The 70,482-nt window shown below is 35.6% G+C and overlaps 9 protein-coding genes and 2 pseudogenes across 9 annotated transcripts in view; 8 read left to right on the top strand and 3 right to left on the bottom strand.

Annotated features, from left to right (window-relative positions):
* LOC132170137 (glycosyltransferase BC10-like) overlaps positions 1-1,230 on the top strand; it is a 1,252-nt pseudogene extending 22 nt beyond the window's left edge.
* A 4,454-nt stretch (positions 1,231-5,684) lies between these two features.
* On the top strand, positions 5,685-6,998 carry LOC132170136 (uncharacterized). The gene is made up of 2 exons (XM_059581037.1): positions 5,685-6,221; positions 6,339-6,998. Exons 1-2 carry the CDS (start codon positions 5,685-5,687, stop codon positions 6,996-6,998), a joined length of 1,197 nt encoding a protein of 398 aa, XP_059437020.1.
* Positions 6,999-10,406: 3,408 nt separating this feature from the next.
* LOC132170135 (uncharacterized) lies at positions 10,407-14,321 on the top strand. The gene is made up of 6 exons (XM_059581036.1): positions 10,407-10,938; positions 11,041-11,190; positions 11,363-11,503; positions 11,743-11,793; positions 12,688-13,220; positions 13,480-14,321. Exons 1-6 carry the CDS (start codon positions 10,407-10,409, stop codon positions 14,116-14,118), a joined length of 2,046 nt encoding a protein of 681 aa, XP_059437019.1. The 3' UTR covers positions 14,119-14,321.
* LOC132170134 (probable transcription repressor OFP9) lies at positions 14,169-15,684 on the bottom strand. The gene is made up of 2 exons (XM_059581034.1): positions 15,235-15,684; positions 14,169-14,180 (listed from the first exon to the last, which is right to left on the bottom strand). Exons 1-2 carry the CDS (start codon positions 15,682-15,684, stop codon positions 14,169-14,171), a joined length of 462 nt encoding a protein of 153 aa, XP_059437017.1.
* Positions 15,685-21,703: 6,019 nt separating this feature from the next.
* LOC132170516 (pyrophosphate--fructose 6-phosphate 1-phosphotransferase subunit beta) lies at positions 21,704-28,660 on the top strand. Its single transcript, XM_059581520.1, has 16 exons — positions 21,704-21,972; positions 22,251-22,409; positions 22,503-22,624; positions 22,995-23,048; positions 23,138-23,244; positions 23,876-23,981; positions 24,212-24,275; positions 24,465-24,553; positions 25,555-25,686; positions 25,842-26,012; positions 26,115-26,230; positions 26,519-26,630; positions 26,819-26,903; positions 27,170-27,214; positions 27,822-27,890; positions 28,434-28,660. The coding sequence occupies exons 1-16, from the start codon at positions 21,789-21,791 to the stop codon at positions 28,508-28,510; spliced, it is 1,692 nt and encodes a 563-aa protein (XP_059437503.1). The 5' UTR covers positions 21,704-21,788; the 3' UTR covers positions 28,511-28,660.
* Positions 28,661-39,262: 10,602 nt separating this feature from the next.
* Positions 39,263-40,513, top strand: LOC132171594 (uncharacterized). Its single transcript, XM_059582959.1, has one exon. The coding sequence runs from the start codon at positions 39,381-39,383 to the stop codon at positions 40,407-40,409; it is 1,029 nt and encodes a 342-aa protein (XP_059438942.1). The 5' UTR covers positions 39,263-39,380; the 3' UTR covers positions 40,410-40,513.
* A 1,159-nt stretch (positions 40,514-41,672) lies between these two features.
* LOC132170133 (arginine--tRNA ligase, cytoplasmic-like) lies at positions 41,673-50,794 on the bottom strand (annotated as a pseudogene).
* Positions 50,692-56,784, top strand: LOC132170618 (peroxisomal ATPase PEX6). The gene is made up of 14 exons (XM_059581656.1): positions 50,692-50,916; positions 51,094-51,239; positions 51,413-51,574; positions 52,014-52,144; positions 52,397-52,541; positions 52,679-52,950; positions 53,518-53,642; positions 54,275-54,318; positions 54,786-54,917; positions 55,097-55,174; positions 55,415-55,497; positions 55,591-55,713; positions 55,997-56,057; positions 56,337-56,784. The coding sequence occupies exons 1-14, from the start codon at positions 50,793-50,795 to the stop codon at positions 56,505-56,507; spliced, it is 1,797 nt and encodes a 598-aa protein (XP_059437639.1). The 5' UTR covers positions 50,692-50,792; the 3' UTR covers positions 56,508-56,784.
* Positions 56,785-57,249: 465 nt separating this feature from the next.
* LOC132170833 (uncharacterized protein At4g22160) lies at positions 57,250-59,367 on the bottom strand. The gene is made up of 3 exons (XM_059581954.1): positions 59,247-59,367; positions 57,472-57,975; positions 57,250-57,393 (listed from the first exon to the last, which is right to left on the bottom strand). Exons 2-3 carry the CDS (start codon positions 57,924-57,926, stop codon positions 57,345-57,347), a joined length of 504 nt encoding a protein of 167 aa, XP_059437937.1. The 5' UTR covers positions 57,927-57,975; positions 59,247-59,367; the 3' UTR covers positions 57,250-57,344.
* Positions 59,368-59,807: 440 nt separating this feature from the next.
* On the top strand, positions 59,808-62,624 carry LOC132170527 (plant UBX domain-containing protein 4-like). Its single transcript, XM_059581535.1, has 4 exons — positions 59,808-60,013; positions 60,863-61,148; positions 61,530-61,625; positions 62,069-62,624. The coding sequence occupies exons 1-4, from the start codon at positions 59,868-59,870 to the stop codon at positions 62,447-62,449; spliced, it is 909 nt and encodes a 302-aa protein (XP_059437518.1). The 5' UTR covers positions 59,808-59,867; the 3' UTR covers positions 62,450-62,624.
* Positions 62,625-70,079: 7,455 nt separating this feature from the next.
* The window catches only part of LOC132170244 (homeobox protein SBH1), a 6,735-nt gene continuing 6,332 nt past the window's right edge, over positions 70,080-70,482 (top strand). The window contains exon 1 of the mRNA XM_059581143.1: positions 70,080-70,482. This exon is cut by the window's right edge and continues 628 nt beyond it. The gene's annotated coding sequence lies outside the window, so the exon portion shown is untranslated.

Here is a 70,482-nt window from a genome sequence, read left to right as displayed (position 1 = left end):
GAACAAGTGCAAGTGGACCTCAACTTTCTAGTACCAAGTCTCGTATGCTCCTGCATATTTCAAAGCCCAATCATTCTCAACCACTTCTCCAAGATTTCACCTTCAAGGTACCGAATCAGACCGTCAGGTGATAAATTGGCAAATTAAGAATGAGTAATGCTTTTTACTAAATTGTTATATAATTTAATTATGTAGCGGTGAAAATCAAGGCTTAAAAAAAATTAACAATCGATTTTTATTGTTATGTCATCTTAATTATATATCAATCGTATAACAATCTAATAAATAGTATTACATATAAAGAGTTAACTACTTTATTAGTACCTCGGTTTACATTTTTTTATTTTTTTCTCCCTATATATGTAAAACAGTAAAATTTGATACCTGGCCTATGAGAAATAGCAAAATTGTTACCACCGTTTTTTCCGTCAGTCTCATATCCAATAATATCGCGACACATGTCGACTATGAAAAATAAAAAAATAAAATAAAAATTCTGTTGTTGGCTTCTACGGAGCGGGCGTCGCCTCCTCTCATCTCCGCCGTGCGTAGACTACTTGCCACGATGCTTCTCGACGACCCATTGAATTTGTACTTCGCTCTCTTATCCCAGCATTGCGTCCCTCTGCATTCCTTCCACTTCGTCTAAAAATTCCTTTTCCGCAACACTTTTAAGGTTAACAATCTTGAAAGAAACACTCTCGTCGAAACCTGTCCCAACGTATCAGAGCTTCATCGAAATACTCTCCGACAAGCCCACCTTGGTCGACCCCTAGCTACAACGCTCGCGGCGAGGACGTCGCGCTTCCCGAAGTCTCGTTCGAGCGATTCCGGGTTGGATCTCAGTTTTTCACGCTGACCCGCAAACACGCGCTACTGGTATTAAGAGACAGCAAGCTATGGAGGAAATTCCGGCTGCCGTGCTTGAACGTCGACACGTGTTATACCCAGAGGAGCACTAATTTCCTACGCTTTTGTCCATGGAAGACCCCAGTGGGTGTACCCATTACACGCTCACGAGGATGAACTGGACAGCCAGTTTTAATTCTGTTGATTTACAGCCATATCTTTTGACAAGTTCACGCCTGATGAGTAAAATCCCAAGGGAATAAAACAATCGACCAGTTTCCGCAACACTTCGCTCTCTTATCTTGGGAAAGTGCCATGTTCACGCCCGATTGCTTGTAGCCGTTGATGGAGATCGCCGATGATGTCGTTTTCCGGGATTGAAAGGAACTGGAATGGAATTCCGTAGAAGCCAACAACAGAATTTTTTTTTTTTTTTTTTAGTTTTTTTATTATTATTATTTTATTATTTTTAATTTTTTTAAGACACGTGACATATTTTGAGAGTGACACGTGTCGATGAGGTGAAATTCCATCAATTTAGACTGACGAAAAAAACAGAAATATCAATTTTGCTATTTCTCATAATAAGGCAGGTATCAAATTTTGCTAATTTGCGAACATAAAGAAAAAAAATAAAAAAGTATAAATGGAAATATTAATAAAGTAATTAACCTTATAATAAAATACAACCTTAAATTCCCTATGATTGTTGGAAAAGCCCACTCGATCTCCTGACAAGTAAAAAAGAACACAAATTCAACCACAATGAATGTTCTAAGGACTAAAGTGACGTGAAATACAATCTATGCGTAACTGTTGGCCCATCAAAGAGTAACTACTCCCTTCGTTCCTTTGATTTCCGAAACTAGAAATGGATGATGTTTCTTGTAAGATGAGCCCAAGTTGATAGACCCACGTTCACCAATCACCTTGCCTTTATGGCTTTATACTTCTCGCTTCTAGAATGGTTGTTGAACACTTCAATCCACGCTTTGTTTCTATATTTTCCTCGAATATTTGCTTATATATTCAATGCTCCCAATTTGAAGGATTCGGCTTTCCAAACACGCGAGGCTTCAAGCCTCGCAATTCTTCAAACACTCCTCTTTCAACTCTTCGTCTCAATACGTCTAAAATTTCTCAAAACCTAAAGTCCCATTCATTTTGTTTTATTTGTCAAGTCATTTCATTCTCAATATTTTACTTTTGTCTCGTCTAACGAGTATATTCACTGTTTAGCATTATGTATATGGTTAGATTTGTGAAATAAAATCTTAAAGATAATTAAAATGAATCCTTCCTGATATCTTACTTGAAGTAGAGAAAATCCTATTGCAGGGCATAATCCAAACATTCGGCAATCTGTAACCTCTATTCAAGCTCTTCATATATGTAAAGAGTAATGCTATATATTATATATAGTATCTCATTATACTGACATGATCACAGTGTTAATTTACTCTTAAATCAGTCATTGTTAAAAAAAAAAAAAATTAAGGACAAGTTGCATATACTATCATCAGCATTGTAAGATACTTATAAGTTATTGGTATGATATAATATTATTTCTACGTAAATGTACTATGAAATAATGTTATATATCATATTTTTATTTGATTTTATTGATATAGTATTACTAATTAGTTCTAGAATTTTTTTTTTAATAAAAATATTACTTCCGTAAAATAAAATAAAAGTAGGTGTGTAAATGGCATTACTCATGTACTATTTGATCGATCATGCTCTCCTACCACGATATTTTAAATGTTCAGATGATATGAGATCTGACTAGGTTCAAATTAACTTTTCTTGTGGACCCCAATATATTTCATTTTTTAGAGGTAACCATTATCTTTCACTTATTATGCGGTTGTTGAGCAATTGTTGGATAGTAAACGAACTCCCAAAAGGTAATCTTAATGTGAATAGCAAGGAATTAGTCCAAAAGACTAGCAACACAAAGTCCCACAAGATCTTTATGAGAAATTGAGGCGTACGTATAGATCTAGTCGTTGCACAAAAAAGCAAACACGGAAGAAATGGTTGTTTGTGTGAAAGAAAGAAATTAAGTCGGTCCATTCACATCAACATCATTTTACACGTACGCGAAGACCCAAAAATAAGATTCCAAAAAGTCTGGCTTCATGTTTTAAGGTTTAAATCATACATTTTCCGAGCAAAATATAGCATCTAATTTAGTCTTAAAAAATGCATGGGGTGCAGCTTATATGTATTGTGTTTTCTTGTAACCCTTTTTTATTATTTAATAGTAATTTTTAAAATAAAAAATAAAAATAAAAATAAAATAAAATTTTTTTACAGTTTTTATTATAAATTTACGTTATAATTTATAATTGAATTTGACCGATTATCAATTTAATTCCACACCAATTTATAAGGAAACTTGTAATAAGGGTTGCAGTGTCTCTACTCGTTAATATTGTGCGTGTAATAGCGTGTAATAGCTGAGTTTATTAATTAAAGAAAAGGATAACTTTCCACCATCTTGACCGATAGGCGACAACACTCCCAGAGAGAGAGAAAGAGGGAGAGGGAGAGAAAACTTTTCACCCTTTTGACCGATAACACATCTTGAGAGTGAGAAAGAGAGAGAGAGAATTTTCCATCCTCTTGACCGATAACAGTCCATAAAACACGGTATTGTCAAAGAGAAAGAGAGAGATGGCCAGTGATTTGAGTCCCTTTTCAGGTTTGAAGAAGCCTTATCACGCAGCTCTGAATGGAGACTGGGAGGCCATGAAGAGCTTCTACGACAAACACCCTGAGCATGTCGTTCGGCCTCTGACGATTGACGGGCTCACTGCGTTTCATATTGCAGGATATAATAGTGAAGGAACGGAACTGCTTGAGCATTTGCTTGGTCTCCTACCACCCTTCGAGATATCTCTTGCCATATCTAAGAAGAGCGATCACCATAACAATGTTTTTCACGAGGTCGCCTCCACCAACAATGTTGCCTCAGCGAAACTCTTGATCACCGAACTCTCTCAAAACAATCTGCCCGAGCTGAAAATGATACTCGAGGATCGTAATCAACTTGGTGAAACCCCGCTGTTTAGGGCAGCAGCCCTTGGTCAGACAAAAATGGTCAAATATTTGGATAAAATAATAGTTGGGGATATAGGTCCCCACTTCCATAGACATGACAGCATGTCCATTCTCCATGCTGCTGTGTTAGGCCAACACTTTGGTCTCTCTCTTTTGCTCTCTCTCATGCAAACATATAACTTCAAAATTAATTGCATGTTTTAATTATGGTCTTTATGATTTTTTGCAGAAACCGCCATTTGGTTACTAGGAAAGGACAAGACACTTGGAACAAGAAAGGAAATCAATGGCATGACATGTCTTCACCTGCTAGCGAAAATGCCTTCTGCTTTCAGGAGTTCATGCAACATGGGAAAAGTAAAGAGACTCCTCTATCATTGTATGTCTCTAACACTCTTATCTTATCTTATGTGCAAGCCTTTCACAACAGCATTAATTACATGCATTTGTCTTTGGCTTCATTTACTTTAAACAAAGCGTTATTGCTGTTATGCTTTAAACTGTTAAGGATATAAACACCCTATAAAAATATAATTAGTAATTTAAACACATTCTTGGTGCAGGCCTTCCTGCCCATCTGGATGATGACGATGATGATGCTGAAGATAGTAATGAAGTTCAAAAAACATCAAGTCAACTGGAAGATTTGGAGAGAGGCAGCCAGGATACCAGTAGCCTCCGCCAATCAAACAAACATCCACCAGGTAGTGTTATAAATATACGTACACAATAACACAAACATCTCACAAAGTTAAAAGAACAGTATCTTTAATTTTACTTTAAGATGCATGGTTGATTTAAGAGTAATTAAATTTATCACGTAAATTATAACATATTTGTAAAATATTTGTATCATATTACTCTTCCGGCAGAAATATTTTTGTAATCATGTAAGTTTACATAATCTTTGCAGCGATTTCAAGAATATACTATGCTATATGGAAGGGCCTGGCAAAAGGTACGACCTCATTTTCTTATATGTATATATATTTAGTAAATGGGGCGCATGTGTCTTCCACACACTGTTCATCTATTTTTTAACTTTTCTAGCTAGCTAGCTCCACTACAACACCAATAACTTGTAGGTAATACTATCTGAGGGTGACAAATAAGAAAACTCAAATTCGTTTCAAAGTCAAGTGAGTCGGTGGACTCCCTGGGGGGGCGATTATACCCCCACTCCTAGGTTAACATGCACTTTTTTTTCATACAAAAGTGGATCTCAAAATTATAGTTTATAGGTGACCCATGATACTTTTCTTTCTCGTATAAGAGAGGCCTTGGATTTAACCTATGAAAGGGAATGATTTGGTTGATCATATATATCTAAGTCAATATTAATGTTCACTCTACTATTACAATTTAATTTTTAAGAAAAAAAAAAAAAAAAAAAGTACCTACGATACGAATTAAAAAAATATAGAACAAGTGATCAGCTAATATCTTTACAAATTAAAAAAATGTTGCCATTATCTAGCATATCTCTTGTTCATCTCCATGTAAAACATGCACAAATTTAATGGTAAATTTGCCAAAGAAATTGATTTTTTTAAAAAAAAAATGTACAAGATAAAGACACCAAACACATTTCTGCATACAAATATATATAAATGTTTGTGAGAGTGTTTAGATTCATTGATTTGATCATAACTCTATATGTAGAAGAAAATACAAATCATTGTGGCTGAAGTAGCCGTTTTGGTTGAGAAATTAACTACCATTTCTCTCACAAACATATATATATATTGATGAATGATGTATCATATATGACATTGACAGAATGGCCGGCAATCGATGAAATATGGAAGGCGAAGAGAAAGCATGAATCAGCTCTTGAACTCACCAAGTTGCTAGCGAAGATGGATACTACATGGGCAAACAGTTTAAAAGTAGAAGACAGACCCATTTCCTTGAGGAAAGGATCAAACTCTTTGGACGACGATGACAAAGGAGGCGCCGGTAAAGGAGAAGGAGGAGATCAAACACCTGACACCCCATTGCTTATTGCAGCAAGTGAAGGAATAGTTGAAATATTTGACGAGATACACGATGTGCATCCTCAGGCAATTGAGCACATTAGCAAGGATGAGGTAACTATAGTGGTTGTGGCAATTTGCCACCGTCAAAGAGAAATCTTTCGGTGTCTAAAGATGATGAAAGGGGTAATGGAACATCGGTTGTTTTCACTGATTGATAAGCAAGGCTACACCATATTGCATCACGCTGCAGACATGAAGAACTATAATGGAGGGACTCGCGCTGGTCCTGCACTCCAATTGCAGGAGGAGTTGCAATGGTTCGAGGTAATTAAGCCCCCTCATGTCTACTTTCTCTTAATCATTCTTTAAACACTACAATATTATCTTTCTTGAGAAAACTAAGGAAACTCATAATTAATCTTATACAATGTCCCCATGCAGCGTGTGCGAAAGATAGTTCCCTCTCATTATGTCATGCACCGCAACAATGCCGGTAAGACTGCAGAAGAGCTTTTCAAAGAGCAACATGCCGGGCTTCTCGAGAAGGCGGAAAGGTGGATAAAGGAGACCTCTCATTCGTGCTCTGCGATCGCAATCCTTGTTGCCACTGTTGTTTTCACAGCTGCTTTGACCGTCCCAGGAGGTAACGATCAGCAGGGTCATCCAGTTTTCCTTAATTCTCCCTTCTTCTTGTTCTTCACCATCATGGACGTTGTCTCCCTTGCGAGCTCCTTGACTTACGTCGTCATGTTCCTCTCCATCCTCACGTCTCCATTTAAGCAAGAAAATTTCCTCAAATCTCTCCCTCGGAAGCTCATGATTGGTTTCACCTTACTCTTCCTCTCCATGACAACCACCATGCTCTCTTTCACGGCCACCATTTTTCTCATCAATCATTTCGAAAAGAAAGCTTTGACTGTCACTCTCATTAATATTGCTGTATTGCTTCCCGTCTCCATCTTTGTGCTTATGCAGTTCCCCTTGTATGTTGCACTCTCCAGTAATATGCATTCCCTTTTCAAGAAAATTATGAAGAAGGCTCTTCGCAAGACTTCCATTCCTCTTTTTTCAAGGCTGGTAACCGCAAGACATGTACGTTAAGATACGATTAGTGAGAGAGTTTTGTGTTACCCACAGGTCAGCCTGCAAGCAATAACTTTTTCGTGATATTGGAAATTTGGACATGGGTTTAACATTTTTTTTTTTTTCTATTTTGGATTAAATAATTGTGTACTTTTAGTTCCCATTATGAACTACTTCACATCAACGTATTTACTCTTAGTAAAACTATTGGGGAATCCATTATATTTATAATATTGGTTGCATCTCTGGCTTTCATGCTTACCTTCAACCAATTAAGACTAAATATTCACAAGTCTCCTAGAGATTAAATTTTACTTAGGTAGAGCTGTGGGGTTTCAACGCATGTGCACGCATTAAACTGTTTTTTTTTTTTTTTTTTTTGACATGTCCACACAAGAAAAGAGGGATGAGAGATTCGAACTAGTGACATCCGCTTTATAAGATATAATCTACAGCCAATTGAGCTACCCAATGGGCAAGACAACTTGCAAAGGTGAGCATATAAAAATAGACACTCTAATTAAGTGCTTCACAGCTCTCCCGTGTTCCCTGGCAAACTAAGTAGATTGTGCTTGTTGGGCTGGCATTATTACGTTTGGCAGGCCTAGGCATTCAGTCCTGCACAGTCCCTCGGGCCAAGCCCAACTTAGCATATAACATATATATATATATATATATATATATATATATATATATATATATGAAAAAATGGGTCCCATCCCACGCATGATCAAATAATTAGTGCAAATAGGAGTGTTCAAATACCGGTCAATCTGAAAATTTGAATCGCTGCCGATCAAATAGAAATCTTCCTTTCCCTTACTCACACTTCTATCACCATTCACAAAATTAATTGAATCATAGTTTGACCCAATTTTATTAGGATATCAATGATTTTTAAGGTGGTTAATATTAATCTAATTTGTGTGAGCGATTCTCAATTGTAAAGAGTGGAACCCATGCCCTAATATATGTCCAACCTCATTATTAAATATTTTCTTAAAACTACTTAACCATGGTGCCGATTAGTAACATAATTCATATCTAGACAAGTGCACGTGTGGACCTCAGCTCTCTAGTACCAAAGTCTCAAACGCTCCTGCATATTTCAAAGCCCAATCATTCTCAACCACTTCCAAGACTTCACCTTCAAGGTACCAAATAAGTCAGTCAAGTGATAAATTGACAAATTAAAAATGAGTAATGCTTTTTACTAAATTGTTATATAATTTAATTATGTAGTAGTGAAAATCAAGCTTAAAAAAATTAAAAAATAATTTTATTATCACGTTATCTTAATTATATAACAACCGTATAGCAATCTAATAAATAATATTACACATAATAAAATACAACCTTAAATTTGGAAAAGCCCAAGAAGTAAAAAAGAACACAATTCAACCACAATCTTCCAAGGACCAAAGTGACGTGAAATACAATCTATGCGAAACTGTTGGCCCATCAAAGATTAACTACTCGGGTCCTTTGATTCCCGAAACTACGAATGGATGACGTTTCTTGTACAACGTCAAGATGAGCCCACGTACGCTGATAGACCCACGTTCACCAATCATCATGCCTTTATCATTGACGCTTCTAGTCTTCTAGAGGGATTTGGATCCAGTAAAATTCTTAGAAGAATTTTAGTTTTTAAAATTTCATATATAAATTATATATTTTTTATTCAATGATTATTGTTCTGTCACGTGTTTCACTACTAATAAAATAATAAATATTTATTATTTTATTAGTAGTGGAACACGTGGCAGAATAATGACTCTTGGATAAAAAATAAATGATCTGAATTTAAAATTCTAAAAACTAAAATTCCTTAAGAATTTCAGTAGAACTTGATCCTTTTTAGAGTGGTTGTTGATTAATACTTTTTTTTCTTTTATATGTTCTCGTCAGATAAATAAGAAAATTCAAATTAATAACCTCTGTTCCATGAAACATAATTATAGCGAATTAAACTAGTTATCGGGAGTTGGGATGCAACATGCCTTATTGCCTTTATCGCTTCTAGAATGGCTGTTGAACACTTCAATCCACACGCGCTGTGTTTCTATATATTCCTAGAATATTTGCTGATATATTCAATGCTCCCTTTTGAAGATTCAGCTTTCCAAACGCGCGAGGCTTCAAGCCTTGCAATTGTTGGATATTAAACGAACTCCCAAAAAGTAATCTTCATGTGAACAGAAAGGAATTAGTCCAAAAGACTAGCAACACAAAGTCCTAAAGATCTTTATGAGAAATTGAGGCGTTCGTACAGATCCAGTCGTTGCACAAAAAAAGCAAACGGAAGAAATGGTTGTGTGTGTGAAAGAAATAAATTAAGCTGGGCCATGCACATCAACATCATTTTAGACGTACACGGCACATGCGAAGACCCAAAAATAAGATTCCAAAAAGTCTCTCTTCATACAATTTCCGAGCAAAATAGCATCTAATTTAGTCTTGAAAAATGCTTGGGGTGCAGCTTATATTGTGTTACAAGAATTCCTGACTGAACGAGTAATTCCCTTGTCAACCGGAAATGAAATAGGATCCAATTTTGCTAATCAAAATAATGAGTGGTAGGAAATATGAGGTTCCTAGGCCTCCAAAAACTCTGCCTGCAATATTGCACCCCAAACGTAGGTTTAAATAGGATTACAATTTAGGTCAAATCTCCCTAGGATTTGTAAAAGTAATACAACCTAGACTATGAGAATAAAAGAGAACCTCCTTACTTGATTTACACGGCTAGGCAGAAAATCTCCTTATTAGAATAGGACTAAAATACTACTATTAACCTATAGTGGAGTAAATCTCCTTATTGAAATAGGACTAAAATACTAATATGCTCGTAACATATTGTGTTTTCTTGTAACCCTTTTGTATTCTTTAATAATAATTTTAAAAGAAAAATACAAAAGTATTAGCGTTTTTATTACAAATTGACATGATAATTTATAATTAGATTTGACCGATTATCAACTTAACCCCACGCCAATTTATCAGGAAACTTGTAATAAGGGTTGCAGTTTCTCTACCCGTTAGTCTTTGTATTATGCGTGTAATAGCCTGAGGAGATATGCTTTTTTTCGTTCTACCCACCATCTCTTCTCTCTTTGCATTTTTTTTTTTTTTTTTCTAAAAATTCAAGATGACAAGGTGAAGAGATGGTGGGTAGAATGCATTGTAGCATTCATCATAGCTGAGTCTATTAATTAAAGAAAAGGATAGCTTTCTACCATCTTGAACGATAGGCGACAACACTCCCACAGAGAGAGAGAGAGAGAGAGAGGGAGAGAAAACTTTCCACCCTTTTGACCGATAACACATCTTGAGAGTGAGAGAGTGAGAGAGAGAGAATTTTCCATCCTCTTGACCGATAACAGTCTATAATAAAATACGGTATTGTCAGAGAGAAAGAGAGAGATGGCCAGTGAATATTTGAGTCCCTTTTCAGGTCTGAAGAAGCCTTATCAGGCAGCTTTGAATGGAGACTGGGAGGCCATGAAGAGCTTCTACGACAAACACCCAAAGCATGTCGTTCGGCCTCTGACGATCGACGGGCTCACTGCGCTTCATATTGCAGGATATACTAGTGAAGGAACGGAACTGCTTCAGCATTTGCTTGGTCTCCTACCACCCTCCGAGATACCTCTTGCCATATCTAAGAAGAGCGATCACCATAACAATGTTTTTCACGAGGTCGCCTCCACCAACAATGTTGCCTCAGCGAAACTCTTGATCACCGAACTCTCTCAAAACAATCTGCCCGAGCTGAAAATGATACTCGAGGATCGTAATCAACTTGGTGAAACCCCGCTGTTCAGGGCAGCTGCCCTTGGTCAGACAAAAATGGCCAAATTTTTGGCTAAATTAGTTGGGGATCATATAAGTCCCCACTTCCATAGACATGACAGCATGTCCATTCTCCATGCTGCTGTGTTAGGCCAACACTTTGGTCTCTCCCTCTCTCTTGCTCTCTCTCATGCAAACATATAACTTCAAAATGAATGGAATGTTTTAATTATGATCTTTTATGATTTTTTTTTTTTTTTGGCAGAAACCGCCATTTGGTTACTAGGGAAGGACAAGACACTTGGAACAAAAAAGGAAATCAATGGCATGACATGTCTTCACCTGCTAGCGAAAATGCCTTCTGCTTTCAGGAGTTCATGCAACATGGGAAAAGTGAAGAGACTCCTCTATCATTGTATGTCTCTACAACCCTTATCATGTTATGTTATGTGCGCGCGCGCGCGCCTTTCACAACAGCATTACATCCATTTGTGTTTGGCTTCATTTACTTTAAACAAAGCGTTCTTGTTATGCTTTAAACACCCTATAAAAATATAATTAGTAATTTAAAAACATTCTTAGTGCAGGCCTTCCTGCCCATCTGGATGATGACGATGATGATGTTGAAAATAGTAATGAAGTTCAAAAAACATCAAGTCAAATGGAATATTTGGAGAGAGGCAGCCAGGATACCAGTAACCTCCGCCAATCAAACAAACATCCACCAGGTAATGTTATAAATACATACAAACATCTTACAAAAGCTAAAAGAACATTAATATCTTTAATTTTACTTTAATATGATTAATTTAAGGATAATTAGATCTTAATTTAACAATAATTAGATCTTATCACATCCATTTTATAAGATATTTATGAAATATTTGTATGGTATATATTACTCTTCCTCATTTGTATACTGGCAGAAATATTTTTGTAATCATGTAATTTTACATAATTTTTGCAGCAATTTCAAGAAAATACTATGCTATGCATGTGTGGAGGGGCCTAGCTAAAGGTACGACATCATTTTCATATGTGTGTATAATATTGTGAATGGGGCGCACGTATCTTTCACGCACTGTTCATCTATTTTTTAAGCTTTTCTAGCTCCACTACAACACCAATAACTTGTAGATATTAATGCTATCTGAGGGTGACAAATAGGAGAACTGGATCAAATTCGTTCCAAAGTCAAGTGAGTCGGTGGACTCGATCCCTGTGGGGCGATTACCCTCACTCTAAGGTTAACATGCACTTTTTTATTTCATACAAAAGTGGATCTCAAAATTATAGTTTAGTGTAGACTTACAAAAAAAAATATTATAGTTTAGATCTGGTGACCCATGATACTTTTCTTTCTCGTATAAGAGAGGCCTTGGATTTAACCTATGAAAGGGATGATTTGGTTGATCATATATAACTAAGTCAATATTGTTGACTCTACTATTAAAATTTAATTTTTAGGAAGAAAAAAAGGCACGTACGGTACAAATTAAATTAAAAATATATATATAGGACAGTAATCAACTAATCCTTATAAATTTGATTGATAACTAGCCATTCTGTCATTCATATTAAAGAAATGTTTACTTTCATTATTATCTAGCATATATCTTGTTCATCTTCATGTAAGATTAAACTTAATTTAATGATAGATTTGCCAAAGAAATTGATTAAAAAAAAATGTACAAAAGAATAACACCAAACACATTTCTGCATATAAGTATATATAAATGTTTGTGAAAGTGTTTAGATTCATTGATTTTCATAACTCTAAATGTAAAAGAAAATACAAATCATTGTGGCTGAAGTAGCCATTGTGGTTGAGAAATTAACTACTATACCTTATCTCTCATAAACATGTGTATATATATATATATACATTGATGAATGGTATATCATAAGACAGAATGGCCGGCTATCGATGAAATATGGAAGGTGAAGAGTAAGCATAATTCAGCTATTGAACTTACCAAGTTGCTAGCGAAGATGGATACCACATGGACAAGCAGTTTAAAACTAGAAGACAGGCCCATTTCCTTGGGAAAAGGATCAGACTCTTTGGACGACAAATCCAACTCCATAGAAGGAGGCGCCGATGAAGGAGGAGGAGGAGATCAAACACCGGACACCCCATTGCTTATTGCGGCGAGCGAAGGAATAGTAGAAATATTTGACGAGATACTTGATGCGCATCCTCAGGCAATTGAGCACATTAGTAAGGACGAGGTAACTATAGTGGTTGCGGCCATTCGCCACCGTCAAAGAGAAATATTTCGGCGTCTAAAGATGACGAAAGGGGTAATGGAACATCGGTTGTTTTCACTGATTGATAAGCGAGGCTACACCATATTGCATCACGCTGCAGACATGAAGAACTATAATGGAGGGACTCGCGCTGGTCCTGCACTCCAATTGCAGGAGGAGTTGCAATGGTTCGAGGTAATTAAGCTCCCTCTTACATTTTTACTTTCTCTTAATTAATCGGTCTTTAAACACCACAATATTATCTTTCTTGTAAGAGAAATGCTATATGCTATGCCCTCAATCCATTTGTAGCCTAACTACAAATGTGATGGGATGTAGTATGCAGCATTACTTTGTTCTTAAACAAAGATTCTTCTAACCATATAACATTTCCAATTGGTTTGCACAATGTTGAGAAAACTCATAATTAATCTTATACAATGTCCCCACGCAGCGTGTGCGAAAGATAGTTCCCTCTCATTATGTCATGCACCGCAACAATGCCGGTAAGACTGCAGACGAGCTCTTCAAAGAGCAACATGCCGGCCTTCTCGAGAAGGCGGAAAGGTGGATAAAGGAGACCTCTCAATCGTGCTCTGCAATCGCAATCCTTGTCTCCACGGTTGTTTTCACGGCTGCTTTGACCGTCCCAGGAGGTAACGATCAGACGGGTCATCCAATATTCCTTAATTCTCCCTTCTTCTTATTCTTCATCATCATGGACGTAGTCTCCCTTGCTAGCTCCTTGACTTACGTCGTCATGTTCCTCTCCATCCTCACATCTCCATTTAAGCAAGAAAATTTCCTCCAATCTCTCCCTCGAAAGCTCATGATTGGCTTCACCTTACTCTTCCTCTCCATCACAACCACTATGCTTTCTTTCACGGCCACCATTTTTCTCATTAGTCATTTTGAGAAGAAAGCTTTGACTGTCACTCTCATTAACATTGCTGTGTTGCTTCCCGTCTCCATCTTTGCGCTTATGCAGTTCCCCTTGTATGTTGCACTCTCCAATAATATGCATTCCCTTTTCAAGAAAATTATGAAGAGGTCTCTTCGCCAGACTTCCATTCCTCGTTTTTCCAACCGGTAACCGCAAGACATGTACGTTAAGATACGATCAATGAGAGAGTTTTGTGTTTCTCACAGGTTAGCCTGCAAGCAGCAATAACTCTTTTCGGGATATTGGAAATTTGGACATGGTTGTGTACTTTTAGTTCCCATTATGAACTATATGTCATTTGTGATTATACTTGATTTATATAGTCTTATACCTATGCAACGGCACAACCTAAATCTGACATGCAATCTTGAATTGTCACCCCTAATTTTATTAGAAATGCTCTATATATATATACTCCTACTCTTATGCTCTCTTAGGTGACACTAAATGTTACCATTAAATTTAAAATTTAATAGTAATTAATCTAAAATTAAATAATTATTTTTAGTGTTAGTCGAGAATTGCATTTAAGAGTGAAAAAATGTGAGTATGTATAATATTTATCCAGTTATGATCCCGGTGCAAGCATTGTACTCGCTACGGTCACGGTGGGGAAAAAGGAAACTACTGAAAGAGGCCCAGTTGCCCCCAAGCCAGCCGATGTGGGGGGGCACATATATAGTAGCTAATTGGAAATTGTCTGGGCAGATTTCGCCACCTATGTGGTTGGGCCATTTCTACTCCTTCAGCACGCGAAGCCCACAAAAGATTAATACTTCATTTCGCCTCGATGATGGGTTTCCCCAACTTAAAAAACGAAAGAACAAAAAAAAAAAAAAAAAAGGCTTTCGTATTTAATTGAAGTTATTATTTGAATTGCCATGTCCATCACTATTAATTAGTGCAAATTAAGAAATTAATGTGGGCTCTTTTGTACGTGGAACTAGTATTCCCGATTGTATCAGGCATATTGTAAGTTCTGAACAAGTTTTATTTGAATAATAAAATCAGAAAATTCTACCTCAAAAAAAAAAAAAATTTGTGGGCTCTTTTAGTGAGATTTATTGAATCACAGATTGATTGCGATTTATCATAATCAGTAATTCTCTAAAATATGGGTGTTTCCCATAAATTAGGGAACAAGTATCCAAAAACCATGGTACAATAATTGTCGCATGCATGATCACAGATTCAAATTTGACACTAAAAATTTCATGATATTAGTGTTCAATGGCATTTACAAAATAAAAATAAATTGGAGCAAACCTCATGGAAAACCTCAAGTATAATCCCATGATATTCCTCGGAATTCATTGAAATATAATAATTCAAGAGGCTACGAAGATCTTTCGGCTCTTGAATCCGGTTTGCCATAATCATCTCAATCATGGACTCTCTAAAATCTTCTCTTGGATCATAAGAGCACTTTTCCATGGCCACCATTACAACGAACTTAGTCCCTTCACCACCTTTTTGCCTTCTTCTCTCTACAACTTGTCTTGCCTCCTGCCTTTCTCTAATCATTTGGTCGAGCCTCTCTTGCACCATGGCGTGCGCCAGGCTTGAGATTGACGCAAACCTGTCGGAGTTTGAGCTCTCTGCTTCCTCTGAAGAAGACACACTAAGCCTGCAGCTGCAGCACAAGGCCCTGCATCCTCTCTGCTGAAGCTGCTGCTGCTGCTTCTTGTTGTGTTGCCTGGAGGTGGAGGCTCTCATTCTTTGACATGAACAGGGAAGCTTTGAAGGAAAAAACATGCTCAGGAATAATCATTTATGCTCAATTGGCAAGTAGGTCACGATAATCATGATTGTGTCTTGTGTTTAGAACATTTTGAAAGATAAGGTTGGAAGACATATGGGAAACATTTGTGTTGTTAATTGAGCCAAGTGATTATGGTGTTCTTGTAGACCCTTAATCATTTCCTCTAGAGGGTAGTATTAGGTGGAAAGCATTTGAAAGTCTGCTTAATATGGAAAGTGAGAAGTTCATCGAGCCTTTTGATCAATACATAAGACTTAGAATAATACTTTGGTTGCCTGCACATGCCTTGTGGGTATCGATCGGCTCCATTGTTGTAACACTCGGAAAATTAAAAAAGTGCAAATAATTAATAAAATACTTGTCCCAACCATAATAAAGCTACTAAGCAAGTGCTTATAAGTGTACTTGCCTAACTTAAAAAGGACGGACCATTATGTGATGCATGGCCTTGGAAGAGGAGAGAAGCCCTAGATCTTAATTAGAGGCCGGAGCTAATGCTCAAGTAAGCACTTGATCATCTACTTACTGCACAAGCAAGACAAGTATCAAGGAGGTGGTCGAAGTATTGTGTTATAATATAAATTAAATAATCAAATTTATTTATTTTTTTATCAATTTAAATTTTTACAATAAATGGTAATTTAAGATGATATTAGATAATGGATACGGTCTTGAGTTCGAACCTTATTTTTATCATTCAACCCCTATTTAAAGAGAATTTGAGCTCACACGTGAGAAAAAATATTAAAGTATTTCCACCAATACAATTTTTTTTTTTTAACAGAAATCTAAGGATTTCATTAATTAAAAATCACTAGCATAAAACTCTTATAAAGTAGAGTAAAAAGCTTTTATAGCACAAAGCATAAAGCTCTGCAAAAGTATAGCCACATGCTATGAGATAGTCATGAATACAAACAAAAATTATTACAATCAAATGCTATCTATGATTTCAATCTTCCGTTAACCTATATACAAATACAGTTAAAGAGCATATTTGCTCCAAGCAGACTAGATCTAAGACATAGGTAGCCAAATTTCATAACAAAATTTATTTAAACTGGCCGTGAGAGATAACCCCTTCACACCGAATTATCCAGATCATAAGAAATAATAACTACTCACACATAATTATTCATTGTAAAAAAAATTTAAAAAAAAAAAAAAAAAGGGAGGGGGAGGGTAGGAGCGGGGAGTAGAAGAGGAACGAGAGAGGAGGAGGGAGCACATCTGCTCCCTTCTCCTCTCAAAATTGCTTTATGAGGAGAAGGGCCGAGAGACGGCTTCTTGTGCTAGTATTATTTAATGGTTAATGACTACCGCTACAATTGCATTACATGGTAAGTGGGGAAAGTTAGAAAATGTAATCAAATCATTACAGACAAATTAACAACCATGATAAATATATATATAATATTCTAAATATTCCAACACATATTATAGCAAGCAATCTCTACCTTAGTAGTAAACTATATATGATGATAATATGGTTGAATGATGTTATAGAGTGTCTACAGCTGACCTAATGTATGCTTACAAGGAAAAATAATAAGAATTGGTGGGTCCAAATATGATTTTGTTATTAATATTTAAAAGTGTTGTGTGTGGTTTAAGGACAAACGCATGTCCATGGCCATGTCTGATGCTTAATTTATTGCTTGTGTTACATTAATTTCTTTATAATTAAGGAGTCTGTTTAGAAGTTGTGGTTGATTAGATGAAATGAATGGGGGAGATTCTTGCAACTGGTGGGTTTTATGCATTCTGTTAGGCTCATCTAATTATGGAGAAATTCCTGTAAAGATGTACACAGCTGGTGAGAATCTCTTTTAGGGATTCTTCATCCCGTTATCATAATTGGCAATATCCCACAAACATGAGTCTCATTCTCTTAATCCATTAATGTATTGCTAATCTGTACCCATTTCTATAAGCAAACACGAAGCCACATGTTGCTGCAGTGAGCACTTCTAAAGGTAAAAAAAAGCCACTGTCTTTGGTGATAAAAGTGATCATACATAGGCTGCTCACGGGACACAGACTTTTCATAAAACTATTCCCTTTTTTGGGAGAACATTGACATTCACTGTGGGGAGGCTGATAGCTTTTCCAGATGAAGGAAGGTGATGTCACATATGTGATTCATTGGGACCAGGATTGGGGCCTGCATTTTTGAGAAATTCAAATCCTTCATTTGGGTTGAGCCACATTAATAATAAAATAATTTAAAATTCAAAAAACTCGATGGGTAACGGGACCGGCCATTATGGGTCGGTCCGCCATTACTCCAAAGATGTGGTGCGAGCTACCAATCCTAAATCATTTGGGGGCTAGGGGTCTAACCACCCCCACAAAAAGAAAACGGTCATGGTAGTTAGCTACACTTTTACTTTTATTTTATTTTATTTTATTATTTTTTTGTTATTTTGAATGAACCACCTAAATTTTTTAATTGCAGGCCCTACAATTTAGAAAAATTGTAAGAAACTTTGGTTGGCTTGGTTAGAGAGGGAACTTGTGGCAGCACCTTTTGATTATGATTGATTGTACATTCTCTTATGGAGCTTACAATATTTCAAGATGTAAGTTAGGTTCATTTCATTTGCTTGATGAACCACAGGTCCACAAAATTAATGATCTAAATAAATGTGAAAATTCAGGGGCCAGCCAAGAAAAGAAAAGTTTGGAATTGGGCATTTGTTATCTTTTTAATTAAGAAAGATGTCCTATGGTACTCATTTGTTATCTTTTTAGTTGAGAAAGATACCTAGCTATTTTATGAATGCAATATCTAAAGGGCAAACTAATTACGAGGAATTTTTTTAATCCAATATATTAATTAAAGTGATATGTGTCTAAAATTTGAGAATCATATGCTTTATTAAAATAGAAATGTTATTCTTCACACTACAATCACACTTACCGATGTGGCATGGACTAATAGTCCTTTGATCAAAGTTAGTTGATCCAAGGGGCTACTAAGCCATACCACTTAGTATAGTGTGAAAAACAACATTACTCCTATTAAAAATGCATGTGAGAATGACATTTCCTCACATGTATTTTTAATGTAATGCTAGAAACTATATTTTTATCTCACAATTATCACATATTATTGACATGTGAGATTGTCAAACCAACCCTTTGATCAATCTTCTTTTTTTTATTAAAAAAAAAGTTGGTTAAGATTGTCAAGTCAGCATTATAAAATAAAAATGTGATTTATAGCATTACTCATTTAAAATATATGTTATTTTAATATACTAAATTTAAAGAAAGTCTGCTAACACAATTTTTTGAAATTTTTTGTCCGTATCTAAAAATGCATACGAGAATGGCATTTTTTTACATGTATTTTGAATGTAATGCTATAAATTACATTTTTATTTCACAATTATCTTATGTTACTGACATGTGAGATTGTCAACCAACCCTTAGATCAATTTATTTTAAAATAATAATAATAATTAAAAAATTGACTGAGATTATTAAATCAATATTGTGAAGTATATATCACATTTCTCATTTAAAATACATGTGATTTTAACGTACTAAATTTAAAGAAAGTCTTTTAACCCAATTTATTGAAAAATTTTGTCCGTATCTAAATGTGCTAAGCAACTTATCCAGCCCAATTTTGGAACTGCAGGCTCACCCAAGGCTATCCCTCCCCGCTAATGGGCTGGCAAAAGATTTCCTCGGCTCTTGTGAAAGTCAAGCCCATGTTTTGAACTCATTAATGGACAGTCAAATTACATGGACCCTAATCTCCTGTGAGGTTTGAATTTGAAACCTATCACACAAATGGAGGTCACGTTCCCACAGGGTTTAGATTGCTCCCGGGTCGAATAAAAAGGCCCAAATTCAGGCCCACTCATTTCAGCCTCTTCTAAGCCTCTTTTTTTTTTTTTTTTTTTTTAAGGCATTTTAAAATTGTTTGGATGAATTTGCGGTTTCAAAATATATGATCTTTCTTAAATAAAAAAAAAAAACACTTTTCGTAGGGCCAAATAAATTCTAAGTTTTTTACAAATTGGACAAAGTTTTCTTTTAAACTGGGTTGGAGGAATTTTTTTCAACCTAATTTATAAAAGTGACATTTGTCCCCTAAACATGTGAGATGCACATGTTTTTTTAATAGTAAGAACAAAGTTAAAATAAATTTTATTAAAAACTCACCACATGTTATCAAAAAAAAAGAACACATTTCACTTTTATACACTAAGTTAAAGGAAATTCTTTCAACTCAATTTGAAGAAAAACTTTGTCCTTACAAATTTATTTGTGAATTAATAATTTGTGAAGTAATTAAGAATGTAAAATTGATAAGTAAGTGACAGATTAATTAAATTAATAAGTTAAATTTATTATTTAATTGTTTTTATCAACGGTCAAATCATTTGTGATTAGAAAAATTATAATATCTTAATAGCACCCCATTTTAAGCCTAATCCTGAAGCATATTACTTTAAAATTTTTTTTTTTTTTAAAAAAAAAAAAAAAGAAGCTGTAGAAAGTTGATTGGAGTTTGGATAAAGTGGAATATCGGACCATAACCGGAATATGCTTTTTGCGTTTCATATTCCCACGCACCCACCAACCACGGGAAGATTAGGTGCCCACCAAAGCATGCTTCATTGTCATCCCACTCATCCATCCCATCCCATCCCATTCCAGTCTATCCTATCCAGTTCAACCCATTCCATTCGCTAGCAAATTACGCGAAACCTCTCTTTTTTTTCCTTTCTCTTTTTTTTCTTTTCTTTCTAGGTAAGAAGTTTACCATACAGCATAATTACTGACCAGAAGATATATGGTAAGAAAAGAAATTTTATATTTTTTATAAGGTGAATTCCAAAAATTTAATTGTTTTCCACAGAAAGAGGTTTTTTTAAAAAAATAATTTTGCCTCGTACCAAATTTTTTGGACGAGTAAGAGAATTCCCCAATTCTTATTAAGGCAATTTTTCACAACTTCCAATCAATTGCTAATTAAAAGAGTAAATCTACGGTTTTTACAAGCATCATTGTAAATTGTAATCTCACTCCCAACTGATATGACAGAATTAGCCCTCGTTTTCCAATTATATTTCGTTTCTTTTAAGGTAAGAAACTTCAATACACAACATATTTAGAACTAAATAGGAAAGACACAGCATCATTTGCAAGACCCGCAAAACACATTCATTCCATTATGAATGTATATATAAAAATATGTAGTTTTTTTTTTTTTTTTTTAAATGAAACATTTGATTCCTAAGTTCGTAACTGTTAGTTGTATGTAGCGTTTTATATATAAGATTGACTTGGAGTTGAAGGCCAAAACATCAATACCGAACCAGATCTACCAACCATCCACACTATAATAAACTTCATATTTTTGTTCCTCAAGTGTTATTCTCAGAAATTTTCTGTTCAAAACATGTTATTTAAAAAATGGTAATTTGAAAATATAAATTTACAAATAGCACTGATGGCTCTTAAAACACGATCCATAGTACTACATCATGACTTTAATAAGGATATAAAATTAATTATTCTATATAAAATAAAGAACTAAGGACTAGAAATCCAAAAGTAATTAAAAATTCCCTAAGATCCAATAGATTCGAACCGATCTTGTCACCAAAATCCCATCGGATTCGGATCCAATGGAACAAGATCATAAATCAACCGCCCACCAGCCAAGTGAATGTTAGGTAAAGCCGAAAAGGTACAACGAGAATGATCCGGTGCTATCCGAATCATCGTATAAACTATACGCCATCAAAGCAATCATCAATCTGAGTCGTACAAAGCGCAAAAAGTAGCAAATCGAGAAAGCCAACACGTGCACTATGAGTGTTATATTTTTCGATATTCCCGAAACTACCCTCTTATACAATTAGCATCTACCTTTCAGGGCGGAGAGTCCAATGCTGAAAAGACCTTCATGCCCTTACGCACCAGAGTTAAATGGATCCGGCTAACTGACTCTTCGAGACTTACATTGGTTAGCGCGCGCTCGGATTCAGTCACTCACCAACTAGACTGAAAAAGATCTGTGTTAGGTTTAACAATGTCTACCGCTCTCGTTGCTAACGGCGATGTCGCTGCCGGAAAGCCGGCGATGGGACGAGTAGCCTCCGTTTACAGCGAGGTCCAGACGAGCCGTATCGACCACGCCCTTCCTCTCCCCTCTGTTCTCAGAAGCTCCTTCAAGATCGCCGATGGCCCCGTCAGCTCTGCCGCCGGCAATCCAGGTCTTTCTCGTCCTCTCAATTCCCGTATCGGATCCACGAGTCTTTGTTGATAAATCCGCATTAGTTCTCTTGTTTGGCTGCTGACAAAATTCAAGGAAAAGAGAAAGGAAATGAAGCTTTGAATTTGTATTTCGTGCTTTTTTTTTTGGTTCTAAGGAATAGGAAAACTCTTGGTTTCATAGTTTTATTGCGTATTCCTACTTTTTCTCTTAGCCGCCAAACAGAGAATAGAGGAGGCTTTTGGTTTCTGAGATTTGAATGTATTGCGGTGTTTTCAGGTGAGATCGCGAAGTTGTTTCCGAATCTGTACGGGCAGCCGTCGGCAATGCTGTTGCCGAGCGAATCCGACACGGCGCCTGTTCAGAAGCTGAAGATCGGCGTTGTTTTGTCCGGAGGCCAGGCTCCAGGAGGGCACAATGTGATTTCTGGAATCTTCGGTGGGGATCTCATCAAACAGATAATTCGACATCGTTTTGTAGACTAATTGTTTGAATTTTAGTTGAATATGAATCCGTGTATTCGTGGTGCAGATTACTTGCAGGACCGTGCCAAAGGAAGCACATTGTACGGGTTCAGAGGCGGTCCTGCTGGGATCATGAAGTGCAAGTATGTAGAACTGAATGCAGAGTATATTTACCCGTACAGAAATCAGGTGAGACCATTTTGTGTTACTTGCAGTATTCCATGAATTTGCAAAGCCTTTGATTTAGTTATTAGTACAAGTGGATGCATGTGAATCGGGCTGTTTAGCTGTTGTAAATTTCTGATTGATGGTTATGTGGTGGAAATCAGTGTGTATGGAAGTAGGAGAGTGGACATGGAGATAATAAGTTGTATCGTGAATGAATGTGAATATGACTTGGCCATAAGGAAATGCTAAGCGGATGCTTAATGCGAAAGTTCTGCTTAATGCGAAAGTTTTAGTCACTGTATATCTAATCTGGTAATGGAGCACATGCATTTGTGCGTGTTAAACCAATGGGATTATCATATCTGATTCGCTTGTAATTTCAATTTATCAGGGTGGGTTTGATATGATCTGCAGTGGGAGAGACAAGATTGAAACTCCAGAGCAGGTGAGACTCTCTTCTTGGCTTATTTAGGCGTTTGCTATTAAGTTTGTGTATGCAAACTCTAACCGAATGCGAATGAATATGATATTTAGTTTAAGCAAGCTCAAGAAACAGCATTAAAGCTTGATTTGGATGGACTTGTTGTTATTGGTGGGGATGACTCCAACACAAATGCCTGCCTCCTTGCTGAAAATTTCAGGTATGTTATGAGGACAAGTTGAAATAATTTTTTTTTTTTTTTGGTAGCTTGAAGTAATCTTTGCGTGTTTATAAATTTTGCATTATAATTATTTTATAATAGGAGAATTACAGTTAATTACTTCATGTTTAATCATGGTTTCAGAAAGATGCTTGAAGTTATTGATATCACTCTTAGGTGCCTCGTGTTGGCAGCAGTTGATTAGAAATTGAGTGAAAATGGTTTTGTGCAATGCAAAAAGAAGAGTATCCCCTCTTAGTGCTGCCATGTCTTTCTTCCACTTTCCCACAGGGATTCTAAAGTCAAGAAAGCAGCTTTGCTTGCCTTTGTAGCAGAACTCTCATTATCTACTCCTACGGATAATTCTGATCTCTCACTGTCCTCCTCATGTTTATTCATGCATAGAAACTCTATCTATTTTGGCCATCCCTTTTGTCAGAATCAAGCCTAGAGGACTTTTCACATGTGTACTGGAATAGTTTGTATGATCTCTCATTTTAGTCCTCAAGTAACCGATGGTTGAACTGACTGGGCGTTTTAGTATTTTGCTGTTATATTTCTGCATAAAATTATTTGTCTTTTCCCGGTAGGATTGCATTAGTGGTCATGTCTGTTTTATTTGTTCAAACAGGGTTAAAAATTTGAAAACTCGTGTAATTGGATGCCCTAAGACCATTGATGGTGATCTGAAATGCAAAGAGGTCCCTACAAGTTTCGGGTTCGATACTGCTTGCAGGGTAATTATAACTATAACTCAAATTTTCACTCTTTGTTTTTCATATATTTTATCTTTCATGGTTTCATACGATGATATTAGTTATATGTCTATTCCATAATGTGTTGTGATCTCATTTTCTGAAAATGTATTTCTAAAATATCATCCATGTGGTTAAGTGAACATTGTTGTTATGAGGCACTTAAAAATCTTTCTTCATGTTTATGATAAAATGTTTTTATATTCTTGCAGATTTATGCAGAAATGATTGGAAATGTCATGGTTGATGCCCGGTCTACTGGAAAATATTATCATTGTATGTATTGCGGGTTTGAGATTCTTACAAGTACTGTCTGTTTTTTCTGTACTGTGTAGTCGCAAATCTATACACATGTATGAGTTGTAACCATCTCTGCCAATATTCCATCACATTATCTCATCTGTTGATTGTCAGCTTGTCCAGTTCTTTTCAGCAAAATACCTATAACTGTGTCCATGTTTGCAGTTGTTCGGCTTATGGGGCGTGCGGCTTCACACATTACACTAGAGTGTGCTCTGCAAACTCATCCAAACATTACCATCATTGGAGAAGAGGTATCTTCATAAATCTATTATTTTACTTTCAAATGACTTGTGTAGCAAGTATAGTTGCTCATGATTTTTCAAGTAGAAAAAGATTTGTTAGATTTTCATCTATCTTTATGACAGTCAACACAACCTAAGTATCTATCTTTGTGATAATCAATGAAACATAAGATCTGACTGAGACCAACCAGACCCATCTGAAATAAGGCGGCTTCAAGTAGTCCATTTATGGACTAACAGCAAATAGTAAACCTGAGTCCCTCCTATTATCAGCGGACTGGATCTAAATTATACTTCCTGGACCCACAATCCTTATTCTGACCAAGTACATATTTACTTAGTTTTGCATCCTTCCTTACTGCGCACATAGCAGACCAAGGAAGATTGCTTTTCCTCATGTGCCGAGTAAGTATCAAAGCGGGCTTTACTCATATGGACAGGTGGCACATTGACCCATCCTGGTCCTCCCTGTATAGTTACTGTTGTCTTGTCTCCACTGTCTAGCTAGAAGTGCAGCCCCCAATAGGAGTCCCTATCGGTCGCATTTAACTTGAAGATAAGTTTTAAGTTGTTAGCGTTCAGTGCAATTGCTTTAATATATGATTTATGTTATTAATTTTTTTATATTTTTATTAATAATTTTTTTTTTTTTTTAATAATTTTTTTTTAAGTGGGTTACCCGTTTGGACTGCAATGAGATTTTTTTAACCCAAGTATGTGCAGTATGCATCAACAGTTCTATTACAGCAAACCTTCAGCCTTTTATCAGGAAAAATTGCTTTGAAAAATCCAACTGAGTATTGTTTGTTGGAAACTGTTAAAAAATAGTAGTCATCCAGTACCTTGATATCCCTTCTCCATGGAGATTTAGGGATGCATTGTAATTGGTTGGAAACATAGAGCTGGTTAAAAACAAATAGTTGGCAATGGTAAAAACTAGAAAGTAGTAATCCATCATTTTCTTAGAAAAGATTTCCATGTGCATCTAATTAGAATTTCTCTTGCTGCAGGTTGCCGCCAAGAAGCAGACGTTGAAAAATGTGACTGACCACATTGTAGATGTAATCCGTAAACGTGCTGAACTTGGTTACAACTATGGTGTTATACTTATTCCTGAAGGTCTAATTGATTTCATTCCTGAGGTATTATTGGTGAACATGTGATCCAGTACTATGTTTTTTATCCCTCCTTCTAGACTGAATATTCAAGGAATTTGATGCACTGGTGTTTTACAAGTACATCAACATCAACATCACTTTGTTCATCTATACATAAATTGTTACTTTGACATTTGCAGGTACAGCAGCTTATCTCAGAACTGAATGAAATTCTGGCCAATGATGTCGTAGATGAAGGTGGGCTATGGAAAAAGAAACTCCCAAGTCAATCTCTACAACTTTTTGAATTTTTACCTCAAGCAATCCAGGAACAATTGATGCTTGAAAGAGATCCTCATGGGAATGTCCAGGTATTTGTTTCATATATATTACTAGTTCTGTATATGATTTTTGACCAATCTGGGATTTTTGTAGCAATCAATTCTTAGTTTACATGTGTTTTATGCAATCAGGTTGCCAAAATAGAAACAGAGAAAATGCTTATTCAAATGGTTGAAACTGAGTTGGAGAAGAGGAAGCAGGAAGGTGCATATAATGCCCAGTTCAAAGGGCAGTCCCACTTTTTCGGGTACTCATATTCTTTTCCTTATAAGATATCATCATTTCAAATCACAATTTCCAAATTGATTTTTGCCTTGACCGCGGGTCTTTATGTTGCTGTATGTGATTTGGACATTAGGACTTGAGGGCTACCCTTGATAAACCTGATGATCCCGACTCATTAACTTAACATTCATCATTTTGATAAATTGATTCTTATTGTTCACTTTGTGTGGCAATTTATATTGAGAAATGTTGTTTTATATTCTTATCCAGGCATAAGTTGTTGTCTTCTATGTAATTTTTATGTCTGTAGGTACGAAGGGAGATGTGGTTTGCCAAGTAACTTTGACGCTAGCTACTGCTATGCATTGGGTTATGCCGCTGGTGCTCTCCTTCACTATGGGAAAACTGGGTTGATATCATCGGTCTGTGGTTATTTCCCTTTTTACCTTATGCTGCTTAATCTCCTTTTTTTTTTTCACTTTTATTTCTTTCTTTTACTTTGCTGTTGATTTTACATTTTCTGTTAAAGTTCAATTTTGTGTTATCATGTCAAATGGTGAGAATCATAACTAATCGAAATTCCTGTATGTGCCTTTCATAATGTCTCCAGGTTGGTAATTTGTCTGCTCCAGTTGAAGAATGGACAGCTGGTGGGACTGCATTGACTGCATTAATGGACGTCGAGAGAAGACACGGTATTGTAACATTGGTTAGCTGTATTGTAACTGCTATTCTATTTAAGTAATAAGTTCTTGGGGAAAGATATTCTTCATGGAACTGCCATGGTAAAAGGTTATATGGATTCTTTCTATTACTATGTTAACCTTCGGAAGTTCTGAAAAAAAGTCAAAAGTATTTTAAGGATTTCAATCCATAATTGCACTTGGCGTATTTCTCAAGTTTTCTTTTTCTTTTCTTCTCAATCATTGAGCTCTTGTTGAAAGTTGAATTCATTTTCCAGGTAAGTTCAAGCCTGTGATCAAGAAGGCAATGGTGGAGCTTGATGGTAAGATTTTTTGGCGCACACTTCTTATGATGTTCACTTACGTATTAAGTTATAAGAATCAGTTGTAGTATATCTTTTTGTTCATGGTAGGCACGTGGCATTTGGCATATATAGCATGCTCTATATTAAGAGCACTACTTGCACCCTCACAAAAATTATTTTTTGGTTATTTTGGTGAGGCAATTTAACCAAAATGGTCTAAATGTCTATTTTTCAGCCTCACTACTTTAACAAAAAAAAGTAGTGAAGTAAACAGTACTCACCAAATTTAAAAATTACTATTCACTCACCTATAGATTAAACAACTCATTTCTCTCTCTTCCGTTTGTGCTTTTTGTTTTTCTCTCTTCCTTTAATAGTTAAAAAGAGAATAAACAAATCTTTGAAAAAGAATATTTAAATAGAATAGTGAAAGTGAATTGTTAAAATAGTGAGACTGTTAGGGTACTCTAAAAAAGTGAGTTGTCAAAATAACTTAAAAGTGTACTTTTGGTTATTTTTGTGAATAAAATTTGGTGAGTCTGTTAGGAATGCTCTATTCAATTTCTTTGTTATTCTCAACTTAGAAAAAATTATCAACAAGCTAATTAACTTGATGAATTTTCAGGTGCACCTTTCAAGAAATTTGCGTCCTTGCGAGACGAGTGGGCAATTAAGAATCGCTACATCAGTCCTGGTTGGTCATCAATTTCTTATTCATTTACCATCACTTCAATAAACTTTCTTATGGTCTTGTTTTATTCGCCTGGTTTGAGATCCACCAGATGCAATGCATTTTAGAACGGCCCAGATTGAGACAATCAATTTGAGGGTGGCCAAACAAACTCCATGGCCATAGGGTGGTTCGGCCAACCTTTAACTGGCCTGGCTGGTATGGGGGTGGCTGAACCACACATCCCTTTTAAAAAAAAAAAAAAAAAAAAAAAATTGTCATGATTTGGATAGTACATTTTTAAAAAAATGTTTCAGATAAAATGTATCACATCCGGGCGATATCCTAAGTATTGCACCCGGTCTCAATTTCTTTTGCCTCGGTCTTAGTCAGCCGAGCTTGTCTGAACATAGTGCCATTAAAAAGTCAAATGCAAACACATCCATCATACGATCCATTTCTCTTGTCACCATCATACTTCCTGTCATTTATTTTTATTTGCAAATTGATTACAAGCTGAATGGCTAATCTAAATCTGTGACCCGTCGTTGATGCTTTTCATTGCAGGTCCTATCCAATTTATTGGTCCAGCATCAAACACAGTTAATCACACTCTACTCCTTGAACTTGGAGCTCATGCTTAGGCAAATCGTTGAACTCGTGCTTTATTGCAAAAGTTCATATAATTTAGAGAGCAATTTAAAACTACACTGTTTTGCATCTGTGAGATTTCTTCCTTTTGTTTTTTACTGGGGAATTTTGAGATTTCTATTTTATTGTATCTTTTGTTGACACACTCGGTTTACAAAGCCTCCTTTCCCTCCTCAACACTTCTTTCTGTTTGACTCCCTCGTTTGTGGGTGTTTTTGTTCTTAGTCTGGTTGATAATGGGATGTTCTACTTCAAACCCCCCCCACCCAAAAAAAAAAAAAAAAAAAAAAAAAAACTTATTTTTCTACACTTTTTTATCTTTAAGATACTTCAAACAGATTATAACAGGGAAACGTTACCGACAGTTGAACAGATGAACTTCTGTCGTCTAAGATGGACTGCTATTGACAAGAAACGTGTCGTTAACGAGCGAATTCTTACTGTCTGCAAAACATAAGAATTAAGAACCAGCTGACTGTCATCGATTTTCACAAATCTGACTGTTCAGGTTAGGCGTGATGCTTGTGCTGGTAAGAACTGGTCCCCCAAGAGAAAGGACTTTTGGGAAGGCTTCTGAGAAAACTCCGAGAAAAAATATTAAGAAAACCACGCGTCTGCATTTCTGATGCAATTTTTTTTTTTTTTTTTAATCTAATTGAAAAGGAGAAAGGTTTACAAGGGAGCCGATGCAATTTTAAAAGCACCAGTCTCCTTATAGCTACAGCAGATGCACAAGTACATCAGTGTCTCTCTCTCTCTCTAAAATGAACATGGTTTTTTTTTTAAAATGATCATAGTTATCAAACAAAAAAACAAAAAGTTTGGGGTCCTATAGATTTTATTATAACATTTTTACCTATCTCACTAAATTTTACTCACCAAAACAATTAAAAGTACATTTTTCTCTATTTTAACTACTTACTTTTTTAAAAGCACTTAGCAGTCTCACTATTTTAATTATCAACTTTTACTATTCCATTAATTTTTTTTTTTCAAATATTTTTTTTTTTTTGACCTTTTTCAAAAAAATAAGGCAAGAGAGAGAAAATTTATATTATTTCTTATTCATTTGGTATAGTGAATACTATTTACTCACAATTTATTTTGGGTTAAAATGATGAGGCTAAAAAGTGAGGATTTTAGCCACTTTCACCAAATTGTCTCACCAAAATAACCAAAAAATAATTTTGGTGAGGATGTAAAGAATACTCTAACTCCATTACAAATTGACTTGATAGTGCACGAGACATTGTCATTTATTGCCACAATAAAAATGTAAATATTTAAAGATAAAGTTTTCTTCCAAACTGGATTGGAGGAATTTCTTTCAACCTAGTCTATAAAAGTGACATATGTCCATTGAACATGTGAGATGCATATGTTTTTTTAATAGCAAGGACAAAGTTAGAATAAATTTTATTAAAAACTCATGTGCATCTCATATGTTATTAAAAAAAAATGACATGTCATTTTTATAAACTAAGTTGAAGGAAATTCTTCTAACCCAGTTTGGAGGAAAACTTTGTCCAATATTTAATGGCTTTCGTGGTAAGTGTCAGTGTAGTACCCTTAACTATGACTAACAATTTTTGACACGACTTGTAAATCCAATACAAACATAATACGAAATTAGCATCTTATGATTAAGGGATCTGACTTATTTAATTAAAAAAGTTAGGTTATGGTTGACTTATATATTTTTTTACTCATGCATCCACACAGTCTAAACCTGACATGCTATGTTTAGAACTGGCAATTTTTACATAGTTTGTGAATCCAACACAAAATTAGCAGGTTAGAGTTAAAGAGTATGACATATTTAATTAAATAAGTTGAGTTTAAATTTACGTATATAATTTTATACATATGTCTCAATACAACTTAAATTCAACACACAAAAATGAACTGTCCCTGCCCTCAGCAGCAATCTCCCAGACAATTCATCAGCTCCTCTGTTATAAATAACCACACTTTAAGGAACTTGAATTTGTATCCTATTATCCTCTTATTCAATCCTTCCAAACAAACACGGGGTTAAAGGTGGCAAGTCTTGTAGGCATGACCAACAATTTTATTGTTTAAAACAAAAGAAAAGTAAACAAGAGGTATGACTTTTTCAGGGTGATCAGTTACTCTTCATTATTGAACCACATGACATGAATTATTGCCCACAAAGAACACACCTAATCTCTGAGTATGAAAAGTAGCAAAATCACAGAAATATGCTCTCTTGCCTCTGCTTTGCTGTTTGCAAATATTGGCTGCTTCTGCGGTGTACAACCACCCTCACTTTGATGCAGCTAAAAGGATTATCACTTTTTCTTATCAGCCAGCACGACTTGCTTCTCCTTTTGGGGCTTTAATATGTCAAAGCTTCTTCAATCACATGCTGCTGATTTGCCACGTTGATATCTTCCCATGTGTCTTTAATGGTCACGTGTCTCACCTTTTAGATTTATGTTAATCTTTTAATAATAATAACAATAACATATTCTACAATAAAAGTATTAAAGAATGTATTAAACTTCCAATGATTTTTACCTTCGTATACGAAAGTGCTTTAGGTGTGTGGTTTGCACAAAGATTGTATACAAACCTTTCATTGCGTGTAAGAGCAAAACTTTCAGGCAACTTGAACATATCATTACCTAGCTAGGGTTTTTTTTTTTTTTTTTAGCTAAATTAAAAAAAAAAATATATATATATATATATATATTGGAATCGATTATAATTTATTGACCAAATTACAGACTGTTCAAGCTCCCAATGAGAGATAGTCCTAAAGGAGCTTATTTGTCCCGATGGTCCGAGGTTTAAGACTTGCCTATTCGGACAAGTGAGTTATATCGAATCCATTCTCTTGATTAGACTGCAATTCAAGAAGCCAATTACATAGGATCGAAAAGATGACAAAAAAATCTTTTCCACCACAAATGTGTTAGAGAGTTGCTACAACACATTCTCCTTACCATCTTCCTTCTTTCAACATCTTGATTTTTTCAAAAAAATAATAATAATAATAAATACAAGAGAGAGGAGATGGTGAGGAGAATGAAAAAGAGCATTTTCTCAATGTGTTATAGCATAACTTTCAAGCAATCTGAACATGTCATTACCTAGCTAGGGGGATAGACACCAAAGTTGTACTTGGTTTTATCATTTTGAGGTGGGTTTACATTCAATTAGATTATCAGGATTTGGTCGCACCAAATTGCAGCCAGTTAGAGTTCCTAATTAGAGAATATCCTAATGAGACTTATTTGTCCGAACAATGGAGCTTGTCTATAGCTATCCGAATTGGTCGGAATTCAAAAAGTCAATTCGAGATGATCTCAAATATGACAAAAATGTCTTTCCCACCGCAAATCTGATCTACATTACACTCACTGAGAAGACTTATCAATAGTTTCATAACAGTGGTCGAATGGATAAGTGTTTAGTGCCCGACCAAAAAGAATGGATAAGCGTTGAGAAATGCAAATGTGAAAATGCTTAAAGCACACAAATCGTCGCAAGGGAAACGCCAAACAGTGCGATTACAGAATACCTTGTGGGGATTTGAATTGGTTGTTCTAGACATAATAATTTTATTATATATTTAAATTGTAATCAAATAAGCAAAGCATGTATAATTAGGGCGACAACTGTTATCTTCAATTCGAAGTGAAGTGGTTGACGTGGGAGGAAGAGACATATGGTGAAACCCCAAAAACCTCGTGCTATGAGCTATTATGTGGTCCGAAGTCCGAACCCATATAGCAGGATATATAGGTGCTTCGTCCAGAGTTCCAACCATTTGTCGTTCAATGCTTTGGGGATTACAATTTACAGGTCCTTTGACGGGGATTTCTCGAGGTTTGTCCGACTCAAGTTTATGATAGTCAACCATTAAAAGACGGTAATTTAATTTTCCAAGAAAATTTTTAAGTGGTTATTGCATGTACTAGAACGGATTCGAATCTTCGTAATGAAAAATTTTCATATATATCTAATTAGTATTAGTTGCCTTGAAATTTTATTAATGCTCTAGTAGGACTAAGTCAGGCTATAACTCAGTTGAACTTGAGGGAGCACATCTAGTTCCCACCGTCTATGCCCCTCATGTGCAGCTCCCAGCGAGTAGGTGCTACTATGTTTACGCTCGGCTAGAATACTCACAATTAATCTTCTCAGCCTACTTTTATTAATTTTTTTTAAAAAAAAATTATGATAGTATGGTCACAGGATTCCACTCTACATTTCATAATGAATTACCATTATAACATAACGGTAATGGTATCGAGTCGTATCAAAACATTAGTATAAAATTATATAGGTTAATCATAATTCGATCAATTTAATTAAATAGACCAGACCCTTCAATCAGAATCCGTATCGGATTCGTGAGTCGTTTGACTTGTTTGTAAAAAATCACTAGTATTTATATCGAGTTCAGATTGTATCAATGTATAAATAATAAGTATACGACTATATAACCAGCTCTATTTGAAACATTCTATAGATCAGTAAAAGAAAAAAAGAAAGATTATAAAATCCAATAAAACACTGAAGGATAAATTAGCAATCACATATTTATAGTCATTCAACTTGACTATTATATTATTAACAAAATAATGACAATATTTCAATGCATCATTATTGACCCTCCTTCACCTGCTTTCCTCTCTTAGACGCTTAATTACCAAATCCAATAAAATACTGCACCACAATAATTAAAGTTGTACCCATTCACCTTGGCTATCATATTATTTACAGTATGATAACAACAAAAGAAAGACTTCACATAGTTCAGGAAAATTATTAACCCTCTTCCACTGCTCTCTCTCTCTCTTAAAATGCATAGGGAGGCATATTATGAGCGACAAAGAGACGATGATCTTTCGTAATTAGGTTGCCTAAATTGCATGCAATTCAAAGAATCGTACGGATTTTGATCCGTAATATTAGAGAATGGCTTGTGTTAATTTAGTTGATTATGTAGTGGTTTTTTTTGAGGTTTTGGTGGTTTGTTTGAGGTTTTGGGCTGTTCTCAGAAGATTGAGATTAGTTTGGCTTTTTGTTGCTGTTGAGGAACTTGTTTTCTTTGTGTGGAATGAAAAATGAGTCCCATCAAAATAATAATAATAATAATTTAGTTGATTATGTGCTATAGGAAACTCATGCAACCTTTATCATTTCTTCTTTTCTGGTTTCTTGGTAAAGGAAAACAACTTATGTTCTGTAAGATGTTTTTTACTCCATATTTTAATTCCTAGATAATTTCATCTGATCAAGATAATTATTACGATTCTTATAGAATATGCCATAGCCATGGTATATATCGAATAATGGGATGATTAGTATAATATTCCCATTAAAAAGCTGCATCTAAATGCTTAAAGAAATCATTTTCTAGCTTTCTTTAGCATGAGTTACAGCTGTTGTAACACAAGTTCAAAACTTCGTACGTTAATATCACATAGTTGGTCCCCATTAATCTTATATTGTCATATTGTTGTCTTTCCAAGATCACCTTTACCTCCACCAACGCATCAACATGTCCTATCTAAATTATATTAAAAAAAAAAAAACAAAGCTTGTACTTTTTATGTGTTATTAAAAAAGTATGTGTTTCTCACTTGTTAAGAAACACATAACAATTTTATAGACCGAATCAGAATAAATTCTTATAACCCAATTCAAAAAAAAAAAACTTTTTCATTGGGCATATTCTTTTATCTTTTTATCAAAGGGACAAAGAGAGAGAGAGATCTAAAGTAGCTCTTTAGAATTTTGGAGCACACCATTGTAGTACTATATTCCTAGAATGAATCTATTAGCACAAGAATTTAACGAGACATGAGTACAGCAGCCATGCCAGTGGAAAGGGCAATGGCTTTTTTGAACCCCTTCCTTGCATGTTGGATTTCCATGTCATCCCCCACCTCTCCAATTTCACAAAACACAATTATCAACATAGCTAACATAGGCTCTACTTATTCAAAAGTGCAGCAGCCTTTCAAGCTGCCGCCTTTGTTCTTTTAATGGGTCGGCTCGGATCAGAATCTACTGAAATTCTTAAAAAAATTTATTTTCTGAAATTTTGAATTTAGGCCGTCCGTTTTCCATCTAATGGTCATTGTTCTGCCACATGTCCCATTATTAATAAAATAATAAATATTTATTATTTTATTATTTTATTATTTTATTAGTAGTGGGACACGTGACAGAACAATGACCCTTAGATGAAAAATAGACGGGCCGGCTTAGATCTAAAATTTCAGAAACTGAAATTTCCTTAAGAATTTCAGTGGATCTAGATCCGATCGGCTCATTGATTTAAATCTTTCTCAATAATTACTTTGTTAGTCAATTGTCGTGGCGTCTTTTAGAGATTATTGTTTGAGTTGTCTACCTATCTTTTGTTTATTACCGATATAATTCACTAATTCCCCTTTTCCTTTTCCTCATGTGAAAAAAAAAAAATGATCGAAGTTTTTGGTAATTTCTTTGTTCATATTGTTTGAAGTTTTATAAAATTTACTTATCCTAATAAAATTTGGACAATTCGTCTCTCTGCTCGAGTAAGTAAACTCATAAAAATTCTATTATATTTATTGTCTAAATTGTTAAGGAGGATAAAGCAATTTATTATTTATCCATCAATTTCATACCAGCATTTATGAAGGTGGGTCTGGAACGGTGGTCCGCCGGTGCACTGGATCATTAGGAGGATTTAGATTTAGAGCATGCAAACAGTGCTAAAAATCACATGTGCCCAAGGCCACGAGGCAGTAGCTATCGAGAAGGCCCTGTTTGGCGTGGGACCCTTCTCATTAATGTAATAATGCTGTTTTTGCCTGCACATGGCTCATCATTTTGCCTACAAACAAACCCCCCATTAACAAAAGGGCAAAAAAAAAAAAAAAAAAAAATCCCTCTCAACCATTCTCTATCGATCTCTACTAGATTCCAAACTCCCCCCCAACCCCAATGGCTTCACCTTCACCACCCATATATTTGATACTGAAGATTTGCAACCGTGTGATGTTATTTTACACCTAAATCTTTTGCCCATCACATGGTTGTTGAAAAGCTTCTGTGGGGGCCACTTAAGTACATTGCTAGCTTACATTTTGGTTACTTATCTTGTTATAAAAATAGTGACGATTATAATTTTTTTTTTAAAAAAAAGAATTTGATTAGATATGAGTTATTAAATAATTAAATTCATTTTTTTATATTTGAATATTGTTAATAAATTTCTTACAAATTAGCATGAAGAACATTGTTACGTGACATCAACTTAATACTTATTACCTTTATAAATTGACGTTAATTATAATATATAGGGTAATGTTAGGTGTTTTTCTAGTGTTCTTCTGGTGTCCTTCTAACTGTGATGTGACTTTTAAAATCACCAATAGATTAAAAGTCAATTATGATAATCTTAAATTCAACCGTAATTTTAAAAGTTACATCACAGTTGAAATGACACTAAAAGAACACATAGCATTTTCTTAATCTATATGACACTTTATCACGTTAACTTCTCTCAAAAGACTCAAATTTTATTGTTTATTTTTTTCATTCATACGGCAGTCCAGGGCTAGCAAAATAGGTACCTTGCCGGATTCATTTACTACCCGTTTATCTTATGCATGTATTTTTATAATAAGATTCATCTAAGCATCATAAAGAATAGTTACATTCATATAATAAACGGGCACCTATTTATTTGGTAGGTACCTGTTTTACTAGCCCTGTACGACACCACGTGGCATTCATGTCAACTCCAAATTTATAAAGAAATATAAAAGGAGTTGTGTATACACTGTATACTAAGCAAAAAAACATTTTTCCACGTCACTGTCGTATGCCTTGCATTTTTGTCCATCCGATGGTGGAGATTAAGGGTGCGTTTGGGAGTGCATTTTTTAAAAAATAATCTGCGATTTTAAACCAAATCGCAACTTTAGGGTGTTTGGGATTACGATTTTAAAAACGCAAATTTAAAAATCGCAAAAAAATCTGCGATTTCCATAAGCTGATTAGAGGGTGCTTATTTGAAAAAGTGCGAATTTAAAACAAAATCACGATTTCTATTAAAAAGATATTTGACGCAATAGTTACCTTTTTCAGAACGGGAATGAAAAAAATACCAAGAATACCCACCTAAAATATATTAAAACCCTTCTTTTCTCTTTTTTTTTTTTTTTTTTTTCTTCATCCTTACTGGTAATTTGGTCATGAAACCGCAATTATATGTTAATGTTATCCAAACACTCAATTGATAAAAAAAGTACTTTTTAGTATGTTTTACCAAACGCCTGTGCTATTTTAAAAAGTAGCGATTTTAAAAACGTAATTTTTAAAAACGCAATTTTTAAAATCGCACTTATTGAAATCGCACTCCCAAACGGGCCCTAATTGTTGGCATTGGTACGGTGGGTCCTTTAGCTTTCTGGTTCTGGTTATTGACACGCTGTTCATTTTTATCGTCTTCCGGAAAGTCGTATAAACTAATTCTCAAGCAATTGCGGCCGAGAAGGTCGCCCAATTTCAGAGCACCGGCGGTTGCTGCTGATAAATTATTTCTTCACAGCCTGCGGAAGCTCATATGTATATAAAAGGTTATAAACTAGCATTTTATTTTTAATAATATTAATTATACATATAAAAATCACTTGCTCTAAGAACATATGTCAATATAATAATCTGAATTTTTTTAAAAAAGATTTAACCCAATTTAAAGGAGACTGTAATGAACGATGATTATGTAATGGATAAAGTTTTACTTCAAATCAATTTACGAAAAAAATAATAATAATAATAATTCAATTTATTAAACTGATATTTATTCTTAAATCATATGATTCTCACATGCAAATTTAATAAAACTAACATATCATGTACATAAATTTTAAAAATATATATGAGAATTACGTCTTCTTCTAAGAACGTATCTAAATATATCAATCATAGAATTGGGTAGAAATGCTTTTTTTTTTTTTTTTTTTTGGGTTCACAATCATGGCTGCTGCAACTTGCATTATGAAGAAGATTTTAGGTGGCAGAATAATTTGGACTTTGGAACAAAGTTGGTGAATCAAATAGGGGGGAATCATGGCGGTGGATATGTCAACGCTCAGAAACATTTGTACATATGAATGAAGGAGCTCCATGAATCTGAGCAACTTGGCATTCCCCACATGACACCATGACATGACATTATTGCTTTTTCGTGTTATCTCATATGAATCAAACGTCTTTTTATTGGAATATGATTCCCAAACAACCTAGATTCAAGAGTTAGATGGCTCTAATAATTCAGACAGCTCTATAACTACCACTCTAATTCACCATTTAGTACAACTTGGGTGAATAAAAGATTTAGAATGTTAGATACAGTAGTGACCACACGCCAAGAAGTACTAGAAGGAGGTTGAAAAGATGACAAACGCTTAGAGAGGTTCATCGAATGTTTGACATAAAAACATCTGACACTTAAGTTAGTAAGGGTGGGAGGAAAACAAATTGATATAGTATGAAGTGTATAAATGAGTACTTGGAGTTGGTGAAGGGTCATTTCTTTCTTATATATGAATTTGGAGTCTCACACTCAGATTAATGTTGTTAAAATAATCAAATGTTATTGAGTACACAAACGATTCCCTCCCGCGAAATATTGAGAGAGGCATCTGACGTGAGAAAAAAACATTTTCTAACATGGCAAGAAGGAGAATCAGTTGTGGTGCATCCACTCGAGCTACAAGTGCATCATAGTTTTAGATAGGATTGGTCTTGGGCCTAACCGACGAGCCTCTTCCTGACCCATTGGCCCTGATCTATGCTGATAGGTCGTTGACGCGCCTTTCAACGTGCGCACCTTATGGGCTCTTCTATAATGGAAGATTTAGCTACATTTGGGTCTAAGACTGAGGGGCATTGGGGCAAACATGCCTTATGGACTCAACAGAGATGGGTACAACATAGGATAAAGTTTTTTCTCCATATTAAATTGAAGAAACTTTTTTCACTTTCTTATAGCCTATTAAACTGATATTTATCATTAAAGCATATAATTCCTGCATATATTTTTAATATTACTAATAAGGTATTTGAGAATCATATGCTTTAAAAATATGTGTCAATTAAAAAAAAAAAAAAAACTGTGTTTACCATAATGGATATCCCCTGTTGAAGATTAAAAGACCTAAAGAATATTCAAAAAGAGATGATGATAGAATTAACACATTGAAGTATCATTTTAAACCAAAACAATATGAGCATCATTCATCGTTGATTCGTTTCAATTAGGAAATGGACCATCATTGTTCGCTTTGCCATACACCACATTGACTTTGATATTAATTATTACAAAAAATATATATATATATATATACTTTTATATAACGTGATAGGAATATCATAATTCAAAAGTACTTTTAAATCTAAAAGTTTAAACTTAATTATATTATACCAATAATTCATTCTTTTATAACTATATATAAGTAATGCAAACTTAACTTCTGAGATCTTACAAGATTAATAATTCTTTTTTTAAAAAAATTATATATATATATATATATAATGGAGGGATAAAATTGATAGGTATATAAGAATTAAGGAGGAGTTATTCCAATAGAGTAATATTATCAACTTGGTTTCCCATGTTGTTTTGTACTACATGACGTTGCTTGTTCCACTCATGATGGACCCAACCCATCCCCCACCCGGGCCACCCCCACCTCTCTCTCTCACACACACATCTTTTATCACTCACTCGTCACTCTCCTTTCTTTATTGCACTGAACTCTGAACTCCCTGTAAACCCAGGAAACCTCCCCCTCCCCATCTCTCTCTTTCTCTCTCTCTAGGGACATGGATAGCCAGAGAGTCAGGCCAGAGGCGCAAGCCTTCTCACCTAGTGGCAGCGGGAGACGAAGCAACTGCTCCGCCTCGCCCGAGTTTGAGTTCTGGATGATCCGAAACCCGTCCTTCCCACAACCCAATCTCGTCTCCGCCGACGAGCTCTTTGTCGACGGTGTCCTCCTCCCTCTCCGCCTCCTCCCCCAACCAGACCCTTCCCCAGAACCCCCCAACGCAAACCCAGACCCAGAGCCTCCCAACAAAAACCCAGACCCAGGACCACCCGAGTCCGCACCCTTTTCAATCACCGAGTCAATCGCCTCGTTCAGCGGGTCAAAGCGCTGGAGAGACATTTTCAAGAAAAGTAGTAGTAGCAGCAGCACGAAAAGCCCAGAAGAGAAAGACAAAGAGAAAGAGAAAGAGAAAGAGAAGAAGAAGGCAGAGAAAGAGCGAAAGGGTGGGAGCGGGGCGAGCTCGGCCGAGCTGAACATCAACATATGGCCATTTTCGCGGAGCAGATCCGCCGGGAACGCCAACACCCGACCCAAGTCTGGTCCCGGGGCTCCGGGCACCCGGAAGGTGAACAGCGCGCCGTGCTCGCGGAGCAACTCGGCCGGCGAGTCCAAGTCGAGGAAGTGGCCGAGCAGTCCGGGCCGGGCCGGGGTCCATCTGGGTCGGAGCAGCCCGGTTTGGCACGTCCGTCGTGGAGGAGCCTCGGCGCTGAAGAGCTCCGAGCCTGTGGTTCGGTTCGAGAAAGGCTCCAAAAAGGACGTGCCCGACACGCGCCGTGGCAGAACCGCCGCTAAAGGTGTAGATGGCGCGCCGAAAGCGAGGGTTTTGAATTTGAATGTGCCGATGTGCATTGGGTATAAGCACCATTTGAGTTGTAGAAGCGACGAGAATAGCGCCGTTAATAGCGGTGGCGCTGGTGGCATCAACAATAATCGTAAAATTATTGATAATGGCGGTGGAAGTGCTAATGTTGGAAATGGTGGTAATATTTTCAGCTTGAAAAGTCTATTTACGAAGAAGGTGTATTGAGATGAACGTAATTAATTAACTGTCTCATTATTTATTATTTCTTTGAGAGATTATGTTACTAGTTGCTGTTAATTTGTTGAACTTTCTTGTTGTTTTTGTGGTTTTTTTTTTTTTTAATCTTTGTAATTAATAGAAAATGTAGATTTTCTAACTTTTTTCAGATTGGGTTGTATATGGAATTTACTTTTGTGTTGCTAGTTCTGTTCATATTTCAAAAGTTTACCTTTTTTTTTTTTTTTTTTTAATTTATTTATTTTATGTCGGAGAACCTCTCCAAAGCAGGGCCTTTGGATTCACTCTTACAAGGTAAACTTCAGTTCCATGCACCACACTCTTGAAAGTTTCCTTACACAAAACTGATTAAATCATTGGCTTTTCACTAGGAGGTGTGATCCCAAGAGATTGTTTGCAGCTCTAAGGTGTTGAACCTTAGATCTTGAAGAGAGCAAACTTTAATAGAATGCTTACTTTTATATTACTAGTTTTGTTCATATTTCAGAATCTCTACTTTTTTTAATGGTTATTTTTGGACAAAATTTTTCTCCAAATTCAGTTACCAAAACATTAAATTAAGAAAATGGGGAAAGGTTTTTTTTTTTTTTTTTTTTTTTTTGTCATAGACAAGTGATGGAAGCCGTGTTTTGGTAACATATGTTTTTCTTTTTTACATGCAGAAATGTCAACCTTTCATGGGATGGAAGAAAATGCTTGATTAGTGCCAAACCTTGTTTGGATCTACTCCAATTTCTGAAATTAATCCAACACTACTCCAATATAATTAAATATTGACAATAGTAACTATGTTTTGGGTTTCAAACGAGATGCCCATTTTCATTACCGTAAGCAGAGTTGCATTACAAATAACCGACCCAACAACTGAATACTAACCCATAACTATTACAAGACAAACAATAACAGGCCCACTAGCCCCACCACTACGACTACTACACAATCTCATAGCCTCACCAAATATTACTACTAAAAAAGCTAAAAATCACGTTTCTATACTTTTTAGCTATTAACTTTTTTAAAGCATGAGTAAAGATAAACAGCACGCGGCGTGCCCAAAAAAAATTATTTGCACGAGCACGCCATGTGCTGTGAATCAGTTCTCTTTAAAGCATTATCAATAATTTCACTATTTTAACTATTCACTTTCATTATTCTATTTAAATATTATTTTTTAAAAATTTCTTTATTCTTTCTCTAAAAATCTATATTTGTAATGTTTGCTTTTTCTTGAGGGTCGTATTCTTGAGTATCTATCTTATTCTAATATAATATAATATCTTGTAAACAGGTTCGATCCCAACGAGACACGTGACACATAATATCATATCATATCTTGTAAACAGGTTCGATTCCAAGGAGATAAAAGCATTTCCTCATCACCGTTGCAGTCGCCTCGCATAGCAAGAGACAAGAGTCTGCTTGTTTCCTCAGCCTGCCCAACAACCCAGCCAAAGTTTCAATAAGACAATGTTATTTAAGAAAGCTTTTGTATTTATATTTATATATTCATTTGCATTTTGCTTCCATGGCCCCTACCAAACACCATTGAAGAGTCAATTGGCCGCTTCAACCCCAAAGTGTGACTTGGTCAAGACAACACACTTATAAAGCGTAAGAATGAAAGGTGTTTGTGTTTGTGAACAACTACCTTGCAATTGTTATAGAATGTCGTAAAGTTTTCTGCCAACTCATAGAGGTATTTACACAACAAATTTGGTATGAGAGTGGTGCAGGCCTCCTCAACGATCTGAAAAGTGAAATGGCAGATGCCGCAATCAGATCTATAGACATCATGCAGCTAAAAAAGTTACAATCATCCTGACGCCATAATTAAATGACATCTTACCTCAGAAAACCGAAGCAGAAGAAGCCCCAATGCACGTTCATTCGCATGAGCCAAAACTATTGCCCCAGTCTATCTCAAAGAAAAAGAAAGTAAAGGAGGGAAAAAAAACTATGAAGGTTTAATTTGCACTTATTAATTTAAATTTAAGTTTATTCACTTTTCTTATGATTGGTAAGTTACACATGCATCCTGTGAGACTTGGAACCCACAACCTCACCCTCCACCTAGGTAACCGAAACTTAACATAAGACTTTAAGGTATATATTGCTGGAAGTAGGAAGAAAACTTACATTCTTCAACCCTTCTGTGTCTTTACCACATTTCCCGATGATTGAACATATTCGAGCATGAGCATACAGCAAATATACGGCAGTGTTTCCCTGCTCATATCAATTTTAGACAAGTTAGAAACAAATACAAGTGGTAGCAGCTGCAACAAAGTAGTAGTTGCAATAGTAACATCTAAAGCATAAATGGGTAGAGAGAGACTATATAGACAACAAAACTTTACAGTAACTATCAGTAATCAGTTTTTCTGCCAACTCTAAAGGTGATTCATAAATCAATACAACGCAGTAACATGACAACATAAGAGTAGGCATTGCCTAAATTATTCTGTAGCGTAAAACTGATCTAATATATTTATAGCTACATAGCTTAGCTTCAGATAATCTGCACACCCAAAAGCAGTGAACGGTAAATGCACCTTATCTTTCAACATCCTATCAAAACTAAACTCATAGTCGGTTGATCTGTAATTCATCAAATCAGCATACCTGCCAAAACCATTTTAAAATTACAGATTAATGCAATATCAGAGATAAAATTAATAAGAAATATCACTATGACCTTCAAAATGAAGTGAACAACAAAAATCAAACCATATGATGGCAAAATAACTTAACTTCATATGATAGCTAGAGATTCAATGTCTTATGGTGGGGATACTTACAAGCTACAGCTCATACTATTGTCTGCAAGAACTTATATAGCTTTGTTTATAGTATTGATGGTATGAGTATGGAAAGCTTACTTAACAGCACCATAACCAACGGCCTCGGCAATTTGCTCAAGCTCCTCTTCGGTCCATTCTATGTCCTTACCTAACAAAGATAGAAGAAATATTTACGGATTTCATAAGTTTATATGCTTAGCAGTAAGAACTTGTCATAACAACAGACAATATAGATACATTAATGGTCATAGGTCTGAAAAATAGAAGATGTGACATAACCAGGATTATATAAACAAGATACAGAGAGTGAAACCACATGGTGACAGATAAAACAAAAAATAGGCCATTCACCACCATACCACGATTGATAAGGGCAGTTTTACTGCGACTCTTGGCTTCATCAAGTAAGTCAACTAGCAAAACCACTTCACTGCTGCGAGTTCTGAATCGCTTCCTATTTTCTCCAAGAACAACACCAAAACCCACATGGCAAGCTTTAGGGTACATTTTACCATCAGCTGGCAGCCAACCTGCACGTTTGGCAGCCTGAAATATAAAGCAAATGCGTCTCTAACTTTATACTTCCAATTGCAAATTAGCAATAGTACTACCCATGAAGACAGTTTATTCAAATTACTGTCAACTACCAGTTATGAAGATTAATGCAAACAACATAAGTTCAATGACAAACAACATGCATAAGTTACCAGAAAATGGTTCATGAGATAAGGCTTTGGACACATACCTTAAACACCATATCAAAGTGTTGCTTCTGACCAGCATCAGTAACATATACAATCCACTCAGCTTTCTCTTCATTAAGGCGATACCTACACATTGTAAAGCACTGAGCAGTCAAATAAATTAGTGATAAAAACTTAAGACAACTGCATAGAGAGTAAATAACAACACCCTTACGTGCAACCTATCTGGAGAGTGACCGTGGCGAGAGGGAAGAAAAAAAGAAGAAGCATCTAACTGTTCAATCAGTTTACATTGCTTGTCATTAAGAAAAAGTCGACAAGGCCAGCCATCAATACATGTTAGAGATCAAACAGTATACTTTATCTTGGGCTGTGAAAAAACCCGCGCAGACATCTGACCATCCCTCAACAATGTTTCTGACAGAAGCGGGTCGGATGTTGGAAGATTTTTTAAATTCAAGACAAAGTGTAGTCGGAAGTCAGAACAGGGGAGGAATTTCCGACTCATGCTGGCCTGATCTGATTGTAAATAACGATATTTTCAATGTCACAGATATTGAACAAGCCTCAATGCATGTAGTGGCTTAGAAGAACATGTAAAAAAGACATTGGTGTGGCTTGTTGTTTGGTGTTTTAGGTTGCTTAGAAAAATGCATAGAAAAAGTTGCTAAGCTTCGCACACTATATATATATATATATCAGCAACAACAATCCATAGGAAGTCATCCGCAATTTATTCCTTAAAGCATTAAGCAATTACTAGATAATTATGGCAATTCTAATGTCAGTATTATTCTTTTGAGGGTACTAACATTTAAGACACTTTACTAAATTATGCGACTCGGATAGTAGAGGAAATAGGGGTAGAAGAAATGTACATGAGAACAGCTAAAGGATCATAAAACTAACTACTAAGGAATTAATCAACTTCACAAAGTTCATCAGAACCAAGATAATAATAGTAAAAAGAGCTAACCAAAGTGCAGCTAGATCAGTTGAAGCATAATTGTAACCACCATCACTGTCTTCAATTAAATCTTTGCTAGTCAATTCCTTCAAAGCCACAGGTATATAGGGATTGTAGAAGCTTTCCCCCTGTCAGCAAGAAAATGCATATGCAAATATACATATCAGTTTGTTGGCTACCTTTCAGTAACTCGCAATTAATATAAGATTTGATCCAAAAATGCTAGACACTAAGATCTTAGTAGTCTATATGAAAGCAAGGATCCATCTGCATTTCATGCAACGTTCATGAAAAAGCTGTAATGTCCACACTTTCAGTTTATTTTGATTGCAAAACTACTATAAAGTAGTAATGTGTCGTTCATGTATGTCATTGCTTAAGCAATACTGAATACCACAAAGGCACCAAAAGTTCAGCAGGTCTGTTACTAAAGCTCACATTGCAGCCAACAATGTTATTTAGTTCGACGTCCACCCACCCCCTTATCCCCCCAATCCCTCACCATAAGGAAATAAAAAAGAGAGGTGCAACCAAACAAACATCTTATGTAGCTTAGGATGTTTGCATCACTTTAACCCTCGTATTACACATATCTTTGTTACATCTAAAACTCACATCTACTTAAATGGGTTACATGTTATTTATGCTACTTCAATGCACCAACATACCTAATACCTGACCAAACCCATCCCAGCTCTTTATCACCTTAGCCAAATGAATAATATACAACTTTCACTCTCGATATGCACAATGTAAGAAGAAACCAAAAGTAAATAACTTTCTAGTGGCACCATGATGTCAAATGTTTGCATACCTTTTCCTCTAAATGAACTCCAAGCCGCTTATAAACCTCGTTGAACTCTGTCTGACTGATTTCGCAAATCTGCACCCATGCCCCAATGTACTTCGGGTCCCCTCCCTATCAAAAGTTGAGCCATGCCAACCTCAGTTCTTAAGATATTGCATTATCTGAGATATCAACCTCAATCCTTACACTACAAAAGTAAATAAATCACCTGGAGGCAAACCACTGCCTTTGTGCCTTCTTCTTAAACTCGGAATCATTATCAAATTTCTCCTTTGCCGACTTATAGAATGTCTAGAAAAGTGAGATTCGAGTTAGAATAAAAATCAATCATTTAATTTTTGCGTTTTAAGAATATATGACAAAATAACTCATCTTGAAGCATATCTTAACTCCGAGTTTATTTTGCCGGAACTGGCAAGAGCACTTAAAATGTGGTGAGGTATATTTCCTAACAAAACAATTCAGTTTGACCTCACTATCTCTCTCACATTTTATTTTAGTAGAAAGAATAATTGTTAAGAGTTGCTAATTCAAATATAATATATACCAAAGATTTTCCAGTTTACTAACAAAGAAGAGCAAAAGGAACAAATAAAGGGCGTTGTCCAAATTTCATCTTTCCAGCTTACTTGCTGTTATAAAAATGTTAATAGAAACAACCACCTTCAATGAAGGGTGCATCTTATATATGACAGCACGAAGTTAATCCATTGAAAAAAACAGATGATGAATACACCACTAATGACTATTACGTGATTGGATCAAGTTGTGACTTAAAATGAAAAAGTGCAACATCAACTTGGTAAAGAAATAAGACAAGATCCAACAAGATCTTGATGTTTCCGCATACCTGCAGATCTCCAACAGCAGTTTTACTAATATTTTCCCAATTTGAAACCTTCTCAAAGAGGTATTCAATCAACATACCAAACTGCAAAACACATAGGACAATATATGTAATGTGCCAATGAAAAGGGGAAGATATTCTTCAGTATATAATAACTCATATTTCAATCAATTATGAAACAACAGCCATTTAACTATGGATGCTCCAGTCATTATAGCTCACACCGAACATGAGTAATCTAGTCTCTAAAGTATGCAAAATCAGAGTATTGGATCCTATCCTTATGAGTAATCTCAAAGTTCAACATCATTATAAGATTACCCAAGTGGAACTATAAAGCTAGCAAACATAGCATGTAATGCTACCTTTATCCAATTAGGAAGACCTATTGGAGATGAGAACATGTTAGATGACGGAAAAAACTAGAAAGAGAGATTATACTCACCACTGTCCATCCAGAAATCATTTAGATTTTAAAGTACATTAATACAAGCTAATGGATTTGATTCAAAGAAAACGAAAACCAATGACATTATCGGTTTATACATAAAAACAAAACTAAATTCATAACTTAAGGCCTTGTCAAACACAAACAGCTTCTACATAATAAATACAAATTTTCACAACGCAGATTTACCTGAGTACCCCAATCACTGACATGGTTTCGCCGAAGAACTTCAACATGTGAAAACTCAAGCAAACAGGGCTAGCGTGTCCCCAATAATAGTAGACCTTAGATGGCCTACATGCAGTGCTTTTGCTATATTAGGTGAAGAAAAATCAACAACGGCCCTTTTGATTGGAAGCTGTGGTGCCCAGGTATCAGCACCATTAATTAGCATTTTTTGAATACCCTGCAGCAGCAATATTTAGAGTTAACCAACCATAAAAATCTTTTATATCAGTTGCAATAAAAATAAATCTCTCCCTTGCTTTTAGATATATATTATGAGATACTGTGACATTCACATATCCTGACGTAGCTACAGACTACAGAGCACGATTCTATCATATCTGACTGAGGGAGATTTCGCATGATGGCCTACAAATACAGAAAAACAATGGAGATAACTATCCGATACTATCAATTCAAAGTTTAATACAGATATCAAGACCATCCATGATCAAATAAGTTATAATAACCAAGAAGAACATAGAAAAGTAAAGAGAACGTCAGTGTCAATACCTGTCCAACAGATTGGGGACTCTTAAACTCAGCTTCCTTTCCTTTTATTTCATTCCATATGTCCATTGCATTATTACTGCACCAAACACAAAACACTTGTAAGTAAACCCCATAACTACAATTCACAAATATTTTCATCATACAAGTGAGTGTAATACCATTGGTAATCGCCATATTTAGCATGGCTGCATGCAGCAACCGACGGTTTTACATCCGGCAAACTAGGCACCGTTGCCTTAAGCGAGGCTTCGAACAATTTCTCCAGCTTTCGCATCAAATCTCCCACACTTGGCTCCTCCTATGGCACAATCCAAAATAACTTTTTAGCAACAACTCAATTACACCGCAAGACGAAATTGGCATCAAAATAATACAATCTTATGTAATCGCGAGTTAAATCAACTTACATTCGCCATTGTTGAGACTGTCATGAGTTTGCACGAGAATTGAAGGGAAAAGGCGCGGGGATTACAGGTTTGAGAATGAGAAGGAATCCGGCTTAGGTGCTATGGGAGACGGTGTGAGTCGTGTGACGGCACCTAAACTGTTAAAACAACCAACGTTTGAGATTGAATAGGAAAAAAATAATAATAATAATAACGGTTGAGATTTAACAGAAAAAATATTAACTACAGCACCATAACCTAGATAAATGCTAGGAATATTATTATTATTATTATTATTATTTTTTTATAACTTATTAAATTAAGGGTTAAGTACTTTATTGTTCATGTGGTTTAATTTTAATTTTTTTTTTTTTTTTTTTTTTGTCGTTGGTTTATTTTTTTAGGTACTTTGGTTTGCAAAGAGGGAGATGGTATATCCGTCTAAATTCGTTCAAAATTTGACGAAACATTATATTAATACCAATAATAATAAATTGATAGAGTTCATATAATTAATTTTAAAAATATATATTTTTTAAATTAAAAACATTAAAAAATTAATTTAAGAAAAGTTTTGTGAGCGGGTTCGAGTATTATGTTAATGACATTTTTGTGTCTAGTGGCTTTTTTTTTTAGGGGAAATTATCTTTTCCCCGTCAACTATCACGCGATGATCATTTCTCCCCATAAACTACCAGCTTTACATTATGACCCCATCAAACTACCATTTTGTTATTAAGACCTACATTCCATCAGTCAAGGCCGTTAAGTCTAACGGTCAACTGTACTGTTCACGACATATGTACGACATTGATTGACAGAGGGGAGTTTTTGGTAACGAAATGGTAGGTGGTAGTTGATGCGAGAAATGATAATTTCCCTTTTTTTTATTTGTCATATAAACTGTTTTTCATTGTTTTATTTTTGGATTAAATACTAAATATCCTCTGGGGTTTTGTTGTTTTATTTGTCCCCCCTAGGATTTGATTTTTATTATAAGAGGTCCATGTGATTTTGATAATAGATCAAATTAGTCATTCTAGTTGACTTAATGGAAGTCTACGCGGACTAATCAAATGTTGACACGTGGCACATACTTAATTTTTTTTTTTAAAATTAAAAAAATATATTAAAAAAAAAAAAATTGGGGTTGGCTCCTTAGCCATTTGGGGGTGGCCGAAACCACTCCCAACCACCATTGGGGCCCCTTAAGCTCCATGGGGGTGGCTGAGACACCCCTAGTACCCACTGGGGGTGGTTTCGGCCACCCCTTGGGCACCAAAGGGGTGGCCTAAGGGGGTGGCTCGGCCACCCCCATCCGGCTAGATGGGGGTGGCCATGGCCAAAGTGGGTGGCTCCAAATGGCCAAGAGTCACCCCCAATTTTTTTTGTGTTTTTATTTTTTTAATTTTTTTTTTAAAAAAATTAAGTATGTGCCACGTGTCAACATTTAATTGATCCACGTGGATTTCCGTTAAGTCAACTGATAAAGGACTAATTTGGTTTATTATCAAAACCATATGGACCTCCTGTGATAAAAATCAAACTCTAAGAAAAAAAAAAATAAAGCAACAAAACCCCAATAGGGTATTTAGTATTTAACCCTTTATTTTTTTTTCACCCAATGGCTGAGAGAGAGAGCCAAACAACGTTGGCTTCCCACTTTTCCACTAATTTCTGAGCAACGAAAGCGAGCAAGAGAACGATGGTGAAGACTGAGACTGAGACCGAGAGAGAATGAAAGAGAGAGCGGAAGAGAGAGAATGAAATAAACAAACCTTGTGATCAGAGCTTCGGTGGGATGTTAAGCACGGCTGAGCGGGACCAGCGTAGAGTGAGGCAGAGAGGGAGGGAGGAGTGACTTGTGAGAGAACTGAGGGAGTTTGGGAGACGTAAGAGGGAGGCATGAGAGTCTTGAGAGAATTGAGGGAGATGGAGGCGTGAGAGAAACTGAGGGAGCACGTAGAAATTTAGGAGGAATAGGTTTTTTTTTTTTTTGTTTTTTCTTCTTTATGTGTATCAGCGGGGCGGGTAACCGCTACTCAAAAAATTCTATTACCGCCCCCCATCCCGCACGAGTTGGAAGAAATCTAACCCATATCTACCAAAAATACCTAAATTTGGCCGGGTCGGGTTTGCAGATTGGACGGATTTTTGCCCACCCCTAAACTCTTGGGATGCATTTGAACAGAAATCCGCCAAATTAGCGGAGAAAAATGTGTTTGGGATGGAATTAATGACGGTTGTGATTTAGGTCAACTATAGTGACTAATTATTTATGTTTGAGATGGAATTAAGAACTTTTGATTTACTTTCATACGATATGAAGTAATTTATAATTTAAGATAACTATAGTGACAAATTATTTATTTATTTCAATTTTTTTTTTTTTTGGTTTTTATTCGCCTATTGGTTTTTTTGTACTTTTTAAAATTTGCGTTGGTTTTTTTTTTTTTTTTTTTTTTTTACAATTATTTTATTATTTTATTTGTTAAAAGAATTGGCATGTTATAAAAATATAAAAAAATAAGTGACGTTTTTGATACATGTTGGTTGTTTGATGGACTACTTTGCTACCAAAACTTTGACCCACCGAGCGGCACCTTCCGCGCCACGCTCGCCCATACAGAGAGAAAGAGAGATCAAAAATCACACTGACCTCGCACACAGCCATGGCGGTTCTGGGCCGACTAGTGAGAGCAGCTAGGGAATGGCGTACTGTCCCCTCCCCCAAAGCCCTAATCCCGACCCCTACACTTCCCCGCTCCCGTGGATTTCCTCGCTGCCTTTACCACCGTACGCTTCTCTAATTCTTATTTTCAATTATCATTTTTGTTTCACTGTTACGTTTCTCTTAGGCATAGTTGTGATGTGCGTTAATAATGGTTGGCTTTAATTGTGTCATCCGTGTAATTTTAATGCCTATTGTTATATAATTAAGCAAAAATTTATGTTTAGTAATGAACCGTGCAGGGTGTGGTGAGCACCAGAGTCATTCTAATGCATCTGAAGTTCGGCCACTAAGATCGGTGCCCCATGCTTATTCTGTATGTCCAGCCGTCTTGGCTGGTTTGTTTGGAGCCGGGGTGCTAGAAATGGCCTGTGCAGATGGCGACGAGGTTTGTGTAAATTGATTGTTCTTGTGTATGCTATGTTGGTCATCTATGGTTTTTTCTTACAAAAAAAGTAGTAATTATGTTTGTGTGCGCACACATGTTGTTACTTGGAATGTGTGTGCTTTGTGAGTGGTTATTATGTTGAAGCTGCATTCTTTGAACTTGGCTTTCTCCAGGCTGCCGTCAATTGTCCTTTGCCGTCAGAATCTTCTCCAAAGTATGCAGAATTGGAGGAAACTGCCAAGAAAGAACGACAGCAAATTGAAGAATTGCTTCGAAGTAAAGGAATAGCACGTGGTTCTTATCCCCGCTTTACTGTTGGTGTTAAGGGCCAAAAGGTTGTTGCATTCACTTTTTTAGAATTTACTGTGTTAAATATGGTTCATTTAGTGGCCTCTGATTGGTACTACTTCACTTGTAATTTCATTTAGCCTATAGGGATACATCTTGGGCCTTGATAGTTTCTTTATCCTTGTGCAGTGTAAATATTTCTAATGCATGATGAGATTCAAAATTTGATATTTTTGTAGTTATAACAGGGTAAAACCATGAACTTGCGTCTCTAAGATCAGTTTCTTTGAAAACGTCTTCTACCACTTCTATTTCTAGTTATTCCAGGAAAATTTGTGTCTGGATTTTATTTGAGGTTGCTTTACTCTTTTCTTTAATTTAAAATTAAGTTACAAATGCAGTTCCTTTTCATTTAAAATCCATAGTACGGGAGTACTTCTGTACTTGAAGAAAATATATTTGACAGAAGCGTATATTGCATTACAGGTCACTATAAAATTCCAAATTCCTCCTGCATGTGAAATTTCACAACTGATTACAAACCTTGTTTCACATCTTGGACTGAAGGTTGAAGAGCGGGGTGGTGGCTCAGATATGTTGTTGCGTGCTTGGGACAGGTTAAGTCACTTTTAGCGTCGTTCAGTTGTCTTTTTGTCCTAATTAACTGTGAGCTTCTGCCTTATGTTGCTCTTAATTTATGTCATTATCTTTTAAAATGAGTTTCAGTATCCTTCAGTTGTCTTTCCATTCTAATCAACTGTGTGCTTACGCCTTATGTTGCACTTAATTTATGTCATTGTATCTATGTTAGTCAGGGGCATTACTTGAAGTGTACTAAATAAGGCTTTCTGGTTTGTGAGCTATTGCAGCTCAGTTGCTTGGCAACTCACACTTACTCATCCAGAGAAAAAGATGGAAGTTGAAGGGGATGTGGGGAATTCAAAAAATATAAGCGCAGTTGACAGCAATTTATGCATCCTCATATTTGGATCACTCATTAGCTCAGAAAAAGCTGTTAGTATTCATTTGTTTTAGTTGATGAATCCATTATCCCATGAATTTTTTATTTTTGCTTTTTAGTGCATCTTATTTATCACAAATAAAAACTTGTGAATTAGGAGATTTTTCTTATCAGTTAGCATAAATTGCAGGAAATTGAATTCATAAAGCCGGGGAGCTTGAGTCCCAAAGAGCTTGATGCTTTTGTGTCTGCTTTAGAATTAGCTGGTGGGAAGTTGGGACAGAATAAGACATTAGAAAGAAAACCAAGGGAAGGTACTGCAAGGGTGCCATCTGCAGAAAAAACAGTTGCTAGTCTTGAGTCCATGGGAGTGAGAATTTATGGACTTGATGAAGCCCGTGATTTTTCCTCAAACAGTGAGATATCATGGGACAATATTGCTGGATATGATCAGCAAAAACGGTATGTAAGGACTAGGGTGTTTTGCATCCATTGTTGCTATATTTTCATTTGAATTTTGTGTACTATTCTATTTGTTAACTTATGAAAACTTTAACCACAATAAGAATGATAATGAGGTGGGATCTCATGGCCTATGTTTAGGAATAGGCATCAGCAGCAAAAATATTCGCCTCTTTCTTTTGTAAAAGTTTTTTGCTTCTAATGTTTTGAAACAGAATATGGCTGCTTGTTTGCATAATGAATTATATGGCAAACATGGTATTCCATGCGAAGCATGTTAACTAATTCTTGTACGTGCATTAGTTCAAGGACTAGGTATAGCCTGTACTATCTCCATTTGAAGAGCCAGTAAAACTACATAAGTCAAGTAGTTTAGTTATTCATTTTTCTTGTTCCGATGATCTCTACTGGAGACTGCTCATTGTGGTTAGTATTCTCTGGTCTTAGCATGTTTATATATTATGTCTCTTCTTTTTGTACTTTTACATTTGTTTGATTATTGGTGCATCCATGCTTCTCTGTATAGAAGTGCTTATGTATACCTATCTTTGATTGTTGGTTGTGTAGAGAGATAGAGGACACGATACTGTTGGCTCTGCATAGTCCTGAAGTATATGATGATATTGCTCGTGGGACTCGGTGTAAATTTGAGTCAAACAGGCCTCGAGCTGTGCTCTTTGAAGGTCCACCAGGTATGCCCTTTTAGCCCAGACTAATTAGATGTCTAGTTATGTTTGAATTCATTTACTTATGTAGTACTTGCAGAATATTTCCCCCCCTCCTTGATCATTTTTGTAAACTATTGAGGCAAGTCTCTAGCTGATACATAGAACTAAGTCGAACTTGGCACAAATGCATCCAATTGATGATGTGATGCACAAAGGAAACAAAACATTAAGCATTTTAAAAGATGGGATCTAATGGATGGCACATTTCCACTAATTGCGCAAAAGCAATCTTCCCAACTTGTCAAGCCAAATTTTTCCTCTATATTTTTTTAATGGGACTAAATTGTTTGAACACCTAGCAACATGGGATTATTAGCATGTTTTTTCCAAATGTATCATGTCTGTGTATAATATTCAAACTGCTTTTGTGTTGTTTGTTGGGGGGTGATAGGAAGTCCCATTTTTATCTTAACAAAATTCTGCATTGCATATCTTGGGACTATTTTGCTTGCCTTCTGAATATGAAAAGTGAGAACTGTCCTGAGGTAATTAAGTTTTTCATTCTAGAATTTATATTAGATGTTAGACAAGCTTATTACTTATCAAAAAAAAAAAAGATGTTAGACAAGCTTACTGATAATGAATTTGAATTTCAGGTACAGGGAAGACATCTTGTGCTCGTGTTATTGCTAATCAAGCGGTGAGCGGGGGGGCTATATACTATTTCAATAGTTCTTATGTTAGGATTGAAATTTACTGTTTTTATTTTTCTTAAATACTCTTTAGTTGTAATCAGCTGCTTTTATTTACCTAGGTATATGCAATGGTTTAAAAGCCTTACATTACTGCTACTATATTTTTTGGTGTTGTACGAGTAGATTCTGCTAATATGGTTTGCACTGCACATGGGTCAAATGCTTGCGTTACCTGTTGGTCTGCCATATAAATTGGAGCATATTAACTTACATTGACAGGATTTGGATGCGCATGAATCACAAACTTCAAAATAGTTCAAGTAGGATAGTATAAGATTTTGATTCATCGCTCCATCAATGGAATCACTTAGTTTTCTGTCTATGTACTTGAATTTTTGATGATCCAAAAGTTTTCTGTCTGTGTACTTGAATTTTTTATGATCTGAGAATGAGCTTGTGCATTACTTGACAGGGTGTACCTTTGATGTACGTGCCACTGGAGGTTGTCATGTCAAAGTACTATGGTGAAAGCGAACGTCTATTAGGCAAAGTGTTTTCGCTTGCCAATGAACTCCCTAATGGTGCTATCATTTTTCTTGACGAGGTAACTGAAGCTTTTGTTGCTTATACAATGACTTTCTTATATATTTTGCAATAGATTATATTATTCTGTGTGTCATCATTCTTGTCCTTTCTTTTTTATGCTTAGTGATCTTCTTTATCTTATGCTCATGTTGCAGCTGTTTAATTTCCTATTAAACATACTATTGCTTCCTATCACAGATTGATTCCTTTGCTATTGCTCGTGATAGTGAAATGCATGAAGCTACACGCAGAATCTTATCAGTGTTGTTGCGACAGGTGAAACTGGGTTTTTCCGTTGCTTTACAATACAGGAAATGAGCCGTGTAGTTTGTCTTTCTAACATTAAAGTTGTTTATTGTAGACTTGAAAGAAAGGGTTTACACTCTACAGAAAAGGGTCTGGATGCCCATGTCATGTTATGTGTTTTAATACACTTGTGAATTTACTATCAGTGGCTGTTCTAATTGGGATATTCTGCAGTTATCGCTCTGCCTTTAATCTAGTTTTTCCACGCAGATTGATGGATTTGAACAGGATAAAAAAGTCGTGGTAATTGCTGCAACAAATAGAAAGCAAGACCTTGATCCTGCTTTAATTAGGTAAGTTGGCACACATTTTCCTCTGTAGATGACAATTGTACCAAGAATTGATGGGAATGTGTTCTAACATTTATTTTATCCATGTTGTTTCAGTCGGTTTGATTCAATGATTACTTTCGGCTTACCTGATCAACAAAATCGTCAGGAAATAGCAGCTCAGTATGCAAAGCAGCTAACCAAACCTGAATTGGATCAATTTGCAAGAGTTACAGAAGAGTAAGTTTGACCCAGGTTATGGCACATTCTAGAAAACATGTGGAATATGCCAATTATCTTCTATTTCAGTTCAATTTAGCTCAATTAAGTTGACCCCAACTTTCAATTATCTTCTTACTACTTTTTCTCTTTTTGAAGTTTGACCTGACTGATTATTTATTTAAATTGAAATTGACCATTATGTGTGCATTGTTCATCAACTTTTGAAAACCTAAATAGAATAATTTTGTGTTTGCGTTATTGTTAATTGTCTTGCAACTTTCTCTGGCCCTTGCCATTTCAGAATGTCCGGAAGGGATATTAGAGATGTATGTCAACAAGCTGAGCGATCGTGGGCATCAAAGGTAATGATATATAGCTATTTTGTTAAAATTCTCTTTTCATCTTTTGTCTTCTATTCTCAAAACAAAAATATTAACAAACAACCCAAAATATAAAACTCTCAAAACTGTATTCACATTTTGTCACATCATAAAATTTTTTGTTTCCAAACCAAAAACCAAAAAACACTTCCCAAAACATATTAACAAACATTACATCAATCTTTTCAGTAGTATTAGTCCATTTTTTCTTTCTTTCGCCTGATCCCATGTTATTGTTGACAACTCTCCATGATTTGATAGATAATTCGAGGACAAGCTCCTAAAGATGCAGAACAAGGGGGTCTTCCTCCTCTGCAAGAATACGTAGAGAGTGCCATGACTCGGCGGAAGGCTTTACTTAGTATTATTGCAGACCAAAAGGTTCAAAACTCTCGTCCTCTCGGAAAGAACCCTCAGTTGGATTTATGTTGATTAAGGTGGATTGGACCGGTGGTGTTGTATGGAGAGAGAGGGTTCATAGACAGCTTTGATATTTTTGCAGTAAATTTTATGCATTAGGTTTTATCAACAGTAAATTTTGTAAATTTTTATATTATTTTACATAATATAATAGCTATTAAATGAAGATCTTATTTCATGCTTTTGCTGATTTCCTTTGATTAAGGTGGATTGGACGGCGGTGTTGTGATGGAGATAGAGGGTACACGGAAAATTTTGATGTTTTTGCAGTGAATTTTATTCATTAGGTGTTTATCAACAATAATTTTTTGTATTATTTTATATAAGTATAATAAATATGAATAATATTACTCTTATTCTTTCACTCTCGCTCACACTCTCTTACCCTTAGGTGACTCTCACTCTCATCATTGAATCAATATTCAATAATAATTTATCTTAAATTAATAGTGAGAGCGAGTGCCACCTAAGAATGTATGTGTAACATTACTCTAACTAAGGATGTATGAGTGTGCACCATTAATCTGATGGGTATTAGGTGGTAAATACTGATATTGCAAAACCATAATAAATTAATTAAAAAATAATATGTTGAAATGGGGTATAGACTAGGTTGAAGGAACTTTCTCCAATCCAGTTTGAAGGAAAACTTTGTCCATATTCATAGTAATATATACCCTATTACATATGGGAAATTAATCTGGAGATTTACTTCACTTAAAATGAAATGAAAAGGTTCTTAAGCAATATGGAGTATCACCAATACGCGATCTACTTTTATTATTATTTTCTAAAGGAAGAAGGAAACCATTACATAAAATTTCCCAGCATTTAGAGCCACAAGTAACTTCAAAACAGCAAATTGCACTGGATTAAACCAAACAGCAAAGCTCCTTCCCTGCAATAATTAACAACTCAGTAAGTCAAATAAGCCAATGACTCAGCCGAGTCAAGGAAAGAGATTCTTGGACTGCACCTTTCAGATATCGTTGGTGACTCATTTTCTTCGGCGCGCTTCCGCTTCCGACTTGGACTCTGGCGTGAGACAAACGAGGCAATCTGCAGCTGAGTCTGCAGCAGCATCCGAGTTAACTCGGCCTCCAACTCAACACGCCGCTTCTCTGCTTCCAATCGCGAAGCCTCCCTCGCCTTGGCCATCTCTAGCTGCGCTCGCTCCATCCTCAACAACGACTCGGAGAAGACTCGGAAGCTCGCCGCCAAATTGGCCAACCCGTGCGGCGGCTCAGACTCACCAACTGAGTCGCAGCTCTCCGAGTCAGAGCTTGCAGGTTGGTTGGATTCTTCGTCATCAAGGTCAGGGGCGTTCGGGTGAGCGCCTGATAAGAATCCTGCATCAACAGCATATTTTAAACGGCTCTCAGCGTTTCCTACGCCACGGTTGGCTCCTGTTCGACCAGTCTGGTCTTCCATTGCCCAATGCTTCCCTTTGTCCAAGAGAAGCTTAACAAGCACCACTAGCCTGTTGGTAAAGTTATTTTAATTCCTTACTCAACTATAGTTTTAAGAAATGGACAAAATTACGGTATGGACATGCTTAAGTTGGTTATTGGAAAGAGTACAGTTATGGTATTTAATTTATTATTTTTTTTTTTGTGAGTAATGCAATTATGGTATTGTCCATTCATTTTAAGTGAACAGCTCAAGATGTCATCACACAAGAGAGATAAGGAATTGATTGCATTGTAGGATGGCTTAACCACCTTTTCGGCCACGGGGTATAGACTGTAGTTCCACGATTCCAATGGTTCGGTGGGAGTGGCTAAACCATTTCAATCGTTGCCCTACTTCCTCTTTCCCTAATTTACAACCTGGGAGCTCATCTGGAATTTGCTGATTACAAATATTTTTTTAGCATAGCAGTTTTTATAAAGGAATTTGCGAAAATAATCCTGATTTTGTAGACTTCGAGTAGAACAACAGACTGGAAAGTCGGGTCCTATAGAATACTGCTAAGAATAGATCATGTGAAGCTGTTCAGAAGCATTTCCAGGAGTGGTGAACCAACTAATTGGAATACTTTGCCATCAAACAGCAGAGGTTCTTATTTGCAACAACCTTCCCGAGTAGTAAAATTCCCACATTGAAAAAGGGAAATCTACCTCAAATCTACAAATTCCATCAAAATCACAACTTGGAATGTAAAACTAAGACAAACCCACATAATAAAACCAACCAATAACACCCAATAACCCCCACCAAGAACCAGCTACAGACAAACTACACAAACAAAAATCACAAGGAAACAGCACTTGAATTTGCAGAATCCCACTAAATTTTCCAGCAAAACTGCCACAAATCTACCAGTAGATTTAAGAGAACCACGCATATGCCTTCAAAAACCAAGTCCAAAACCCATCAAAAACCTAAAACCACTCCATTAACACATACCCACTTTCTAAAAATGACCAAAATCTAATCCCACAGGCCACAGCCCCAAAAGAAATCCCCCTACCAGACACCTAAATTAGGTCAACCCCTCTAATCTTCTGCCCCCCAAAACCACCCAGCTGTTCACAGACAAACCCAAAAAGTTGCTAAAATTTTTCCACCCTTAAACCCACCAAGAAGATTCCCAAATTCAAACCCTCAAGAAACACAAGGCATCAAGATTCAAAGCCACTCATTACCATTAAAGAAAAGGGATTCAGAGAACAACGTTTAGGAAAGATGAAAATCAGCGACTGATAGAAACAAAAATCACCAAATAAAAGAAACACATGTAAAACTAACCTCAGGAGCTGAGAGAAGGAAGAGAGGAGGTTGGATGACAATGTCGATGGACGATGGAGAGGGGATATCTAAAAGCTTGTCGCAAAAGAGAAAAGGAAGAGGGAGAAAGAGAGACTTTTTTAGTGCTTACAAATTACAATCATCGAATTATAAGGTATTATTGTAGCTTAGATGGTAGTTTAAGAATATCGAAGAAATTCATTTGAGTAAAAATTTTTAAGCTTTTATCTAAATTTAGTTAAGAGAAACCGCCATTATGTACCAAAATGGCGCGCTTTAGGTGATGAGTAGTAGTGTTTATAATTTTTTATACTATATTATTGATAAATTTGATCTATTTAATTAAATAAATCAAATTTATATTTATATTTTCATACAATTTAAACTAAAATTAGAGCAACTAATGATTTTATACTCCGATCTTGATTCAATTCAATCATGACACGTCAATACAAATGGTCATCTCAAAAGATGAGTACAATTTATTTAAGAAGGGGCTCAATTCATTGGTTTACGCGCTTCAGAAGAGCGTGAGGTCACATTACAATATAACCCAAAGGAACAAAACTAAACCGACTCTCTTTTTCTTTCTGTCTTTCTCTATCGGAATCGCAGAAATCAATGGCATCACGCGACAAGAAGCCTTCGAAGCCCTCGAGCAGTCGAGCCGGCGGTATACGCACGCTCTCCGATCTGAACCGGCCGTCCGCCGATTCGGACAGCGACTCCGATAGCCCCCAAGAGTACTACACTGGTGGCGAGAAGAGGTCTCTTCTCTAAACCCTAGTTTTCTATTCCACTTTTTTAAATCCCTATTTAAATCGAATTTTCAGCTCCTTTGTTCAAATTTGATCTTTTGTTCCTCTGGAGAATGATTATTCTACTTCATTTCACTGTATTGGAGCTTTATTAGCTGCCCAAGTAGGTCTGTTTAGATGTTCTGTTGGTGTGTTTGGTTACCGAGAATATTGAATTGAAAATTTGTGGTTTAGAAAATATTGATGCAGTCAAAGAATGAATGCTTAACTTTCAAAAATTTAACAAATAAGGAAGTGATGATTGTTTACATTAGGGATGTGCTTGAGAAGCAATATGTATAATTAGAATTCATTAAGGACTCTGATTAAGATTTGCTTATGAAAGAGACCAATCACAGTGGGATATGTGATGCGTTTTCCTTTGTTTCCCTAACACGCCTGGACAAGATCAAAGACACATATCTTTGCCCTTTTGCCACACTTTCAACTGCTGTCTTCATTTTTACGATATTTCCTAGAATTCCGACTGGAGTCACTGAACCTTGCTTAGTGTTGTTTAATCACAATGTGCTAGAATTTTGAAAATTAAAAATTATCAGAGTTCAGAAAGGCATGAAAGATCTGAAACCCTTGATTTGGGAGAATGTTTTCCGTATAATCACAACAGATGCTGAAATCGTGAGGTGTAATGGTTGCACCGAATTCTTAACCAATATTGGCTATATTTTACATGATTGATTTAGAAATTGTAATCAAGCATGATCCTCAAATATATACTAATTTTTACCATTTATGGAGTTGTGTTACTGTTAGAAGTGCTTATGATATGGCTAAGATCTGTAGTATTAATAATTGCAGTGGAATGCTCGTCCAAGATCCTAATAAGGCAAATGATGTGGATGCGATATTTAATCAAGCAAGGCAACTGGGTGCAGTTGAAGGGCCTATTGAACAACTTGGTCCCTCTTCAAGCTCAAGCAGCTTTACAGGAACTGGTAGATTACTTTCTGGGGAAACTGTACAAGCTGCTCCTCAGCAGCCTGAGAGTGTTGTTCACAACATTGTTTTCTGGAGTAATGGTTTCACTGTAAATGACGGCCAGTTGAGGAGGTTGGACGATCCTGAAAATGCGGCTTTCTTAGAGGTAATAGCCATAATGGCTTTGAATCCTTTTAAAAAATAAAGGAGCAGGAAGAAGAAACAGAAAATGAATAAAAGAATTTCTCGTTGAGGTTGATGGCTTTGGTTTATTTTTGTGGCATTTGTTAGTTGTACGAGAAAAAGAAAATGTCTTGCAGGCTTAGATGTTGCATTCAGTCTGTATCTTTCCCATCTTCTTCGTGAGTTAATGTGGATGACTTTGGTTATGATCACGCAGATTGATTGTTTATTACATTGTACTTTCTTTCCTGTTCATTGACTGTTAACCAATTACAAGTTCATCAGTGCTGGGTTTCTCCCACTCTTTTTCATAGTACCATCAGTGTTCGTGTTGTGTTAATGATTGTGTTACATCTCAATGCAGAGTATCAGAAAGTCCGAGTGCCCAAAAGAGCTTGAACCTGCAGATAGGAGGTCCTCAGTTCATGTCAATCTGATAAGGAGAAATGAGAACTGCCCTGTGAGTACTCTCTTTAATGTTTAATCTGTTGCATTGCTTTCCTATATATCATGATATGGGACTAGGGTCAATACATGTTGTCGGTCTTAACTTGTAGAATTATGTAAAACAATCACTCAATGATTATTGAAATGTAAACCCAGTCAGGGTATTACAATTATGAAGTCATAGTGTATCTGTTAATGCATCTATGTGCTCTCATATGTGATCAAATGTGGGCTTGGGATGAGCCAGACATCTTGGGTTCGATTCCACACTAGGAGTTCTCCTGAATTACCTAATTCATGGATTTGGTGGGTGGGGTCGTATATCCGGGGTGTACTGCTTAGGAGTGGGTCCAAAGGGCCCTGCCTTTGTGCAGTTCCATATCATTTAAAAAAAAAAAAAAAAAGTCCAGTCGAGGATACGAAATTTACCAGCATGCCATATTTCCTTTCTTGCAGGAACCAGAGAAGCGCCATGTTCCATTTCAGGGTGTGGGAAGAACGCTAGGTAGCAGCTCTACTCCAGTGGCAGCCGAGCCAACTGTTGTTTCCACTTCTCTCAACTCTGCTCCAACAGCTTCCATGGGCCTGGTTGTGGATGAAACATTACCATCAACCTCCATTCAGCTTAGATTGGCTGATGGGACCCGCCTGATAGCACATTTTAATTACCACCATACTATCAATGACATTCGCTCCTTCATTGATGCATCTAGGCCTGGTGGTGCAAGAAATTATCATCTTCAGATGATGGGGTTCCCTCCCAAGCTTCTTAGTGATGCAGCTCAAACGATTGAGCAGTCAGGTCTTGCCAATTCAGTTGTTATGCAGAAATTCTAGCTAGCTGCGCCCAGAACTTTGCACTCTGGACATGACATAATTGGTACTGTACTGAAGAAGTAAACCAGTTCTATCTACTTAAGACCCAGAATGTGTTTTCAGAAGTGGATAAATGATGTGAAATAATTTTTTTAAGGCTGTGTTTTTTGTTGACAATTAAAGATCAAATTCTTATTGTGACGCCTTCCCCCCTCCCCCTTTTTTTTTTGCATTATTTTTATCAGTTATTTAGTTCAGCCAAAATGCTTTCTAGAAACTAGTGTGATTTGGGATTGTAAATAGGTAAATATGAATGCAAGCGTAAATAAGAAAATGATGGGAAAGTGGAACAACAGGAAGTAAAGAGTAGTCCAGCTTCATGTAGAGGTGTAAATTAAGTTCTTTGAATTAATGGATCACACTCCCTTCTAAATTCTGCCTGAAGCCAGCACGGATCAGATTTAGGGTTCTTCCCACCTCAGGTTGGTTATAAGTACAATTTTAAAGACTAAATCACAATTTTATAAAATATTTAATTGCGTTTTTAAGTTATATACTTTGAAATTAGTAACTTTGAAATTACCATTGAATTTTTGATGAATTACTATTAAATTTTGATTTAGTAGTAATTTTTAAAGTCACATTAACTTTAGAGAATAAAAATGAAGATTGGTTTTTTTGTTGAAGGACCATATCACATCAACTTTGAGGATAAAAGAAAGATAATGAGGTGATAAATAGAATTATTCAAATGTTTAACTGCATTTTTAAAATTACCTCTTTAAATCACATCTTTTGAATTTAAATTGTACACTAAACATGCCATGTTAAGTTTAAAATGCGATGTTGGACCTCATAAGGGTCATGGTCATGGTCGCATGGCTTAATGCTCTCTCTCTCTCTCTGATAATCTTTGGAAAAGGTTAATGAGGCATCTCACTTGGCAGAACAGTTTACCTCCATTCATAGTGGCTTCGATTTGACAAGAAAAAGCCATGTGTTGTTGGCCAAAAGAGTCATCAATCCTGCCACCATGAAGAATTTTTTCATTAGGGTTTGGTCGACTGGGGGCCCTTCACTTTCATGTGTTAGCCACGCATCAAAATGACAGCACATCAAACCCTCACCATATGCCAGTTACAAGCATCGGTAATTAACAAATATCTTATGCAATTACTTGTTCGAATCGCACATAACTTTAATAGTTTCACCTGTTACATTTATTTTTCTCTATAAAATTGTCCGAATTACATGATAATGAGTTTAATAAAAAACAATGTCTGGATAGGACAAGGGAGTCCTTGATCATCGAGAATAAACAATAAGCTATAATTTATTTATTTATTTATTTATTTATATTTCTGAGCAATAAGAAACATTTAAGCTAGCATGATGCATGCATCCATGATCCAGCTTCAAAGGTGGAATTGGTTTTCAAAATATCTTCTATTGTATTCTCTAATCGCTATCCATTATCTGTATATATAAGGTTAATTGGTTTTGAATTAAAATTAAAATTTAATTAGATGAACAAAATTGGTTGGAAAAAAATTAAATTATAATTTAGTATTGGGCGTGGTTTGGCTGTCAAAATCATTGAAGGTGATCAAATGATTATCCTGGTGTTTTATAGCACTAATTAATAAGAATGCTTGCCTCCCTAAAGCCGTAAGGAAATCAAGTACGAGTCAACGGTGCCAAATTGCCGATCTGTTAGCTGTCCATTAGGAAAAAGTATGGAATAATCATTCATTTCTTGGCCTACGCCAAAAGAAATGTCATCCATATCTTTGAAGAGAGATCATCCCATTCTGTCTATATTTTTAGTTTGTTTTTTACTCCCACTCCATACCCATCTTTAAATCTAATCTCTTTTCACCATACAGCCCCCACCCACATGATTGATTGGTTGGAGTATTACGACAAATAAAAAACAACAAAAACACACAACACAAGAAGGATGCATTTTTTGGAGCACAAATATTTTAACAAGATAAATCTTCTTCTTTTTTTTTTTTTTTTTTTTGGTATCCATATTTTTGTTGAGTTGACATGTTTCATTAACTTTTACTTCAAAAAAAAAAAAAAAACCGATAATAAATAGAGCATGCCAACTTAACATAGATGTATTAAAATGCAAATTATGTATTTTTTTCGGAGAAATGCTTTAGTGCAATAAAAAAATTATTTTTGGCCCATAAAAGTTCCAGGTGGCAAGAGACCATAAGCTCCATCTGTAGTTGTTATAGCCTCACCCACTGATGGACATGTGACTTCTTGCCACCTAAGACTTTTATGAGTCAAAAATTGTATTTTTATTGTACTGTAGCATACTTTTTTTTTTTGCCCCAAATAAACCGAAGAGGAGTTGATGTGGGAGGATTGGCTCCCACATCAGCTCAATATAATGCTCACATTTGACCCATTTTTAGTGACGTAACAGATGAACAATCACATGAAAGGGAGGATTCAAATTTAAAATTTGAAATTCAATCCTCTCTTCCCATCTAACAAGTTATTAAATATGGACCAAATATGAAAATAATATTGCACTATAGTATACTTCTTCTTTTTTTCGCCCCAAACGAACGGAAGAGGAGCTGATGTGGGAGGATTGGCTCCTCTCTAATTTATTGAACTAAAGAAGATCTAAATTCTTAATTTATGGTTTGCCGCCCCCTACAAATCAACTTCACGAGATTGTTACCACCCTTCCAAAAATTTAAAAATAAATAAAAGCATGTTGGTCTTAATCTGCCATAATGTAAAATCATGCTTGGATTTTAGTCTTTAATGAAAGTGGGCTCATATGTCTTAGGTTTCTGTCATTGAATAGTGTCTTTGAAAAGAGCAAACGGCGCTGGAGGCCGCTTCACACGGTTTTGCATTTCATGGAGTTTTTTCTTTCTCTCTTTGGCCGAGGGTATCGGCTTTATTTGATAAAGTTTTTTCTTTTTTTTTTTTTCAAAACAAAACATTAATAATTAAACTCCAAAACACAATACACTTAGGGCTTATTTGAGATTGCGTTTGAAATGCTTAAAAGTGTTTTAACACCCAAAAAGTCAATTTGAAAAAAAAAAAAATACTCGTTTAGTAAAAAAATTAAAAGCGCTTTTAAGGGTCCAAAAAACCTAAAAATGGTCAAAAAAACAATTTTGGCAAAAGCTTAAAAATAAAACTTTTGCCCAAACTCTATTTCTCAAATTCAATTCCAAACAGACTCTTAATAATAAATAAATAAATAAGAGGTGCAAAATTCTCACACACACTTTGCACCCAAATAACATTTAGCAAAATCTCAATGTTTAAAAAATTAAGCAATAAAATTTGACAGGTAAATTTGATTATTTAGTGACTAACTTGATAAAATGTCATATCACTTTATAAGAGACTTAACACGAGTAATTTTAAAAGTTCATCTTGTATCTCTCTTGAGTCCCTACAAGAATGATGTAGCTATTAAAATCACAATTTGATCAAAATCTAATAATGACCAATCACAAACCCAATTGTAATTTTAATAGTCACGTTATTCTTAGAGAGACTCAAGAGGGACTTGTAACATTACTCACTTAACACACTCTAATTTACATCAAATAACCTTTTCTTTTTTTTTTCGTTACATAAGATTACAAATTAGATAATGCTTAGGAATAGAGGACTATTATTTAATAGGAAGGTAAATATGCAAAGTTTCTTTAAAAAAAAATTCATTTTAATAAAAAAAAAATTAAAGATATATTTTGACTGAATATTATATCAAGCATTTGTTCTTGTGATTATTATCTACGTCACGTTTAACCACTTAGATTCACATATTTATATTTTAATTTTATTTTATTTAACACGTTTTTATATTATATTAAACCTGAAATGCATTCTTAAACAGAGATAAGCCAAAATAATAATAATAAATTCAAAATTTTATATCCCTAAAAATACATTCCCTAGGGAGGGAGATTCAAAACCTTTTAACTGCAAGGCATAAAAGGTTTGCCTATTGCTTGCTTAATTCTCTCTCTCTCTCTCTCTCCCTCTCTTCTTGTCTTTCATCCTTGTTTATTTGTAATTGAAGGCCAAAGTAGGTGTGGGCTGTGGTTGCAAACAAAATGATTTACATTAAAAGGGGATTTACTTTACACTAATAAGTTGATAAAGTGAAAGATAAACAAGTTTAGACTTTTGAAAAGTGTTCATTTAATATTAGCGTGCATGAGATGTATTAATCATGAAAGGTTTAGATGAAGAAGTAATGCAATAATTTCGAACTCTGTTCTATAATAGGATTAACACTTTTGAAATAAGTAAATCTTGTTAATTTCCGTCGTAAAAATAGCACCTGTCTTGTATTGTATGATTCTATCATGCCACGCACACTGCTATGGACATGACGTAAAGTGAAACAGAAAAAGCTTTGCTTAGGGTTTTTTTAGGCTTCCTCTAGCTCCACCTCCACCCACCTCACCTTCACACATGAACACCACCAGTGACGTCTCTCAACTTTCTCACTTTGCTTTTATTCTTACGCTATTCGACGGATTCGCGTATTCTCTCTCTCTCTCTCACTCTATCTCACTCCCACCAAACCCTAACACTCTACGTTTCTTTTTCTTTTTCTTAATGAGTTGAAACAAGAAGTACAACAAGAAACATAAAATAAACAAGAAGATTTTACAGGTCCTTTTTCACAGCCCCTGGCCCCTGGATAAGATTCTTGTGTTGGAGGAAGCGTGTTAGTCATTTTGGTTGTAGCGATCTATGGTGATCAAAGTTGAGGGTGGTGCTCAAAACACCAAAAAGTTGCTAGTTTCAGCCTGACTTCACAAAGGAGGATGGTGTATTTTGTGGTTGGGATTTAAATCTCCAATTTCTTTGCACCAAAAAGGTTATACTATAAGAGAGCCAGAGAAGCAGGAGTAAAGGACTCCTAGATCTACCAGATGAAACCAAAATAGGTGATGACACTTGGCGTGCACATGCATAGCAGGAAATAGGAATCAACAAAGGGAGAGTTTTTTGGGGAGAAAGTGGTATCCTTATCTCATAAAACTCTACTAACCCAAGCTCTGCAATTAATCATGAGTTGGGAATATGAATCTCTATAATTTAAAGATTAATATTATTTATTGGATCAATAGACTAATTTTTACTCTTACATTATTTGACTAGTTATATGCATGACAATCGTATAACATTATACTAAATAATATTATTCGATTTTAAAGGGTTTGATTACTTGTGTATGGAAAATTATGATTGAGATTTAAAACCCATTTATTGGAAGGATAATATCTGCGATCAAATACGAATAATAAGTTAAGCCTATATATACTAAAAAAAAAAAAGGATTATAGGGACCTTGATGTCCCTATAAATCACAAATTCAATAAAGAAAAAAAAATTAAAATCATAGCGTTGAATTAAAATTCAATAAAGATTCATTTCAAATTTAATAATAATTTTAAAAAGCCAGAAGTATAAAAAAGTGAAAATGTATATATCATTATTCTTCTAAGAATTATAGGGTCCTTGGCGTCATGAATCATATCACCATTTTAGAATAATTATATTGCTTTTTAATAATTGTTAAGCTATTTACAGTTAAAAAAGCAAAAAAAGAAAGCCACGACCGATCGTGGTAAATTGATCATTGATTCCCCAAAATTAACATAATAGCTGGTCCATAATAAGCATTTTCAATCGAGTGCACACTTGAATCAAAATGTAAGATGCTTCATAGAACATAATGTCACAATGATAAGGTTATTGTCTTTGTCACGTGTAAATGCTACAAAGTCCAGCAAGTTGCACCAATTATACGAGATACGGTACTGATTAACAACTTCCAGTTAAACCAAATATATGATTCCCGATCGAGTGAAAAAAGTAGGAGTAAGAAGATCATGTCATTAAATATGCTCCTGCTTTCCCCCCTTCAGCATTTAAAAATAAATAAATGCTCGTGTTTAAGGAATATACAGCTTTAGTCCAAAACTGTTCTCTTGTGTACTGATATGATATTTATTACGTGAAGGTTATAATCAAGTAGTAATTTTCATGACATTTGTTATGTTTGTAAAACTAACGTTGCAGTACTGTCAAATAATGTTCAAATTTCATAAAGCATAGATGGGCACATGAATTTATAAGATGGTTATAGTAAAAACTGTAGTACTTTATATTTAGCTTAAGTGTAGTAAAAAAACTACATGTATACGGTAGTTTTTTATTCTCTCTTTTTCTCATAAAATACTTGGAATTAAATTGCATTATGGCATCTAAGCCAAATTCATTGTATCCAATGCTTGGTTTAGTTCAAGAGTTTTAGGGTCTGTTTGAGATTGCGTTTGAAGAGTTTAAAAGTGCTTTTAGCACTGAAAAAGTCCGTTTGAAGAAAAAAGTACTCGTTTGGTAAAAACATTTAAAGCGCTTTTAAGGGTCTAAAAAGCCAAAAAAATGATCAAAACACACTTCTGGCAAAAGCTTAAAAATAAATCTTTTGCTCAAAAGCTATTTTTGACTTAAAAACTCAATTTTTCAAATACAATCTCATACAGGCTCTTAGATGTATTATAGTTTTTACTATAATTTTTTTATTATTACGTCATTTACTAAAATGAGGGTTGTCATGTGATAGTCCATATAACAATTATCATATTTACAAATTGAGTTATCAAACGTGCTAGTCTATGTAATATTCATTATATTAATTATAAAAATGTAAACAATCATATTATACTAATTATAAGTAGTTTAATTGGTTGGGTGGAAGATCATTGGTTCAAATTTTCCTATTATATTTCTCTCGTATTTTGTGGTCACGTAAAAAAAAATAATAATAAAAATTTGAATTTGTAAAATGATTGCAACCCAAAAATACCATCACGTATCTTGTATCTAATGCTTGGATTATATAGTGTTAAAGAGAAAAGACAAACGCATAATTACAGCAATTGCTCACTCACTGCGACATATCTGCTGCGTACTAGGAAGGAGAGATTCCTCTACTGACCTCCTAGTATATACGGGTGCGAATACAGATAGAAGACACACCTCTGTCTCTCTCTCTCATTCTTCATACAAATACTTTGGGGGTACTGTACGTAAAGCCATATATATATATAAGAGTAGTTACATGCATACTATATTAATTTTGCTAATTGTAGGAGTATTTAGGTACAGTAGAAGTAGGGGGGACAATGGAGAAGGAGCAATTTGTTCACCAGTTATTGGAGCTGTTCCCCACGAGTTTTCACAGGAGTGGAGCTATTTAGTCATTAGAGAGACTAGAGCCCTAGAGACTAGAGGCAAGGAAAAGAGGAAGAGACATTCGGACTGTCCCACTTACTTTTCCAGCTTTTTTTTAAGCTGCAAACCCCACTTTTTCCTATGCAAATTAACTACTGATTATGTATGCCATTAATAACACAGAGAGAGAGAGAGAGAGAAAGGGAAATTACAAACTAGGGTAAATATTTTACCTGACCATGGTGCATGGTTTGCTTGGACTTTGAAAGGAGAGAGTACAACGACGTCGTGTGTTCATCAGTTCTCAAACATTTGTTTCTTTCTCAACAAAAATTATATAAAGAAAAAGAGAGAGAGAGAGAGAGAGGGAGGAGGGGTTTGGGAGGAAGAAGAGGACAACTAAAGTGCGAATATTAAATGAGTGGACAGATTGCTATCAAGCCCCAATAGTTACAAGAAAGAAAGGGGAACAGTAGAGAGAGAGAGAGAGAGGTGATTCCGTGCCCCAAAAACCTTTATCTTCCTCCGTCCATCACTCAGTTGGGTGACCTCTTGGCTCTTCCTCGATTTGATCGTTCCTCTTTCTCTCTCTACGAAATATATTTTTCTCTCTCTCTCTCATTCTTTGCCAGTAATGGCAGTGCATCAGTGGCAGTGCAAGAAAAGGGGGGAGAGTTTTCATTGGGAAGGTAAAGCTTTGCACCTCTGCCTCAAAACAATTACATGAGCCACCGCCCCTTCTTCTATAAGCCATCTTCCCTCTTTCTGACTATACAGCGTGCGCTCTCTGTGCATGTGAATTC

The sequence above is a fragment of the Corylus avellana genome, chromosome ca2 (assembly GCF_901000735.1).
Source record: "Corylus avellana chromosome ca2, CavTom2PMs-1.0".
Taxonomy (NCBI): Eukaryota; Viridiplantae; Streptophyta; class Magnoliopsida; order Fagales; family Betulaceae; genus Corylus; species Corylus avellana.
The sequence above is the reverse complement of the archived record's forward strand: the minus strand, read 5'-3'. Positions and strand labels throughout refer to the sequence as shown.

Bases quoted from the DNA above. Each gene is read 5' to 3' on its own strand.
- LOC132170833 (XM_059581954.1), bottom strand. From the start codon at position 57,926: ATGGAAGACCAGACTGGTCGAACAGGAGCCAACCGTGGCGTAGGAAAC. The intron at 57,394-57,471 runs GTGCAGTCCAAG...TAATTATTGCAG, and splicing joins TCACCAACGATATCTGAAAG to GGAAGGAGCTTTGCTGTTTG.
- LOC132171594 (XM_059582959.1), top strand. From the start codon at position 39,381: ATGGATAGCCAGAGAGTCAGGCCAGAGGCGCAAGCCTTCTCACCTAGT.
- LOC132170135 (XM_059581036.1), top strand. From the start codon at position 10,407: ATGGCCAGTGAATATTTGAGTCCCTTTTCAGGTCTGAAGAAGCCTTAT. The intron at 10,939-11,040 runs GTCTCTCCCTCT...TTTTTTTGGCAG, and splicing joins TGTGTTAGGCCAACACTTTG to AAACCGCCATTTGGTTACTA. The intron at 11,794-12,687 runs GTACGACATCAT...ATCATAAGACAG, and splicing joins GTGGAGGGGCCTAGCTAAAG to AATGGCCGGCTATCGATGAA.
- LOC132170136 (XM_059581037.1), top strand. From the start codon at position 5,685: ATGACATTGACAGAATGGCCGGCAATCGATGAAATATGGAAGGCGAAG. The intron at 6,222-6,338 runs GTAATTAAGCCC...GTCCCCATGCAG, and splicing joins AGGAGTTGCAATGGTTCGAG to CGTGTGCGAAAGATAGTTCC.
- LOC132170516 (XM_059581520.1), top strand. From the start codon at position 21,789: ATGTCTACCGCTCTCGTTGCTAACGGCGATGTCGCTGCCGGAAAGCCG. The intron at 22,625-22,994 runs GTGAGACCATTT...TCAATTTATCAG, and splicing joins TTTACCCGTACAGAAATCAG to GGTGGGTTTGATATGATCTG. The intron at 23,245-23,875 runs GTATGTTATGAG...TTGTTCAAACAG, and splicing joins CTCCTTGCTGAAAATTTCAG to GGTTAAAAATTTGAAAACTC.
- LOC132170527 (XM_059581535.1), top strand. From the start codon at position 59,868: ATGGCATCACGCGACAAGAAGCCTTCGAAGCCCTCGAGCAGTCGAGCC. The intron at 61,149-61,529 runs GTAATAGCCATA...ATCTCAATGCAG, and splicing joins AAAATGCGGCTTTCTTAGAG to AGTATCAGAAAGTCCGAGTG. The intron at 61,626-62,068 runs GTGAGTACTCTC...CCTTTCTTGCAG, and splicing joins GGAGAAATGAGAACTGCCCT to GAACCAGAGAAGCGCCATGT.
- LOC132170134 (XM_059581034.1), bottom strand. From the start codon at position 15,684: ATGAGAGCCTCCACCTCCAGGCAACACAACAAGAAGCAGCAGCAGCAG.
- LOC132170618 (XM_059581656.1), top strand. From the start codon at position 50,793: ATGGCGGTTCTGGGCCGACTAGTGAGAGCAGCTAGGGAATGGCGTACT. The intron at 51,240-51,412 runs GTTTGTGTAAAT...GGCTTTCTCCAG, and splicing joins CCTGTGCAGATGGCGACGAG to GCTGCCGTCAATTGTCCTTT. The intron at 52,542-52,678 runs GTTAGTATTCAT...CATAAATTGCAG, and splicing joins TCATTAGCTCAGAAAAAGCT to GAAATTGAATTCATAAAGCC.